Here is a 71,832-nt window from a genome sequence, read left to right as displayed (position 1 = left end):
TGCCCAATAAGCTTTATGCTCAATCTCCACAGGTAAGTGACAAGCTTTCCCAAAAACAAGCCGATAAGGAGACATTCCGATTGGAGTCTTGTAGGCAGTTCTGTATGCCCACAATGCATCATCAAGTCTCTTACTCCAGTCTTTCCTATTAGGTTGCACTGTTTTTTCAAGAATCTGCTTTATCTCTCGATTCGAGACTTCAGCTTGCCCATTAGTTTGGGGGTGATAAGGGGTAGCCATCTTATGCACGACCCCATACTTACCCAATAAACTCTGCATGCTCCGATTACGAAAATGGGTGCCTTGGTCACTGATAATGGCCTTTGGAATACCAAACCTGCAAAAGATATGTGATCTAACAAAATCTACAACAGCAATAGAGTCATCAGTTCTGGTGGCTTTAGCTTCCACCCACTTAGAAACATAATCCACAGCTAGTAAAATGTAAGCAAATCCAAATGAAACAGGAAAAGGTCCCATGAAATCAATACCCCATACATCAAATATTTCACAGAAAAGTAAAGGTTGTTGAGGCATCTCATTTCTACGGGAGATATTTCCTGTATGCTGACATCTAGCACAATGTTTACAAAATGTATATGCATCACGAAATAGAGTAGGCCAGTACAATCCAGAATCAAGAACCTTTCTAGCAGTGCGTTGTGGACCAAAGTGTCCTCCACAAGCAAGTGTGTGACAAAAATGCAATATGGATTCAAACTCAATGTCAGGAATACATCTCCTAATAATCTGGTCACTACATATGCGCCAAAGGTATGGATCATCCCATATGTAATATCTAGCTTCCCTCTTGAACTTATCTAATTGATGTTTCTTTAAATGCACAGGCAATGCAGAGGCAGCTAAGTAATTAACTAAGTCAGCATACCAAGGAGTAACATCATGCATAGCATATAAGCATTCATCAGGAAAATTATCATCAATAGGAATAGAAGGAACCATAGGAGATTCAATGCGACTCAAATGGTCTGCGACAAAATTCTCAGCTCCACTCTTATCCTTTATCTCTAAGTTAAACTCCTGTAGCAAGAGCATCCATCTGACTAATCGTGGCTTTGCATTTGGCTTCCTTAAGAGATACTTTAATGCTGCATGATCAGAAAACACAACAACTTTTGCATTCAAAAGATATGATCTAAACTTATCTAATGCAAAAACAATAGCTAAAAGCTCCTTTTCAGTGGTAGTATAATTGGCTTGGGCTGCATCTAAAGTTCTGGAAGCATAAGCTATGACATGTGATTTCTTATCAACTTTTTGTGAAAGTACTGCGCCAAGAGCATAATTAGAAGCATCACATAATAATTCAAAAGGTAAATCCCAATTTGGCGGTTGAATGATTGGTGGAGTGGTCAATCTCTTCTTTAACTCATCAAATGCTTGCTCACAAGCTTTATCAAATTTGAAATCCACATCTTTCTGCAGCAATCTTGAGAGTGGTAAGGCTATCTTGCTAAAATCCTGTATAAACCTCCTGTAAAATCCTGCATGTCCAAGGAAAGAACGGACCTCTCTAACACTAGTAGGATAAGGTAAAGAAGTAATCACATCTACCTTAGCCTTATCAACTTCTATCCCCCTCTCAGAAACAACATGACCCAATACAATACCTTGTCTAACCATGAAATGACACTTTTCAAAGTTTAATACAAGATTTTTCTCAATACATCGCTCAAGTACTTTATCTAAATTTACTAGACACTCATCAAATGAATCTCCATATACAGTAAAATCATCCATAAAAACCTCTATGCAATAGTCTAGCAAATCTGCAAAAATACTCATCATGCATCTCTGGAATGTGGCTGGGGCATTGCATAATCCAAATGGCATCCTCCTATAAGCAAATGTGCCAAATGGACATGTGAATGTTGTCTTCTCTTGGTCCTCTGGAGCTATGCAAATCTGAAAATAACCTGAAAAACCATCTAGAAAACAGTAGTGAGATTTGCCTGCTAATTTCTCTAGCATTTGATCAATAAAAGGTAAAGGGAAGTGATCCTTCCTGGTTGCATCATTTAGCTTCCTGTAGTCGATGCACATCCTCCAGCTATTTTGCACTCTCATAGGAATCAACTCGTTCTTTTCATTCTTTACAACTGTGATCCCGCTCTTCTTTGGCACTACCTGTACTGGACTCACCCACTGGCTATCAGAAATAGGGTAAATGATACCTGCAGAAAGAAGTTTTGTTACCTCCTTTTTGACCACATCAATGATAAGTGGGTTAAGCCTCCTTTGAGGTTGCCTACATGGCTTTGCACCGTCTTCCATTAAGATCCTATGCATGCATATATCTGGACTGATGCCTGGAATGTCAGCTAGTGTCCATCCTATAGCTTTCTTGTGCTTTCTCAGTACCTCTAACAATTTTACCTCTTGGCAAGGATCAGAATCCTTTGCTATAATAATCGGTAATTTCTTACCTTCATCTAAGAATGCATATTTCAAATGTTCTGGTAGATCTTTCAATTCAAGTATAGGTGGCTGCTGAATAGAGGGAACTAGCTTATCGATAGTTAGCTCATCAACTCCACAAACCTGCATTCCATCAAAAGAAGCAGCAGTATCTTGTTCTAGAATACTAGAATTATCATTATTAATAGAATTACATGACATAGAGTTGATAGCAAAGTCTATAGTTCTTTCAGAGTCAGAAGCAATCATATCAGAGTCACTAGAAGTTTCAATGCCAATATCATGCATGGATTTGAATAACTCAACAATATCATCAGAACCAGAACAGTCAGAAGAATCTTCATAAATAATAGAGTCAGAACAATGTGTATTGCTATCTAAATCAACAATCTCAAGAGAACTAGAAACCATCTCATTGTAAAGCTCATCATATGTATCATCAATTAACATATCAAGCATGCTCACATTAATAACAGAATGATCCTCTATAGGATGTTTCATAGCCTCTAAAAGATTAAATTGAACAACACGTCCTGCAAATTCCATGGAAAGAGTACTATCTTTAACATTAATGATAGTATTAGCTGTCTTAAGAAATGGCCTACCCAAAATCAGTGGTGGTGGCCCATGACTATCATTTTTACCCATATCCAAAATATAAAAATCAGCAGGAAAGACTAAATCTTTTACCTTAACTAGAATGTCTTCAAGCATACCACTAGGATAGGCAAGTCTCCTGTCTGCTAATTGGACAATAATCCCGGCTGGCTTCATCTCACAACCCTGCAAAGAAGAAAATAGAGACTTGGGCATAACATTTATCGCTGCACCAAGATCAATCAAAGCGTTAGAAAATTCTAAATTTCCTATAGTACAGGGTATAGTGAAACTCCCTGGATCTTTGCATTTTAAGGGCATAGGGGGTTGGCACTGCATTCCTTCATGAAATAAAGCTGATACACTTCTTCCTAGATTGACCTTCTCGTTAGCTTTGAATCTTCTCTTGTTCGTGCATAGGTCTTTCAAGAACTTTGCATATTTAGGAATTTGCTTTACTGCCTCCAAAAGGGGAATATTGACTTCAACCTTCTTGAAAACATCAAGCACTTCTTTCTCCAATTCAGCTTCCTTTAACTTCTTGCTTTGAGTCTCCCTATTTGGAAATGGAAGGATCTTCCTTGGTTCCTTTTCTTCATTAGCCTCCTCAAGTGTGACTTGTGTTGCTGCAGCCGACTTATTCTTGATAGATGTTGTGGAGGGCTCTGGAAGCTCCTTTCCACTTCTAAGAGTGATAGCACTAACATTACTACAATTAGGATTTACAACTGTTTGAGAAGGCAACTTTCCAGAACCTTGACTCTTCAATTCATTAACGGAGGTGGACAACTGCCCAATTTGATTCTCCAATTTTTGGATTACTGTCTCAGTGCGTTGTTGAAATTGAATGTTATTAGTTGCCATTTGCTTCATTAACTCTTCTAGACTTGGTCCATCATTTTTAGACCCTGAAATAGGAGTAGATTGCCTCATTGGTTGCATAGGCTGTGAATTTTGACCTGTAGCATTATATTGTTGTTGTTGGCTTCCTCCATATCTGAAATTAGGGTGATCTCTCCACCCTGGATTATAAGTGTTAGAGAAAGGATCATATTTTTGGCCCTGTTGCATAGATCTAGTTGGAAAAATCCCAGCACAATTCTCAACTCTATCATCCAACTGTGGGCATTGATCAGTAGTGTGTGTGGCTAAAAAACAGATGCCACATAGAGGCCCAACTAAGGCAGAAGATGTGGTAGCTTGCTGAGGATTATAAAATTGAGGTTGTGCACACGTCTGTGAGGGATACGCCTGTGGAAAAGTTGGCACTGCTGGTGAATTCATTAATTTTTGTTGTGTTAAGGCAATGTGCCGAACCATGCTAGAGAGCTCCTCCATCTTGTTCTCAAATTTAGGATCATATTGTGGTGTTGGAATCTCATTCACCCCCTTAACTGCTTGGTTAGCTCGTGTCCCAAATTGTTGAGAATTTTGTGCCATCTTAGAAATGAGATTCATGGCATCAGTTGGAGTAAGTTCTACCAAAGCACCACCAGCTGCGGCATCAACAAACCACCTATCTGTTGGTAAGAGACCTTCATAAAAATGTTGAACCAGCTGCTGATCAGGTATTTGATGGTGAGGGCAGCTGGCACATAATTTCTTAAATCTCTCCCAATATTCATGAAATGTCTCCCCAGTCATCTGACGAATCCCACAAATATCCTTTTTAATTGCAGCTGTGCGAGAGGGAGGGAAGAATTTTTCTAAGAATAACTGTGTCATTTGATCCCAAGATGTAATGGCACCTGGTTGCAAGTAATACAACCAATCTTTTGCCACTCCATCCAATGAAAAAGGAAAAGCCCTCAATTTGATTTGCTCTTCTGAAACTCCTTGAGGCTTCATGGTGGAGCACACAATATGAAATTCCTTCAAGTGCTATTCGGGTCCTCTCCTGTAAGACCATGAAATTTAGGTAGCAAATGTACTAAACCAGATTTCAATTCAAAACTAGCATTTGCATCTAAATTAGGATATTGAATGCATAAATTTTGATAGTGTGCATTAGGAGCAGCCAATTCTTTAATTGTTCTATTACCATTATTATTTTCAGCCATATTTTCCAACTTAACTGTAGAGTCTAAGTCAGATTTAGAATCACTAATAATGCTATCAATCAATTCAGACAAAATTTCAGAGATCACACTATCCCTAATTTTACGGTGCTTTTGATTTTTACGGTTAGTACGACAAGTTCTCTCAATCTCAGAGTTCAAATCAATTAATTTATCTTGTAAAGATCTTGTCATGCACTAATAAACTGGAAAAACAATGAAAAACACCTAAAACAAGTAAAGACAAAAAATAATAATAAATCTTGAAAAAAATAAAAAATACTAGAGAAAAAAAAATAAAAAAAATAAAAATAATGAGAAAGAAGAAAAAAAAACTAATAACCAAACTCAAAAAGTTAACACCTTTGACTCCCCGGCAACGGCGCCAAAATTTTGACACTACTGTCGAACAGCACCAAAATTAATAAAAACTAGATTTTGCAGTAAAGTGCAACCTAGGTCGTCTCCCTAAGAGTCAATAGAGTAACTATTTAAATTATGATTATGAAAAGATAAATAATGGGGGGGTTTTTTTATGATGAAATTAAAAACTAAATTATAAATAAATAAATAGAGGAAATTCAATTAAGAAAATTACCGACAACAAGCAGCGCAATCAATCACAACCCAATCACCTAAATTTAACCTTCCTCGTCTACAAAATAAATTAATTTTATTCAACTTTATTATTCTGGTTTCATTATAATATTTCTCAAATTATCATTCAAGAATTAAACAAGAAGTTAAGTTATAGATTAATTGAAATCTCCTTTAACCCACAACCTAACAATTGTTTTATAGCCACACCAAAAACAAAGCATGGATAATCACCCAAGCCAAGCCAAATTACTCTTACAATGCTATATCAATCGATTATAGCAATTAAAACCTCAGATAAAATTTATAACTCAAAAATTATGCAATAAAGCTACTCTAATCAGTAATAGTAATTAAAGCATAAAATTTAGAGGTAGAGAGAAGAAGAGAAAATTGGAATAAAGCTAAAATAAAATCTTTCCTGAATATTAAAGACTCTGATTAAAATTTAGGATCATGGTTTGTGATTGATCACACCAAAAAAAAATTAGCTCTTCATAGAATTAAAAATCAAACAACATGAAATGAAAAATTGAGAAGCCATCACCCAAGAAATTGGAAGAAGGAAAGACGAATGGCGATCGCTGCTCTGTTTCCCTTCTTTCCTTTTTTTTTTCCCAGATCGTGCTTCCTCTCCGTCCCCCATCTATTCATATATATATATATATATGAAAAGTGGACCCTAATTAAAAATTACACTAAATAATCCAAAATAAATTCAAATAAAATTTTAAAGATTTGATTCTTGATTTGATCTCCAAGCATGCCCATATTCTTCTTATCCAAAATATTCTTCATCAATATCTTTCAAATTGAATCTAGAAAATCTGCACAAATAAAATAAAATTAAATAGCACCTGTGCAAAAATATTAAAGATATTATTTATATTTTAAAATCAAAGATTTAGTTAGTTAAAATTCCAAAACTGAATATTAGCTAATAAAATCAAATAATATCTAATTAAACTCAATTAGCCTTAAATAAATAATTAAAAGTCTAAATTAAAAGAATAAAAATATATAAAATTATCATTTATCAATTTTGAATGTGGACTGCTTCAAAGGGATCCCTTGACGTAAATGGTTTCACATTTTCTTCCATCAAGAAAAAATTTACTATAATGATATTTGAATTGCCGTGATAGAGCTTATTTACTGTGTTAAATTTTTTTTACTATAATAGATTTTTTCTATCATAATAGGCTATTTGTAAAATGTTTTGTTTATATGATAAGTTCTTTTTTACCATGATAGATTTTTTAAAAAAGTTTTGCTCTTTATTCATATGATATATTTTTTTCTACCATCGTAAGGGTTCAATGACATAAAAATAATTTATTGAGCTAATAATTTTGCAAAAAATTGGTTTAAAATTTTGGAGTGCTACGGTTATAACTTATGACCCAGCTATAATTCAATACTTAAACTTTGATTTGATACAACTCAATTTTTATAATTTGTAATTTTAAATATTGATCCCTATATATTATAAAATAAAATTAGAAAGATTAAAATTATTTTGGAATTTGGAGACCAATAAGTTAAGTTGTTAAAGCTTTTAATATTTCTTAATTAGAGAGGCAAATACTAACAGTTTGGGTTAAAACTATAAGAATTAAGTTACAACTAAATCAAGAGTATAAAAACAATTGATGAATTTTCCTATATTATTAAATTTAGTTTGATTTATTTAACCAATAAAAAATAACAGTGATTTATTTAATATTTAAAGAATTATTCAGTGTTTGAAGCACACACATGTAAAATTATTTGTCAAAATGAATGCCAGGGGTGTATATTTGGATGAGAGGAAGACACCACGAAACCACTGTGTCGTAAGTCACTAGTTTTGAAATGTGAGGTGTATATTTGGTAGAAATTTTTTTTTTCAAATTTTTAATTTAAAATTGATTTTTTTCCTCAGAAGATCAAATTATACAAACGAATATACATAATAGAATTAAAGCCATCTTTAATCTGCGTATATTTAAATTTCCTTTTGAATTATATTATCCACTTGGTCAAAAAAATTATATCATCCAAACTTTGGGGGAAAAAAATATCATCCAAACAAATTTTAGATTATTAAAATAGCTTTTTAAGATAAAAGCATCAAACATAGTTACAATAATTGACGATCGTCGTAATTTCAATTTGCAAGCTCTAGTTTATGAAAATTTAAATTTTGCAAAATTCAAAGCAAAGGATCTCTATCGGCGAGTCTGGGGTTCATAGTGGATCGTCGATACCATGTTTTATGAGTACTTTTTATATCTTTACTTGAAAAATTACTTTTCAATTTCATTTTAAACTATTAGTTTGAAATTAACAATTATGTTTATATTCTGTTCTGATTTTTTAAAGTAAAATTTTTAAAATTAAAAAATACAATGAAAAAACAACTCAAATTAGATGCCTAGAAGAAGGTGCATGAAAAAATAGTAAATCCATTTACTAAATTTGATAAATAAAATAATCTGTCAATATAAATTCCCTCTTAAAAGTGGAAAGAAGGCGTCCTAATAAAAATGTGCAAACAAGAGCTCATCGCATTGGTAAATAGTTGACTCGTGAGTTCAAATCCGATTGACAATGTAACCTCTATAAATGTCTTTGGTGTATTTAGTTGAACGACTAAAAATTCACCAAACTTCTGTCCTCATAAAAAAGATGGCGTTTCTTAATGAGATTCTTTTAACCCCGGCCGAATAAGACATACATTGCCAGGACGGATCTACGTTGGGGGCAATGGTTCTGTAAAAGGGTTTGCTTTTTGTCATAAAAAAAATTTAAAATTCATTTGAGCTCCCCCATAATGTTCTGCAGTTCGTCCCCGGTCACGTTGCCGTTTTCAATTTTAATTTTTCAACTCTGAACTTACGTGGTCAAGCTGCCAATCACTTGTCTCTTCATCCCCGCAAATAATTCACACAATTTCACTCCTCCGATCTGTCGCAATCTCAAACCCCGACCCCCCACGACCAAGAAACGCCAAAACGCCCGTCCCTCATTTCCTCCCATACAATTTCTCCTCTATCTCTATCTCTCTATCTCCATCGTGCGTTTCGCTGTCTTAGCTTCGCTCAGTTCCAACTCTCACTGTACTCCACGGCACCATCCCCTCAAAATGCTATTCTCACCATTCATGCTTCTCATCGCATTCTCTTGCACAGACTGATTACTCTAATTATTTGTCCCTTCTCACGCCCCGTCCCTGCCATGGTTCAGCACCACTTTCTTCTCGTCTCGTTCCCGGCTCAAGGCCACCTCAATCCCGCGCTCCAGCTCGCCCACAGACTCACTCGCATGGGCGTCCTCGTCACTCTCGCCACCACCGTCCGCATGCACCGTGGCTTGGACAAGACCTCAACTATCCCCGGCCTCTCCTTCGCCCCCTTCTCCGATGGCTACGACGACGGTTTCAAACCCGAAGAAGGCAAAGTCAGTGACGATTTTATTGCCAGCTACCTTTTGGAGTTGCGGCGTCGGGGCTCTGAGTCTATTGCCAATCTCATAGCGTCCGTCAAGCAGAACGGTGGCCATCCTTTCACCTGTATAGTGCACACCATGCTTCTTACTTGGGCAACAGAACTGGCCCGCCAACTTCATCTTCCATCAGCCCTATTGTGGGCCCAGCCTGCCACAGTATTCAGCATCTACTATTACTACTTTAAGGACGACGACTTCATCAGGAACAAACTTTCATCGGTTTCAAATTTAATGGAGCTACCGGGCCTGCCACCTTTCGAACCGCGGGACCTCCCGTCATTTATCACATCCCCGTCCGGCGTTTATGCTTTTCTCCTGCCTTCGTTGGGAGAGGATCTCCGAATCCTGCAACAAGAACCCAATCCAATAGTTCTGGCGAACACGTTTGAGGAACTAGAAGCCAATGCTCTGAGAGCCGTCGGTGACAGTTTCAGAATGATGGCAGTCGGCCCATTGGTGCCGTCGGTTTTGTTACACAGAAAAGACTCTGTAGACAGCTGCAATTATGACTACATGGAGTGGTTAGATTCAAAACCAGAGTCATCGGTGATTTACGTATCGTTTGGGAGCCTATGCGTGCTATCCAAGAGACAGATGGAGGAAATAGCACGCGGGTTGATAGACAGCGAGCGTCCATTCTTGTGGTCAATTAGAGAAGAGAAGGAGCAAGAGAAGGTGAGCGAGTATATGGAGGAAATTGAGGGAAAAGGGAAGATAGTGAGGTGGTGCAAACAGGCGGAGATACTTTCACACAGGTCGTTGGGGTGTTTCGTGTCGCACTGCGGATGGAATTCGAGCTTGGAGAGTTTGGCGGCAGGGGTGCCGGTACTGGGGGTGCCTCAGTGGGGAGATCAGACCACAAACTCCATGTTGACGGAGCAAGTGTGGAAAACAGGGGTGAGGGTGAAGGTGGCGGGCGGCGGCGGCGGCGGAATTGCTAGGGCGGATGAGATAAGGAGGTGCGTGGAGGAGGTGATGGGGAATGGAGAGAAAGGGAAGGAGGTGAGGAAGAACGTGGCGAGATGGAGGGAGGCGTCGAGGGGAGCCATGGAGGAAGGCGGTTCCTCTGATAGAAATCTCAGGGCCTTGTTGGATCAGCTGAGTGCAGCACCCAGTAATTGTTAATTACTAGTTTTTCTTTCTTTTTCGTTACGAGTAAGAATGAAGGGTGATTAGATTAATTCGGTACTCTCTCCCTCTCCAATAATGAGTGTCTGTGACTGTGAGGGCTTTACAGCTTTTCGTGGACCCAAGGGGGAGGGGATTAGCTCTGTTGTATTTTAAATTAATTGTTACAACCCCGCGCATAAAAGCAATAGCATTTTTAAAAGCTGAAGATATAAGATAGTAATATGCTAAAACCCATGAAATTAAACTCTAAAAGATTTGAAATTTACAAAGAAATGATAAAAGATGAAATTAATTTTTAACTCAAGGTGTAAAGCAAAATTGACGCAAGAGGGGAGAATTATAATTCAACACGTTGCTTCAGTGTGCTGAAGAATGAATCAGAAAAATCAAGGAAAAAAGAAAAGGACTTGATTCGATTTAGGAAGAAGCAATGATAACATGAGCTGGAATTTCCGCTATTGCCATTCGCATCAGAATTTCAGAATTAAGATGATTAGAGGTTAAAAAAATGGGTGTGAGGGCGCGACCGCGCAAGAGACTGTGTTTATATTGCTATTACCATTGACACTGTCTGTCATAGTAGCTCGACCATCACTTCGTCTCTTTGGTTTTTCGATCGTTTGATTCTTCAATGGGTTTTTTTCCCTCAAAACTTATCACCAATGACTCACTCATACCTTAAATTGTCGTTGCTCTTTCATCGAAGCCATCCCCTCCTGCCAACTGTTACACAACAATCTCAACTCTTGTGGTTCTCAAAATTGTGCAAAGAACTGGAGAAGAAAATGTGTTTTTCTTTTTTGAATTTCTTTTTTAAGACGGAGGCATTTTGGTCAGATGACAACATTATCAAATGAATAAACAAATAAGCTTGATCCTTAAAGTATACTGGTTCTTGGGACCAATTTCAATTTTAAGGAAGCCCTTTTAACCAACTTTCCTAATATTTTTGTCCATATATTTAATAAAATTTGTTATGTCAGATTAATGAAACACATATAGTACATGATAAGGGAAAAATATTTTTATTGATTTTTTTAACACAATTTAAGAAGAAATAAAATTATAATTTTTATTTTTAACACACACCGCGATGCTCTCATTCTTTATTTAAGCGACTTTATTCTCCATATTCACTGTCAATGCAACTTGAAATAGAAACTATAGTTTTATTATTTTTTATCAACTAAAGTAGCCTTTTGTGTATTAAACAAACAATAAAAAAATATTTAAAAATTATCCTTGATAAAAATTTTATAAATATAAATATACCTTTAATACAAAAACTATGCACTATTAACAAGCCAAAAAAAAAACAATGAAAGAACTAATACAAAAACAATTATTTAAAAATAGTATAATTTTTATATTGTTAGGGCTAAAATATAAAACATAACTCAAATAAATCACAAGGCTATTTCAATTGAGTAATCGAGGAGTCAGACCCAATCTGGATAAAGAGGCCGGCCCCGAGCTCAATAAAAGGCCGTGATGGAATAAACATGTCGAAATCTTGTCAGTTCCAAGCATTGAACTGTTGGCATATAAAGATACAATTCCAAGTGATTTCAAAAACTAAGGACATTATGCTCAAGTATCTCAGTAAATTAAAAATGGAAAACATAGAATAAAGACCGTGCCATAAGTTTTGTGAGATTTTTGATTATTCGGCAAAACGTTATAGGTTTTAAGGGAGAGGTTACCACTACTCTAACACTATAAATAGAAGACGAAGACATATAAGAAAGAAAGTCAATATCCAATCAAAGATTTGTATTTTGCACCTTTAGCCTTTAGTTTTATTAATTAGCTTTTACTTTCAATCTAGGCTTGTAATTTTTTTACATTTTAATAAAAATTAAAACACTCTCTGCTCTGGATAACCCTAATATTTTAAATTAAATCCTAATAATATTTATCTCATATAGCACCAAACCTCTCCCCTTTATATAATACGAGTCTGACCTCTCTATCCATCAGAACATAGTTGAGAGAGAACGCTTAACTGGCGTCCGTTTTATGCATGATTTTGAACAATTGAATGACAGAGACTGCTATTCTGACTTCATTGCATGACTCACTGAGAGAAACGATGGATGTTTCCATTTAATCTGGTTCCTGATAGGTGGATTAGTTAGTGTTTTTTCGAGGAATGTCCCCATAAACAAGTCATTAAAAAAAGACGGAGAAAAGCAAAACAACAAATTAAACGGGAAACGCCAACGCCAACGAACACCTTGCAACTTGCGGAAACAGAGTGTAACCTGAAGATTTCCTGTGCGAATAACACAAAGAATAGAAACGCCAAGTGTTAAATAATGTAAACTGGTAAGTTGCTTATGTTTGAAGTATCGGTTTCTCAGTTGGAACCGGAAAGGGATTAGTGGAAAGCAAAATGTACGGAGCCGGAAAATGTTTTCAACATCATTTTAGATCTCTCATATAATCTTATGAAATGCGGAAAATTTCTTTAGAAAACAGATTAAATAAAGAATTATTTCCTATTTTGACATAAAATGAAAGTTATTTAGACAACTGTTGTTTTTTTTTTGTCCGACAAATATGGGGAGTAAATAGAAATATGTTTAATAACATTCATTATACTAAGATTTCCAATGTAAACGGAATTATTTTATTATGTCTAACTTGTAAGGAATGATTCAAAGAATTTTGCTTGAAAAATGGAACTGCAATATATAAAGTAATTTCGTACAATGAAAAGTTGATGATGAAAAATGGGGAAAAAAAGGTACAAGAATATCTTGTTTGTTGAGAATAAAACAATCCATCAATTTCACTAACGAAGGCCTCCTTTATTTAAAGTTTAAAAATAAATAATTTTTAAATAGTTTAGATATTTTATACAAAAATTATTTTCTATTTCGTTACAAAAATAAAAAATTAATTATTAATTACTTATTTTTAAATTTTATAATATTTTTCTTGATTTTTATTTTATAAAAATAATTTATTATTATATTATTTTAAAATTTTTATAATATCTTTACATATTCCATTTCTTTAAAACACTCTCCCTCATTTATTCTAGTAGATTATTTTCAGGAGCTACTAAAAATAGCTTTTTAAAATAATCAAAACTTTATTTTTTTATTTTGATTATTTTTAAAAGTTTAAACAAATATAATAAAAACTCACCAAATAGATATTTTTTTTTCAAAAATAAGTGATGCTTTTCATGAAATAATTTAAAACAAAGGGACCCAAATTTTCTTTCAACATTAAAGTGAATGATCTTTAATTTATTTAATGAGCAGATATTTATGTTGTAATTCTTGTGTAAGTGTGTCAAAGGGAAAAATCTCACATTACACATATGAGTAAAGCTCCTAATGTATATATGCTAAAGAATTAAATGGGTTAGTAAATGGGTTTGGGGGAGAAGTGTGATGAAATAGCTTATAAATACTTGATAAGATTTGTAGTTAAAAACTATTCCCTTTGGTCTATTTATAGAGCAGAGAGAGAAGAATTTTTTTTTGTCTTACTTATAAATCATGTTATTAAATTTTTATTATAAATTTTTTCTTTTATCTTTTATTGAATGTTGGAGAGATAAAATATATTATTGAAGTATATATATTTAATAGGGGCAAAGTTGAAAATGTATTAAATTTTAAGACATAGTTAATGAGTTTTAAAATTTTTCTTAATACTGGTGAAACATGTTAAATGTAACTTATAAATAGGATCAGAGGAGTACATGCTACTTCCAACAATTTATCTTTTAAAATAAGAAAAAACAAAATCATCGATCTCTATAATTTTATTAGGTTTTGAATTTAATTCCTGTAGATTTTTTCTAGAATTTTTAGTTATCATAGTTTCGACAAAATTGAGTGACATTTATTTTTCAGCTCTCTAATGATGTTAAATTATAGGAATTATAAGGACTAGAGATACTGAAAACAAATTAGAGGGGCTGAAAGTAAGATACGATAAACTTACAGGGACCAACAATTATATTTTTTCTTAAAATGAAGACCAAAAAAAGTAGATGCCTACTCTCACTTGCAATCCTTGCAACAGACATGAGCCAACTAAGATTTTTAAAATCAAACCAGCATTTTACACAATCTAAAAGGAACATATAAGATATAAGACATGTATACAGTCTGGATGGAAGAAATTTGTGTGATGATTTCCATGAAAATACTCTATAAACATGAAATCAAAACAATAAATAAAATCAAGCAGAAAAAATTACAAATACCGTCAACAAGTACATTATTACTATTTTCCGAAATTTTTTTTTAAATGCAACTTAATGTTGATAAATTAATTTAACAAGAGGACATTATTAATTCTTTTTAAATTCAAAACATTAAGATATCAGACACTTCATTCAATTGTATCGAGTAAAATCAGTGCAATACGCGGGATGAAGTATAGTTTTTGTGAAAAGTTACACTATTTTAATATGCAGAATTTTCTCCAACAATGTTTTCTTTCACAGGTGCTGGTTGTCAACGTTATGATCTTATTTAGCAACTTTTCAAATGTATATGCTTTTAAAGATTATAAAGACGCAATTTTGAAGACCTTTAATATTTCAATTCCCTACACAATATCGCATAAAAATATGTTAATTTATGAAGACATGAGTTTTCAAGATACTTATATTTTTATTTTGAAAATATTTCATCACAGTATAAGGTGTTTCGAATTGAAAAATAGATGTGCGAGTTGATAGCCTGACATGGAAGTGAGGAGAATAACAGGCGTGGGTGAAACGTGAAAGTAGCAAGGTTTTGGAACTGGATACGGGGCAAGCTCACCTGGTTGCGCTGTTTTGTACATGAAACGTCCAAAAGCAAGAGCCCAGTTTGATCCAGTCTCACTCCAAAGCAAAAACCAGTCTGCCAAAATAGGCACTAGCATGTGTAAAATACTATGGGTGAAAATTTATATCTTATCCTTATATATTTAAAATATTTATTTTTAATTAAATTAAAACATATGCAGCTTTTATAAATTATTTATTACATAACAGATTCTTCTTGTTATTAATAATATTATTAATATATTAAAATTCACATGTCTTAATTTGATTGAATAAAAGTATATATTAAGTATAAAAAGTTAAATACATAAATATTGTCCAATAGTAAAATATAAAGTTGTAATTATAGGTTGAATAGATTAACATAGCATTTGAATTGATGAATTTTAATTTTAATTTTGGATTTAAAATTCACATATTTTAAATTCTCTATTTAAACAACGTAACAAAATTTAAAAGTAAGAGAAATAAGATAAGATTCAAAAGGGAGATGTGAGATTGAAAGTGACTAGCTTACTTCTATAAATTAACTAGTGAGTGACGAAAACAAAAAATGTGAGAAGTGGTGGGACGAATAGAAATGTCTCGCTAGTAAAAAGTGTAAAAATAATGAAAATATTACAGTACATAAAATTTTAGATAATTAAAATCTAGGAAAAATTTAAAATGATAGTAAAATATGAAATTGGATGAAGCCATGTCCAATGATTTTTATAATCACTTTTTTATTTATTATTTATTTTGAAATTGTCTATTTGAGACTATTGAGTGTATAAAGGGGCAAAAGAATAAAAAGAAAGGAGGGAAAGAGAAAAGAAAAAGACTAGGGAAGCAATATGAAACTATAGCCGTTTAGTTTACGCGGAGGGAGGGAGGGTGCGACCGTGAACTAATATCCGCGCTCAGTCCACTCACTCCCAGCTGGCATTCCCGGTCCCACTCCTTCCTCATCTCCAGCTCATTTTCCGCCACTCTTCATGTTTTTCTTTTTCTTTTGTAACAAACATTATTCTTACCGAATCTGGGTGTCCTCAATTTAACAACGCATCGCCCTTTGGCCTCTATTAAAAAAGAACACGTCACATATTTTAACCGAGATAACAGATCAATCATTGATAGCTGTTCATAATCCTCACTCCTCTGGTAATCCCACTTCCCGCGAGATTTGGCCTCTCCCTTCCGCAGCTTGTTTTCTTTACCACTCTCCCCTCATCTATTTATGAAAAACGCTCTGCAGTTAAAATTTAATCATAAATTATTTGTTATAAATAGGTTTGGAAGTGACAATTGAAAGTGCTGTTTTCTCGTCACATGAAAACACAAAACAAACAATCCTTCCTCATTTACTCCAAGCCTGCCTCCCCTGCCACTTGTCCGTGATATGATTGTGTCGACACGTACACACACACACACACACACACACACATTCTGCAACACTTTTAATTATCAACGAGCCATTTTCAGGAATTGAACGGCCAACAAATGACCTCAAATCTACTAAATTGTTTTCTTGTCCCTTGCAATGCTTGCTCAGTCGTTTTTCTTGCCCCAGAAATCACAGTTCCTTTCTCATTCATTATTCCGCCCCGCTGAAAATCACCCGCGAACTGCTGTTGCGAATAAGACCAGCAAAGAACGATACTATCGAATCTCACTCGGGATACATCAAAAATCATATCACCTTCCTGTTTGATTTCATCATTACTTGCGGCATCGTTTTTTTTTTGGCCAACGTAATTACTTCAGGATTTTTTTTTTTATAAAAGGGAAAACATAATTTCTCCTGGGTTAGCGCTATATCCTTTCTAAAACCCAACGCGCTTAATGCATTACAATCATAATTTAATATCTACATTTAATGTCAACAAAATTATCTAAATTTATAAAGCCTGTCAATTAAATTTTTTTCTTTGATTCGATACAATCATTTTAACTCAATCAACTAGTTGTATAACGTGAAAAAAAATTCATGCGATGATTATTGACGATTAGCATTCCTAATTTCCACTTGTTGATATAATTTTGTTTAAATTCAAGGTGCCATTTTTAAAACAATATTTCAAGTCTCACTGGATTTAACAATTAACAAATGAAATAAAAGAGGATCGATTATTAGTTACGGATCTTTCATTAAAAAAAAAAAAGTTACGAATCTGTTTATAACTTGTTTGTTAGTTTGTGAAGCTACTGTACTTTTGCTTAACACCAATGGTCATTTTAATTTCAACTAGACAAATGACCGAAGATTAAATTAGAAAATTTTATTTTTTAATATGTCGAGTTAAAAATAATAAGATTTTAAGAACTAAATTACGAAATTATCGTTAAAATTAAAACAGAACAAGAAACAAATATAGATGAAATAGAATAAACCCAAAAGTGACCATTACTTCCATAACTGCCACATGAGTATAATGGGGCCCACCACCACCCAATAGTCCATCACCGTTACCCACACCCGGCCAATTTCTCTCGTCCAAAATTCCCTCCCTCCTCTCTCTGTGACATACACAGCTTGTACGCACAAACGCGCACACAGGCATTAATATCTATCTTCTCTTCTTCCCAGTCTCTTCTTCTCCAGATCTCAAATGGCTCACCCGAAACTGAAAACCCTAGTTTCTCTCTCTATACTCATTTCCTCTCTCCTCTCCTTCGCCATAGCCGATGATGCAGCTTTCATGTCTAAGCTCGCCAAAGCCCTCTCCAATCCCTCCGGCTGGTCCAGCAGCACCTCTGTCTGCAAATGGGACGGCGTCAGTTGTGACAGCTCCAACCGCGTCACCTCTATCAACCTTGCTTCCAAGTCTCTTTCTGGCACTCTTCCTTCTGATCTCAACTCTCTCTCTCAGCTAACTTCCCTCTCTCTTCAGGACAATGCCCTCTCCGGTCCTTTACCGTCTCTGGCAAATCTCTCGTCCCTTCAAAGTGTGTTTCTTGACTCCAACAATTTCACCTCCATTCCTGAAGGTTGCTTCCAAGGGCTCACCAGCTTGCAGACCCTCAGCTTGAGCAACAACGCCGACCTTGCACCCTGGTCGTTTCCGACTGATTTGACCCAGTCTTCGAATCTGGTGACTCTTGATCTCGGAACCTCTAATCTCGTGGGTTCTTTGCCAGATATTTTTGACTCCTTACCGAGCTTGCAGAAGGTGCGTCTTTCTTACAACAACCTCACTGGTGGGTTGCCTGCCTCGTTTAATGGATCTGAAATTGCAAACTTATGGCTTAACAATCAAGTCAATGGATTATCCGGTACAATCGACGTGTTATCATCGATGCCCCAGTTGTCTCAGGTCTGGCTTCAGAAGAACCAGTTCACAGGTCCCATTCCCGACTTGTCCAACTGCAAGAGTTTGTTTGATTTGCAGCTTCGGGACAATCAGTTAACTGGTGTAGTCCCACCTTCTTTGATGTCTCTCTCGAGCTTGCAGAACGTTTCTTTGGACAATGATAAGCTGCAGGGCCCGATGCCTGAGTTTGGCAAAGGTGTGCAGGTTACTCTTGAGGGGAATAGCTTTTGTAAGAGTAGTCAGGGATCTTGTGATGATCGTGTTACGACGTTGCTTGAGATCGCTGCAGCTTTTGGGTATCCGATTAAGTTGGCAGATTCATGGGATGGCAATGACCCCTGCAATGATTGGAGTTCCATTGTGTGCACAGATGGAAAGATTACCACGGTGAATATGGCGAGGCAGAATTTCGGGGGAACAATTTCACCTGCATTTGCAAATTTAACGGATTTAAGGAACTTGTATCTGAATGGCAATAATTTGACTGGCTCAATACCCGAGAGCTTGACAACTTTGCCTCAACTTAAGATTCTTGATGTATCTAACAACAATCTATCTGGAAAGGTTCCCAAGTTCTCATCAAAGGTGAAGCTGACATCTACTGGCAATCTTTTGCTTGGAAAAACTATTGGTTCCGGAGGAGGAGTAAATGGAACTAGTCCTACCACAGGTTCTGGTGATATTTCACCGGCCGGAAGTCCATCTGGAAAGGGAACTAGCACTTCCTTGTCATCTGGCTGGATTGCAGGTATAGTCATTATTGTCCTATTTTTTGTGGCGGTGGTGTTGTTTGTCTCTTGTAAATGTTATGTAAAAAATCGTCATCAGAAATTTGGAAGGGTTAGCAATCCTGAAAATGGAAAGGGAGATGTTAAAATTGATGTATCGGGTGTTTCCAATGGATATGCTGGAGTTCCTAGCGAGTTACATAGCCAGAGCAGTGGCGACCGTAGTGACCTTCATGTTTTTGATGGTGGCAGTGCTACAATTTCGATTCAAGTTCTTCGCCAAGTAACGGATAATTTCAGTGAAGATAACATTTTGGGCAGGGGAGGATTTGGTGTTGTTTACAAAGGGGAATTGCATGATGGAACAAAAATTGCCGTGAAGAGGATGGAATCTGTTGCGATGGGAAGCAAAGGATTGAATGAATTCCAAGCAGAGATTGCAGTCCTTACTAAAGTCAGGCACAGGCATTTGGTTGCTCTTTTAGGATATTGCATTAATGGCAATGAAAGGCTTTTAGTTTATGAGTACATGCCTCAAGGCACACTAACACAGCATCTTTTTGAATGGCGTGAGAAGGGGTGCACTCCTCTGACTTGGAAGCAAAGGGTAGCAATAGCTTTGGATGTGGCAAGGGGAGTGGAATATTTGCATAGCTTAGCTCAACAAAGCTTCATTCACAGAGACTTGAAGCCTTCAAACATACTTCTAGGTGATGACATGAGAGCAAAGGTCGCAGATTTTGGGTTGGTTAAAAATGCACCTGACGGAAAGTATTCTGTTGAGACCCGTTTGGCTGGAACTTTTGGGTATCTTGCACCTGAATATGCAGGTAGGAAATTTCAGCTTGTATTTTATTTTTATGGTTTTTATTTGTTCATTATTTCGGTTATAACTTTTGGTACAGCTTCATGATTTCTGCTTGGCAAGCCTTGTGTATTTCAGTAAAGGAGGAGAAACCTTATCATTGGAAGAAGCAAGAATTCATGTTGGATTCTTAAATAACGTGGCTACTAGTTGTTCTTTTGACTTCTGCTTTGTGGCTAGTTCTTTACATTTTCTCTTACGTTTCATGAATTATTTTTAGCACCATTTTGTGTCCTGTGATTCTCCTTGGTAGATGGCTCGGGGAATTTTATATGATGTGCCATAATTGTATATGTTAAGTATTCGTTTTGATGTGATCAATTCTTCCGGTTGATAATAACCATGGATTGCTGTGTTTTTGGAGGTTTAGATAACAGTTCCTTATGCATACTAATAATTGGGGCATTTACATGGTCACATTTTTCATGATACCTCGTTATATCCTTGTGACCGTACTTTTTTATTCGCTAATGGTAAGATGGATTAATTCGGCCTGCGTTACAATTTGTGCATCGTGAAACTCATCCTGTTCACTTCTGGTTTGAGAATATATCTTCTCCTTTTGTACAATTGCACATGTAGCCATGTAAAAGCCCAAAAAGAATGATACTCAAAATTCCTTTACTTGCAGTTAATGAATTTCTTGTTTTTGTTGCCAGCTACTGGAAGAGTGACAACCAAAGTCGATGTTTATGCATTTGGAGTTGTTTTGATGGAACTGATCACTGGTAGAAAGGCATTGGATGACACTGTCCCAGATGAAAGGTCTCACCTAGTGTCATGGTTCCGCAGGGTTCTAATCAACAAAGAGAACATCCCGAAGGCTATTGATCAAACTTTAGACCCGGACGAGGAGACAATGGAGAGCATATATAAGGTGGCCGAGCTTGCAGGGCACTGCACTGCTCGCGAGCCATACCAAAGGCCAGACATGGGCCATGCAGTGAATGTGCTGGTTCCTCTCGTGGAGCAGTGGAAACCAACTAACCACGAAGAAGAAGAAAGTTATGGAATTGACCTACACATGAGCCTACCTCAAGCTCTGCAAAGATGGCAAGCCAACGAAGGCACTTCTACAATGTTCAATGACATGTCCCTCTCACAAACCCAATCAAGCATCCCTTCTAAACCTTCGGGATTTGCAGACTCCTTTGGTTCAATGGATTGCAGGTGACAAGATTGGGATCCCGAGAAGAGACATCATCTAGGCACTTTTCGCTTGGTCAAAGGACGTACAATGAAAACCGAAGGCCGTCAGGCTGCTTGATCTAGCAGCATCACCAAATAGTAGCATCACGATTTTTTTTTAATTATTTGAAATAAGTTTATCATTTTAATTAATTTTTTTGCGGGTGTTCTGGGAGTCTACGCAAGAAAAAACCCGGGTATGTCTTAGTTTGACTTTTTGTGTCCGAGTCTTCATTTAGTGGAAAGGTTTTGTTTTGAAGGGGGGGGGGGAGCTGGAGGTGGGAAGGGCCCGTAGGAATGTGAATTGTATGTATGATATTCTTTTTACGAGATAAAAGTATATTTTAATGCTTTCAATGAGATTAGTGGAGTGATATTAGCAGGGTTTTAAAAATTGGATCGAACCGGTCAGTTCAACCGGTTGAATCGGGAACCGGCTCCTGGTGCGGTTCGGTCGACCCTTAAAAACTGGTTAGCAGAGAATCGGTAAAATCGGTCAAAAACCGGACCGGTTTTCATGAAAGAACCGGAAAAAATTAAAAAAAATAAAAAAATAAATTAAAATTAAAATTAAATTACATCTTTCTTGATATTTAAATGAAAAGCTTCAGTTATAATTAATATTAATTATGTATTTATTAATAAAAAAATTATATTATCAAGCATCTATAATATATTTTTGAAAAAATGCATATTTAAATGTATTTTTTATTTAATTATGATATATAAATTAAAAATATATTAATTTAATATCAACCGGTTCGATCATGGTTCGACCAATAAACCGTGAACCAGTGTCTCGTTTGGTTCAATGACCGGTTTGGTTTTTAAAACCTTAGATATTAGTCATGCTTCGAGAAAGCGTTTTGAGATCAAATTTGAGGGCATCACCGCCAAAAGCGCGTAAGTGAACCACAATCAGCGGAGAATTGCGTCAAGATGCGCGGGGAAAGTAACAAGGGCCTCACTCTCACACCAATAAGTGAAGGATTTACAGATAAAAGTGGGTAATAGCTTTATTCATGAAAGAGGCTGAGGAAAAGCAGGGATGACTTTTCTGGAGAAATGAAAGGGCACATGGTGTGGGGTCCTCCCCCTCCCCCTCCCCCTCTGCTTTGTTTAAGGCAGATGGCTTTGTAAGATGGTTTGGGTTGGATGTATGCTGCTGGATTTTACCTTTTAAGCAACGTTTCATCATGTCACGTCCTCTTGCCACATTATTGTTTATTATTTGAGAAGATGGATTTGGTAGTTGTGTGCAGCAACATATATCGTGGACACCTGTTTTTGCGTTTCTCTTTTGGAAGACCATTAGTCCATGAGTTGCTAGTTCTTCTGGTTACTTATACAATGTTTTATAGGTTGAAAGGATTTTTAAAAAAATTAAATGAAAAATATAAACACCTCTTTTTCAAGTACATTTTTTATTTTCTTCCCAAAAATTACTTTTTTATTGTCTTACTATCACATTTGATCACTTCTGTCTCATTGGACCACCCCCAATCACCCCCCATCAGAAAGCCCAAAAAAAAAAAACAAAAGGGAAAATCTCCTCCTCGATTTAACAGTGTCATTCTCTCAATTTTGTTTACGGTGATGCTGGACCTGCGTTTAAAATGATCAGTGTAATTAGAAAAGAAGAGTTTAAATACACAAAAAAAAAAAGAAAGAAGAGAGAAGAGATTGCCTTGTGGAGTGGTAGGTGCCTCAACAACGTGCGTGTTTGAATTAATTAATGGATCAATCCAATGATCCATAGATTGAGGCAAGAATAATGGGCTGACCAACAATGTCCATGTTGAGCTTCTACTTGCACTCTCACTCTCTTCCATTGAATTAGCGCCAACTTTATCAAGTCCTTTTGTTATTCTCTTTGTTTTTTTTTTTGTTTTGTTTTGCCATACCAACTAATACACATAAAATTGAGCTTTGTTAATTAATTAATTAATTAATGAACTAGCGTTTCCGCCACAATTCAGTTCCAGCTATTTCAGAAGAAACACGTGTGCGCCTCGTCATTTGAAGGCAGTTTTAGTTGTGGTTAGGCTGGCCTCAGCAACTTGACAAAGAGTAGGTAATGCTCACGTAATTCGTATTTTTAATAAAATATTAATAAATCTTGCAATTCGAATTACTTGCAGTCTACAGTATGATTAAACACACAAAAAGAGAAACTAAATCTCAAATATTATTTTCGTGCCATTCTTCTATTCTAAATGCGTGACTACAATGATTCCAATCATTCATTTGCTGATAAAATAAATTTTAAGAAATATCAATCTAAGACATCTTAACAAAATTCAAAACAACGATTATACGGTACTTATTTGCAGGTAAATTTGGTTTACAATAGAGAATAATTAATTCAAATAATTATAACAAATGTAATCATAGGGAAGATAGATTTTATTAATAAATAATGTGTTTAACACGTCAGATATGTCTGTACGTAATGCATGATTTCCTAAATCCAATAAGCGAGGACGGAAACATAAGCAGGGTTTATCTCTTGGGACAAAACAACATAACTATGATTACATTTACATAAGAACTGGAAAATCCAGAAAGATCTAATCATTGTGGGTGCACGTTTCTATTTCAACCAGTCTTCCTCTTCGTCACTGTGCCACTTCCTCATCCAAATAACATATCAGAACTGCATGCAGCCTGTGATGGAAATTGGAAACAAACCCTGATAATGAAACTTGAAATTAAGTCATATTATAATCACTTCCAACCTTTTTTGAGAAGCCAGCTTTCTGAAGCTTGAGCATCTAGGCCCTTTGAAATTGAAATTGTAGTGGGGTTTGCACATTGAGAGGGCAATCTTACTTTTCCCTGAAAGAAATATTATGCTGATTCCCCACCCATGACTGTACTGTGATTGGATAAGGCGGAAAAGCAAAAGTTGAAATGGGAATCTCAGAAAGAGGAGGTTGAAATGAACCCACCATGATGCATACAACTGATGGCTACAAAATGAAATGAAAGAAAATAATAATGTCGCAGTGCTCAACATGGAGAGGTTTTCTGGTACAACACCACCTTGAAAAGCATCTAGGTGGACAACTTTCAAAATGGACTCCAGTACTGTTTGAAATAATGTCTTGCAACTTGTAATGATCCTCTTGTAAAATCTCGTCCTCTAAAATTCACTTCTAATTTAAGAGCAACAAAAAATATTATACCGGTCAATTTTATTGTTAAAAAATAGCAGAGCCAAAAGATATATATATATATATATATATTCCCAATCAGTGCTTTGATAACTTACCATGAAGTTGTATCTGTATACCGTCATATTTTGCACTGCAAATACATTCTGCTTGTAAGAGTATTTCCGCTTGCTTTTTCTCTGATTGAACATAAAGTGCAAAAGTGAACCAGATAAAAGAAAAGGACATAATCTTTTGTCACTTCCATAAAGTTCTATAAACATCACACATAATGGGAAGTCAATTTTATAAAACACAAGAAATTGCTGCAACTCTCAACATGCTCTAAATTTTCTGAAGCCTTTGAATTTCTCTCTTATAATGGATAGCAATCCAAGAAACTGGAGATGCGCAAGTAAAAGCCACTTGTTTGTAATTTTTGCCCTTCTTTTACTCCAAAACTGTCTTATCATTTGTGAGATATTTGCTGAGGCAGAGAATAGTGTGAGTGCAACTTAGCTTCTATCTCTGCAATTACGTCCAAGTCTGTATTTGAGCATGCATGCTTACTAATCAAAGGGATACTTACAGGTTCACATCGTGTATATGGGAGATAAGATATATGATGATCCAAAAACTACAAAAAAGTATCACCACAAAATGCTAACTTCATTGTTAGGAAGGTATGACTCGAATTCCTGATTCTTTTTTCAATGAGAGCCACGAAGATAATAATAACGGCAAGTGTTTCGCTTTTGCAATGAAGCAAAGAAGCAGCAAAAACCTCAATTCTTTACAGCTATAAGCACGGGTTTTCTGGGTTTGCTGCAAGATTGACAAAATCTCAGGCAGAAGAAATTGCAAGTATTTCGTTTACTTTCATTTGAACCTTTGATATGCAATCCATTTCATCACCTTTAATAGCAATGAACTATCTGGTGTAGAGTTTCCGGGTGTTGTCCATGTCATTCCAAATCGTATTCTCAAACTCCATACAACCAGAAGCTGGGACTTTATTGGGATTAGCCACCCCTTCTCAAGAACTGCTTCTACAGGAAGCAGCTTCGGTCAAGGAACCATCATAGGTGTCATAGACTCAGGTACTAACTATCCTCTTTCATAAAAACAGAGAAATAAACTAGAACACACAACAAATAGACTAAGATGAATTTGGTTTCTTGAAGGAATCTGGCCTGAGTCTGAAAGTTTTAACGACGAAGCAATGGGTCCCATCCCGCCACGATGGAAAGGCATTTGCCAAGGCGGACAGAACTTCAATTCCACCAACTGCAACAAGAAGATAATTGGCGCTCGATGGTTTGCAAAAGGAATACCAAACCAGACTAAGAAGCTCATCCATTCAAATAACAGCAATGAATTTCTCTCAGCAAGAGATGGTGTTGGTCATGGCACTCATACCGCTTCAACAGCAGCAGGGTATTTTGTAGGAAAAGCAAATTATAGCGGACTTGCAAGTGGTTTAGCCAGAGGAGGTGCCCCTTTGGCTCACTTAGCAATCTACAAAGCTTGCTGGGGCATGCCTGTTGGAGGTTGCACAGATGCTGATGTCCTAAAAGCTTTTGACAAGGCTATACAAGATGGAGTAGATGTCTTGTCTATTTCTCTAGGCATTGATGTTCCTTTGTTCTCATATGTTGATCAACGTGATACAATATCCATCGGTTCCTTTCATGCAATTGCCAAGGGAATCACAGTTGTTTGTTCTGCTGGGAATGATGGCCCCAAATCACAAACCATTACAAATACTGCACCTTGGCTAATTACAGTTGCAGCCACCACAATAGACAGGGGATTTCCATCAGCCATTACTCTAGGAAATAACCACACATTCTGGGTATGATCAACCATTTTCAAACCAAATCAATGAAATGGCACTCTTGATTAAAATGTAACACAGTGAGCATTGATCTAACGCAGGGACAGTCCATAGATACTGGGGAACGTGATATTGGATTTGTAGGGCTTACATACTCTGAACGCATAGCGCTAGATCCAAAAGATGATTTGGCGTAAGAACCCTCCTGCGCATTTATCCATTTTTGCCTTTTATTTTCCTGAGACAGTTTGGCCCATAACCTGTTTGCCTCTATGTGGTTTAAAGTGTTTCGTTCAACTCCCTAATAGTCTTTTATGTTTTCTGTCAAAATTATGACAGAAAATACAAGGTGGTCAAGTACTAAACAGACCGCAGAGAAGTTGAATGATACCCTTTGAACCACAAGAGAAGGAATTTGTTTCAGGTCAGAACATATGGGACTAAACTTTAAATTACTCTTGTTGTCCCATTCATTTAAGTTTGTCACAACAGTCCATATCTTTCTTTCTAGCAAGGACTGCCAGCCTGGAAGTCTGAATGCAACAGTAGCAGCAGGCAAAATTGTTCTATGCCTCTCGGAATCAGACCAACAGAATATCCTTTCTGCATCAATCACAGTACAAAAGGCAGGTGGAGTTGGACTAATATATGCGCAATTTCATGAGGATGGGCTCAGCAAATGCGGTTTGATTCCATGTATTAAAGTAGATTATGAAGTCGGAACACAAATCATATCCTACATCAGAAGGGCAAGGTGAGGAACCGTTAATGAATTGACGACATTACTTGCTGAATCTTTTTCAGAGTTTAACAATTGATTTTGAGGATACGTTGAAGGTTCCCAACTGCAAAACTGAGTTTGCCAAAGACCGTTATTGGAAAATGGGCATCTCCTCGAGTAGCGTCTTTCTCATCTAGAGGACCAAGTACCATATCTCCAACCGTGCTGAAGGTATTCACACTTCCCAGGACTTCAAATTCTTAGTTATTAGGCATACATTTCCCCCTTGTTTTAATAAGGCCAATCTGTTATGAAACGGAGACAAGAGTGAACATAAAGTTGAAGGGTTTTCGAGAGAGAGGCTTTAGAACATGATTGAAGAAGTTGACACCTCTTTTTTTTTTTTTTTTTTAACCAGAAAAAATTGACCCCTCTTTGCAATTCATAGTTCTGGGAAGAAAAAGATTTTGTTTTCTTTATGACCAACTTCTTCCAAAGATAAAAGCAGAGGTTGAGTTTTCAACTTGCCCTTCCTCTTCGCTTCGTTGATCGCTGGAAACAAATGGGGAAAAAAAAGAGAGGAGGGAGACGTAGAAAGACCAAGAAAAGGGACATTCACTTACAGAACAGATTTCAATCTTATTTACGTGTACTTCATGAATCATGCTGAACATTCAGCAAACAAAAAGACGTGGCACAGTTGTTGGTGTCAAAATAGAAAACAGCCGCTTGCAAATAAAGTGTGACATGAACCGAGAGAACCATCCCAAGAAAGAAAACCAGAAGCGTACAAGATACCAAGGCACTACAACTTGTAGTCACATAGGCGTATAATTTATGTTTTCAGGGGAGACAAATGAAGTTAGAAAACGTCTATGAAGTCAACTCTGATATAGTAAACTTTCTTATCAGCATCTCACCATAAATTAACAAGGCATTACTCTCACTCTGTTTTTACTTGTATGGTGCCATCATCAACTTCTACTCGGGCAATGATAAGCCTGACATAGCTGCACCAGGTGTGGACATTTTAGCTGCATATCCGCCAAAAGCCAGGACGCCAAACAGTGGATTTGCCTTCTTATCTGGAACTTCAATGTCTTGTCCTCATGTAGCAGGAATAGCAGCTCTCCTCAAATCAAAACACCCAACATGGTCACCTGCAGCAATAAGATCAGCTCTTGTAACAACAGGTGAACCAGTTGGAAACCATCCCACCAAATGCTTTGCAGTCATTCTTCGACCAAACCTAACTATTTATAATTACTAATGCAAATTGCAGCTTCTCAGACTGCAACTGATGGAGACGTTATATCTGAAGAGGGTTCTACTCGTAAAGCAGCTGATCCATTTGACATAGGGGGTGGACTAGTGAACCCTAACAAAGCCATTGATCCAGGGCTCCTATATGACGTTAAGTCCCAGGAATATATTCAGTTCCTCTGTTCTCTGAGCTATAGCAGTGGATCAATCAGCAGAATCACCAAAACAATCAGAAGCTGTGGAAAAGAGAAAAATCCAGGACTGAACCTGAATCTTCCCTCTATATCAATTCCAAATCTGAAAAAGACAGTAACAGTAACGAGAACGGTGACAAATGTGGGAAATGTAACTGCAGCCTATAAAGCTATAGTGAAGGCTCCATATGGCACAAAAGTTAGAGTTAAACCTCAACTTTTGAGCTTCACTTCAGCAACCCCAGTTCTTTCGTACAATGTCACTTTTGTGTCAACCCAAAAGTTGACTGGAGATTACAAATTCGGGAGCTTAATATGGACAGACGGCAAGCATTTCGTCAGGATCCCGATCGCAGTGCGGACCATAAAATTTGAATCCTATGCAGATTTGTAGGCTTTTATGTATCCATGAAATTGAATTACAACTAGTAAAGTTGATGTTTTCAGTCTGTTGAATAATACCGGCGGCAAACGTGTGTAACAGCAAACTCCCGACTGGTTGCTTGAGTCGTACCCAGAAGGACACTGTCCTTAAGAACTATTTCGGCACACCCTCAGACGGCCGGCAATTCCCCAGGATTAAACAAGCACTTCCTCGGTGGAACGAGGGAACAGAACAACGGAGACCAAACGTAAAGGAACCCACTACCTCTTGAACTCGCGCGCAGGGGGGGCGAATCGGCTGATTTCAACTGCGATTGCCCTGAGTTGGCCTGTCTCATGTGCGCGAGGCCACTTTTCTTCCAAGCCCATTTTACTAGCCCACTTCATTCCTTAGTATATATACACTAGGAGAGTCTTTCTTTTAATCAATGTGGGACTTTGACACACACACACTTTTGACACACATACAACACAGTCTTGCTAAGCTACTGACCCAGACCTTCAAATGTATTCACTTGGAAGAAATCGAACTAGAAAGTAATTCAAGCACAATGCTTCTTTCAAATAGGGAAGGAAAATCCTGATCCACTGATCCAGCATTTAGGGTCGTCAAGTAAATAAAACGGTTCTTTCTCTCCATATTCTATTTTGATATTTTCATGATGCGATTGTACTGAACTACTTAGGCAGGGGCTAGAGTGCTGGCACCCAGGAATCGAAAACATGAAGACATATCAAGGATCACACAAAAGTACTCTTATTATTATTATTATTATTATTTTACTACAGAACTGAAATCATATACTAAACAAGCGAGCAAAAGTTTACAAAGCGAAGGGAGGCTTAATCAGGAGCCTCCTCAACAATCACCACATCGTGACTAATACTCTATCAATATTCACCAACTTCAAACATTTGAGTATGACCGTGACAGATTTTGCTTTTCATGGCCAAGCTATCCTTCTTGTCTGCTTGCCGAGCAGCTAGACATTTGAGTGAATTTCTTCTTGTTTGTTAATGTTTGTATAAGAAGAATTAAATTTTCGTAAATCAAGCAAGAACAGGAGAATTTTAATTTTAAAAACAAATTAATCATATGTATTAATAATGAAAGTTAGTGATAAAATAAAGCATGAAAAATTTATGTTTTAGACCCTTTTATCAAAAGGAATTGATTAAAAAAATTAGGATAAATGTTTATTTTTGTCCTAAACTATTTTCATAGGAGTATCCAGTTTACTAATTTTTTTATTATGACAATATTGTCCTTGAAATAATTAAATTGTAACAATATTATACTTGACATTAAATGAGTAAACATTGACCACTAACTTTACTAACTTAAACTTAATGGCAGTAGCATGATTGCTACAATTTAATTACTTTAAGGATAATATTGTTACAATTTAATTATTTTAAGAGTAACATTGTTATAATAAGAAGTTTAAAATATTGGGTGCTCCTATAAAAATAGTTTAGGGATAAAAATAAACTTTAATTCAAAATATTGTTTGTGTGATATTTAGTTTTAATTCTCATACATTCATTCACAAAAATTATTCTGGATAATTTTTATTGAAAATTGTATAATTAAAAAAAATATCATTTATGTAATAACTCCATGATAACCCATACTACGTAAAGTTGAGTTATCAGACTTATCGTATGAAACGCAGGTCTTACCATCTGGACACGCATTCGGCGCTCATTACATGCTCATCATTGTTGGGGCTAATCCTGGCCTTTCATTTCACTATAAAAGATCCTTGTCGTTGATTTTAAATTAATTTTTAAATATTTTAAAAATTCTATTTATAAAAATAATTTTTTAAAAAATAAAAAAATTAATATTAAATGTAGACTGCCAAAATACATCTAAACAGTCCATTTGTAAAAACTATTAAAAAACATGATATTAAATTAAACTATTTAAATTATATTTATATTGTTTAGAGTATATATAAATAATCAATTTATAAAAAATAATATTAAATCAGACCACTTAAATTGAATTTGTACCGACTAGACTAATAATGAACAAACTTATTAAAAATTTGATATTTTTTATACATTTTTATTTTGATAAATATAAAATAAAAATAAAAACCTAAATATGGGCTGCCCATATTCTATCAGAGGTGATAACTTAAAACTGATTTATTCAGATCCTGATCCTGTCAGAAATGAAGGATTATTACAGTGCTCATCCTCTAATGAGAAACGAAGGTTGTTCATATTTAATATTAATTTTTTTTATAATTTTTATTTTTACAAATATAATATTTATAATATTTTAAGGCTAAGATTAGCCCCAACAATGATGACCGAATGCGCATCCGGTCTAGCTCTATTTTAATTATTATTACATCATTAATATAAAATGTTAACACTACAATAAGTCACGTTATTTGAAAATACATGAACAACACAATCCACGTAATGCAAAACAAAAATGCTTCTAGTTGCCTACTTTAGTTTTAAATTAGGGAGACAATCCCATCAAGATCTGTCAATGCCTAAAGAAGCAAGGGAATCAACATAGCACGCCTAAATTAATAAAAGAAAAAGGCCTATCCATTCGAAGAACAAGCCAAGACATATATTGTACGACGTTGCTCCAAGCTCCAACAAGCTAACATGGAGAGCAAAGGCTAAGGCTAAAAGTACAACTTGGATTCAAAATTAATGCTAGCAGAATGACTACCCTATGATGGGGCACCAAGGTATGAGGCAAGACGTAAAATGTCACTGAATACGCCACCAGCTGTGACTTGAGCACCAGCACCTGGACCCCGAACTATCAGAGGCTGCTTATTATACCTTCTCGATGTAAATGCAATGATATTATCCGACCCGGACAATTGTGCAAATGGATGATCCTTCTTGTATCTTCGTAGCTCCACCACTCCTTTTTGATTAGTCACATCCACCACCCCAACGTACCTCAAAACCTTCAGATACATGAGATTTCGTTATATGAAATACCGAACCAAAAAAATACAAAAGAAAGATGCCACGATGAAATAACTAATGACATATAAGCATCCATAGCAAATGGCAGGTGAACAGGACAAGACGCCCAACACTCTCCCCACATCACGCACACAAAAGGACATTTAAGTCAATTGCTATGATATGCTTCTGCCCATTATCTATATGTAAATCCAGGAAGAAGTAAAATATCTTGGCATCCTTCACCCTCTAGTTTAACATTTATTAGAACTCTTAACAATCCGGTATGTTATGCAAGGGAAATCAGAAACTGCCCATCCGACCTGCAGCACGTTTTGTTTTATTTGTCCTTTATTTTTGTTTTGCACAATACAATTATATGCCTTGCTCTTGAATTTACCAACGCAATGTGCTCCAAAAGCTCTTCTTGCAACACTGCCACATGCCGTCAACAACTATGCTCTAGGATAATCTGGTGTTAATCATGCTAACAAAACAATGTCAACTCTGGACCCCCTGTAAGTGCAGGAGATCCACGTATTGGGGGATGACATCTACCATGCTCTCAACAGAGGAGATCCAGATTTGACACTGTTGACCACATTGCCACTACATCATGCACAATTAAGTAGTTAGTTTCCTTCTAATGCTATCTATATTACTCACTTCCCCAGCATTATCAGCATCCTGTTGTTTCTTTATCATATCTTCGTCAAATTTAGGTAGTTGTTGCATAAACTCCTGAGCCGATACACTAGCCTGCACGAAAACATCAAAACAAGCATGTTAAGTATGATATTACACACTTAATCAATAACTCTATTGTCATCAGAAATTAGATTTTACCCTTAGGGGTTCTGGTACAAGGCTCTCGACAGGAATATCAGATAGTTCCAGCTTTAAACCAGATTCCCGTGCAAGAATTATAACCTGTAACACCACAGCGGCTTCAAAAATATTGCTTCAAATGATCAAGTACTATTCTTTCCATTAAAAAATGTAAGGTATTATTAACTGAATTTCATCTCCCAATAAAGTAGTTAATTGTCTTTAATTCAACACCATCTTTCCATATTTAACCCTATTTAATAGAATGTTTCACTCTAAAATAAATATAAAGTAATTTATTTATTAGGGATACTTTTGAGAAAAATGCAATGATTACATTTTTAAAGACTAAAAATACCTAACATTTTTTAACATTCAATTTTTTAAAAAATATCTTATATTTTTAACGGAGAAAGTAAGTAATAAAAAGAGCAGATAAATGAACTTATGAAGCATGATTAAAAGGTCGCTAGCCCATATATTACATGTTCCAACAGCCATCATGAAATCATACATTGTCCTTACTAACCCAAGCTAACTTATATTTCCCCAACGAACAGGGCATCTCCTCATAAAGGAGTATCAACAAATATAGCTTTTATTTACTGGATTAACAGGGTTTACCCTCATAATTAAGGAAGTGAACGAATCAATCTTTTATGGAGCTAGTATCCAAGCCCAAATTCAATTAGAACCAATTTGATCAGAATTTCAACAAACTTATGTGAAAGAAAATATCCAGCCACTATCTGAGCCCCAATAAATTTTTATTAATGCATTTAAATAAATACATGTGTGCGTGTGTGTGTACAATAATATAAAGGCTAGTTATAAAACTTAAGAAATTATATATATACAAATTAATTACTAATCACCCATACACAGTTTTCTATATGATTGTAGATAAATAGTTATACAAGATATAAATATGCTTTAGCTGTTTTCCCCATTTTTTATGAATATGCTTCGCATGATAATTATATACTCCCTCCATTAAAAAATGTAAGGCATTTTTAACTAAATCTCACCTACCAATAAAGTAGTTACTCGTTTTCAAACAAACCCTATCTTTCCATATCTATCCCTATTTATTAGGACATTTCACCCTAAAATAAATATAAAGTGATTTATTCAATAGGGATATTTTTGAAGAAAAAAAATGTAATGATTACACCTTGAAAGACTAAATGCCATACATTTTTTAACATTCAACCCCTCAAAAAATGCTTTACATTTTTTAACGAAGGGAGTAATTCCTATTATCAAAAAAATTATATAGCTCTACTGAAAAATGAATATGCACTGATCATAGGTATATCATATAGAGACTCTAAATATTTACTTACATAATTATTCCATATTTTATAATGTTGACTAAATAACTCTATTGCATGCAAGTTTTTGTGCCTATTATGCTAATCAAGTATGTTTTCACGCATCAATTTAATTGCAGGCAACAAAGCATATATTCAGCAACGCATAAATAGTATAACAAACCAAGCAGCTTACATCAGTACACAATGCTGTATGATAATACATTTTTTTCAATGCAAACCTGTACCTGGCAACTACCTGGTGTGTTTACCCTTGTTTATATGCCTGTTCGAGGTTGGGTCATATGGCTACAGTCATTCTATATTTATACATATCTACAAAATGTGTTTTACAGTTTATGCACATTTATGCTCAATATGCTATGTGAGAATGCACAAAAACACCAGGCATGTGTATAAGGTAGCATTGTGCGTATGTGTATATGACTACTACATAACAACCAATACAAACTAATGATACTATCTGTATACATGTCTATCATAATTTTATAAATCTAGATGTTGGAGTTTACATTAGTTGAGTACAAACTATATCCCGACCTAAAAGAAAGTAAATCATAATATGATAGATAAATATTTTGATGTATAGCTGCTAGATATAAGATTCACAAACTAATTTTTCTCCAAGTTTTTGTGTCTTACAATCTGAAATTAATCAAGCATCTTTGAATTATACATCATTTTCTCAAAGCCTGAACTCAAACAATAAGATGTAAATCGAAATTGAATTCAAGATCCTATGTAGTTTGAATCCAACTTGATCTAAAAAATTCATATATTTAAATTGACTCACTTGAATAACAGCTCTACTCCTAAAATAAGAAAAATTAAGCTTCTTTTTAAGATAAAAACTCATGGGATGTCAATAGCAAGAAGGAACTTCAAAGACATTTGAAGATGGAAGGTATTTTCAGCACTGTCGTATGTACCTTTCTAGCAACATCTGTTCCAGAAAGATCATCCCTTGGATCTGGCTCAGTATAACCTGCTTCCTTTGCTTCAGCAACTACCTCACTAAAAAGCCGACCATCTTTAAAGTTATTAAAGATGTAACTCAAAGTCCCACTGAAAATCAAAAAGACGGTGACCTTTGTTAGATCTATGACATCAATGAAATATGCTCATATACATTAGTAGTTAATGAATTAATGCTCTCCATTCTCTGGGATACCAGGACCGATTTCAAGATCAGAAGTCTCAGTCTGAGCTGTCATTCTCCTCTCTCAACCTACTAAAGCAAACAAACAGAGATGCAAGGTAGCAAAACAAACCTGAAGATGCCTTCAATTTGCAATATTCTGTCTCCAGTTTCAAGGAGGCCCTGCAAAGTGCCAATGATTGGAAGACCAGCTCCAACAGTAGCTTCATAGAAGTAATGAGTATAGGATTGTCTTTGAAGAGCTCTTAACCTCAAATACTGGATACAGTACATGGTGAGTAAGACTCAGTAAAAGTACAGTGAAACAACTAAATAAACTAATGTTATGGGAAAGGATTGTATTTGCAGCTTCTCTTCAGGGCTCTGCGCATGGTCTTTTCAAGGGGCTAGATATTTTGTGACATGCAAGGACATTTGAACAGCTCTTCATTGAGTAATTTTTTATTCAGGACTTTTCTTACGCAGTCTTATTTTGAGACTGTCCTTTTTCCTTTCTTTTAGGATTCATTATTCTTAACTTTCTAATATCTTCCCTTAATAAACTTAATCCCAAGAAATTTCAATGACAAGCAAGCTGACATAAAGTTTGGGAATTTCTAGATTCAGCTGAGCATATAAATAGCTTCTAACTTTAAAGCTTAATCTAAAACTTACAAGGAAAATACACGAGTCATAGCTAAAACCAGTTACCTGATCAAGGGGTCCTGAATTTGCCTTTTTGTTGGGGGTGACTACATGCATTCCTTTGCGCAACCAGTCATGGTAATGGCTTGCAATGACGGAGTCAGCTGTGCAGTCCACTAAAACTGTGTTAGGTATAAAATGATTTCCATGCACATGTTGAACAAATTTTTTCAAATTAGCTGCTTCTCCTCTTTCCTCTCGAATTTCTCTCCATTGAGCTAAGTCAACACCCCTGCAATCAGCAATAACAGCACATCCTATTTTAATAGGAACCCACTTCATATGATCAATAAATAGAAATGAGCAGGTTCATCAAACAATACCAGGATGCATCCAGTAATACTAACTAATAACCATGTATTAGCCGAGGCATTCCTCTCAAGTGACAAATTATGGCCTATTTTAAAAGGAAAGGCACAAAGGGCTGCTTTCCATCTTTTCCATCGATGGAATTTGCAACTTCAATAAGGAGAAAGTAAACAGCTGAAAATAAATTTAGGTGACAAATTATGCATCAGTATTGCTGGTAAATATTGGGCATGTCCCAACAGATTGTAGCCCTTCTAGTTGATCAAAAGTCTTCACAGCTGAAAGAAGGCAAAGCATTAAAACAACCTTCTTCATGCCCTGTTCTATGGCACCTATAAATGCAACATAATGCTCAGATTTTTTTGGGGAAACCTTAATATCCTTAAGCTTATTTTGCTTTGGTTATTGTTATTCATGCTTTCTTTTTTTATGCTCCACAAAGTTTCTCATGGGCAATTTCCTTTTTAGACATGCAAAGGGATTGATAAGCTATTTTGTATTGATGGTTATCTATGCTTTTCTCCAAGTGCACCTTATATCCCTTTTGCTTGCTTTGTTCCTTCCACTAATGCTCTTTTTGTGTGTCCCTTCAAGGACATCCGATAAAATCAGAACGATATAAAAAGATTAGCATGGCCCCTATGCAAGGATTACACGCGCAATACTCTTTTTGTGTCTAAATAAAAGGGCAGATAATTGCAACCATTTTTTCCAAAAGGTTAAAAGGTGTAAAATGAGCTACTCATTCATACGATAAAAACCTGGAAATTCGTATTGACATAGGAGAAATTTTGGTTCCAAGCAAATGGACTTACAGATCACTAAGAATCATTGACTTCGAACCAATGATGCCCAATACACGCAAATCAATGTTAAACTCTTCTTTCAAAACAGCAGCCTACATAAATAAATTTGGCACATAAATTTGCCAAGATACCTCAAATCTTGTGGAAAATAAACCAAAGAACTTCAGTTATCTTGGATGCCAATTTTGAGCACATGAGCAACAAATTTAAACATGGGAAAGTGTTAAAGTAGAATCCTTGTCAGACAGCAACTCTAAAAGTAATGCTGGACATCCGCATGTTATAAGTAAGAAAATTATAGTTGGGTCGCCTTAGGTTATTATATGATAGCAAACTCAGACATCACAAATTCCTTTAATAATAAAATAAAAATCATGAAATGCTAAATATACCAAGCTTAGATATTTTGAACCAAAAACAATGGAGAAAAAGAGATTTAATTTGCAGGCTCTATACTGACATAACTGTTAAATGTTGATAATTTACAGATAATTTATATTAAATACATAATTTAAAGGCATTTACTTTCAACTACAAAGTAATAAAACTGAATCTTCGCTGGATCTAATTTCACAATATAAAAAATAAAAAGTTTTGATATAACGTGCTTCGCTAATTTTTTGCCAACAAAATTAATGTTAATTAGAAGAGTGTGTGTGTGTGTGTGTGTGTCATATTTCAATTCTCCAATTGATTTCTTGTCAATGCAACTGGTAATTCAAGATGAAAAATAACAAATAATGCTGGAACTAAAACCATATACATAGACTCAAAATTATCTACAAAGCAGCACCTGATCCCTTAGTTGGTCAAGAAGGGCACTCCCAATTAAACCAGGTCCAATAATGCCCATCGCTATGGTGGTTCTTGAGAGATAAAATCTCGAATGAACAGCCCGAAGAGCCTTGATACAATCTTCTCGCTTAACAACAACAGTGATATTGTACTCGCTACAACCTTGAGCAATAGCACGGACATTGATATTTGCCTGTATTTTGATAACAAGTTTGACCATAAACAAATTAAAAGAAACATACCAAGATGCTGCAAGAATAGAGTAGAAATGTAGAAGGTAAAACATTCATTATGTTGATGAAATAAAACTTTACCAGAATAAATTTTAATATACCAATTTTAACTTACAACAATAAACTGTCAGACTACTAAGATAAACCATGATTTCCAAACCTTGGCTAATGCATTGAATAGGGAAGCACTAACTCCAGGAGTACTTGCCATCTTCTGGCCAACAGCAGCCAAAATGCTACAATTTGGAACAACTGCGACCTGTGAAGTGTTATATGATTTAGAATATAACACTAGTAACAAAATAGAAGTTAAAAAGCCTTACAATTCAACATTATCCAACTAACTACATATACTTATTGAACAGAAATGCATTAAACAACTTGTACATAAATACCTCAAGCAACAGCCAAAATTTTGCAACATTAGAGCTTAGTGCCATCATAGGAACATGAACTGCAATCCTTTCCTTTTGGAAAAATTATATAATAGAGATAATAGATAAGTTCCAAATTTATCTAATTACCTGCTAAGTTTAAGTTCCTATTGCTCTACAGTAAGATTTTATCTTGAAGAGACCATGGGAAACCAAACTAAAGGTTAGCCATAATACAAGGGGTAATCTTGAAATAAAATCAACAATCCCTTACTTAAAAGGAAATAATTCAATATTGATCTGAGCAAGGCTCTACTATTGGTGATGGTAAGATATTTGAAGCCCTAAACGGCTAAACCTTTAGCAACCCTTAAATAATAAATAGGAGAATGATGGGTGAAGGGCTCATTTAGTTTCCAAGAAAGCTGCATATCCACAACCAGATAAATCTTCAAGTCTTAGTCATTGATATCAGACTTAAAATGTCCACATGATTACAAAAAGCACAATAAATTATTGGCTTGTTGCAGAATTTGACTTAGCACCTGAGATAGACGCCCAGCATCCAAAGCTTGACGAAATTTGGATTGCAATGCTTCAGCAACAGCTTTTACTTCCTTCTCAGGCACAGCAAAGCATACAGAATGCTCACTACTAGCCTACATAAATGCAGTTAATGAACACTTCAATTTCATTTATCCCAATACCGAAACATATATCTCAATAGTGAAACTAGCATAAGATGATAGGCATACCTGAGATATCATGATAACATTAGCTCCAACATCTTTTACAGCAGAAAAAATAGCACTGGCTGTCCCTGGAACACCAGCCATTCCAGTTCTGCAAAATGCGTTGAAGGTGTCCAAGACTTATAATATGGTATAGGCTACTAAATTGAAGGCATCAAATAGGAAATAAAAGGGCTATTCATCAGGCAGGTGAAGGCAATCATGACTCACCCCTCAACATTAACAAGTGCTAAGTTGTCAATGGTTGCAAACCCTTTAACAAAATGATTGAAGTTCTGCATATCTTCATCATCATTGATGGAGGAACGGCAAATCTTTGTTCCAGGGGCAGAGAGGTTGAAAATGTTTCTAATTATAATGGGTATGTCATATTGCATCACTGGGATGATTGTACGGGGATGTAAAACATTTGCACCAAAATAAGACTGCACAACATGCAGGTTGTGAGTTAATCTACAGAATTTCATAGGCATAAAGAGCACTGAGGCATTCCAAAGTTCAACTGACCATTTCCCATGCTTCTTGATACGATAATGTCTTCAAAATTACAGCCTCACTAACTGCAGAAAACATTTTTGTTTATATTTAACAAAAACCTTCATAGTAAAGCACTCAAATGAATAATAAAGATGATAATCATGATGAAGATAGAGCATAATTAATAAACTGGTATGACTTTTGGAAGCAGGATTCGAATAGGTAGAGCTATCTCAAAAGTTGAAAGCAAAAACAGAATTTCATCTCTACTGCAATGAAGTCTTGGTTGAACTAGGACATCAAACAATGAGAGACACAAACCTTTTCTGGGATCTGCACTATAGACACCATCAACATCTGTCCAAATTGTGACCTGGCGGGCCCTAAAGAGAGCACCCATAATTGCTGCCGAGAAATCACTACCATCTCTCTTCAGTGTAGTAGGTATATTTTGAGGTGTACTTGCAATAAATCCAGTAGCAATGATAACCTTAGATGGATTCAGAGAGTACCATTTCTCAAGTCTTCGCCCAGATTCCAAATAGTCAGGATCAACTTGATTAGAACTAGTTGGATTTACAACAAGGACTTCCCTTGCATCCATCCATTTGCAGTCAGTCCCATTCTGCAGCACAAAAGGGAAGCTTGATGCAATCAGCACAATTTAAATCAGAGAAATATGAAAAGCAACACATTCTAAAAGAAGCAACCAACCATCCGAATAACTGAAGACAACATATGAGCAGACCATAACTCCCCATGCCCCACTACAAAGTCTGTAAAGGATTCTGTTGCATGACCAGCTGCGAGGCATTCAGCAAGTTAGTGGGGATGTTCCATTAATTTCTTGACCCATATTTAAGCATAAAAGAAATTATCTCTTTTATGGAGAATGATTAGATCATATAACAAATGTTAAGCATGAATTAATATCAGATCAATAGAAGCACTCAAAATGCCACCAAAGGCTACAACAAAACGATTATCAAGGTTCAACAAGAATAACTTCTAAGGTGACAAAGCATTTTAGTGTTTCACTGGATATAACTATATATCCTCATGTGCAGGATCCCTTTATTTGATAGAATTAGAAAGGCAAAAGTATTCGACAGTAGGATGGTAAAGTGTAGACCTTACTAATTGTCAAGATGGAAAATTAAGCAGCGATGTTGACATTGTCATGATAGTGCTAAAGAACAGTCTACTAAAGTGCGCTACCATTCAAAGAAGTACTTCTACATCAGATAGATGTTGGAGAAACAAGAGGACTATCAAAGTCATAGACATGATCAACCAAAAAGAAAGAAGAAGTCATTAAGTTATACACACACAGAGACATGCTTTGGAAACAAAGTAACAGACAATGAGTACTAGAGAGAAAGAGAGAAGCTGTTACCAATGTAAATTGCACGAAGCATTGCCTTAAGGTTATTGATATCATCGTGCAACTTTGATAAGAAAAGAGCAAGTTCATCTCCAACAAGTAGTTCACGTGCAGCAGAGTTGTGCTTCTCTAAAACAGCGTCTAGTGCAGATATATAGGACTCGTCACGTGCTTGAGCCTTGTAAATAAGGTCATACATCATATCTGTCACCTTTGACATAGCAGAGACGACAACAACTTTCCTTTCTGAATCATCATTGATTATTATATCTGCAACATTTTTAATTCTTAGTGCGGTTCCCACACAGGTTCCTCCAAATTTATGAACGGACCAAGTTTCTCCTTTGGGAAGCTGTTTTTCCTCTACAGATAAATCCAATGAAACATCTGCCAGTTAAAAAAGAAAATTATATTATAAATATAAGTTAATTATATAAAAATTTAAGCTCTGCAAAATTAGAGGAACAAACTCCAATATACAAATAACTAAGTAGCAACCTGTAAGCGAAGCACGTATCCTACTCTTTAGTGTTTCTCTTCCCCGAGCTGAAGTAAGACTCTTTCTGAGGCAGAAACCAAAGTATCCTCATAATAATTAATTAATTTAAAATAAAGAAAGAGAAGAACGGGAAAGAAAACTAGCACGTGAAATATGTGACTGGACTAAGACATAAGAAAGTGAAAATACACGGATGCTAAAGGCGGGAGAATACAGCAAGTGTAGAAGCAAGAAAATGACTATATTTTTACCAGAAACGTTGACACATTTGATGTCACTGTTTGATTTCAATGATGGCCGGATATGTATCTTCTACATTTTTTTCCCAGCATATCATATATTTCACATCATTAGTACGATTAAATGTAGCATAAATTGTGCTTGATATCTTTGTTTGCTTTTATTTTATTTTTTCCCCAAAAGACTAAAAAGATAAAGTTTCTTTTCGATCTTGTTGACGATTAGGAGTCGACATTAACCGCCACAAACGAAAGAAGCCAAAAAAAAAAACGCAAATAACAGCCAAATTTAGCGACTTAGACTTCTAAACAATGACACAGCAAGGAATGAAAGCTCCATTTGTACATATTCAGAGGAAGAACTAAGGAGATTTAGTCGGGAGGAAGCAGTATATGTGAAAAATACCGAAGGGGAAGCAAGCGACGGTGCAAGAGAGGGGAGGGACGGCATTGAGATTGGAAGGTGTCGCTGTGCTGGTGAAGTAGATTGTTGGGATGGAAAATGCGGGAGGAGTGTGAGATCACAGTAGAAAGGGAAACCACCATGGCTTCTTCGCGGCAGAGAGGGAAAATCTGAAAGTACTGGTTGGCGGCTTGGAATCGAAAAGGAGAAGAGTATTTCAATTGATTGAGGTGCACTGGATTCCGAATCAGTGAGCGGCTTAATGCATTCGGCGAGTCTGCCACCCCCAGAGAAGAGAAAGCAGGAGCTAGCAAGCCACTAGGGACAGCCGCAGGGTAAACACTCAATAATATCAAATCGTTGATTTTCGATGCATTTCCATTGTCAAATTCTCCCTCCGTCCTTCTGTTCATAAGGTGGGGAGAAAATTTCCCATATTTTATTTATCAGACATAAATTTAAAAATTTATTAAATTTTAAAAATATAAAATTAATAAATTTTAAATTTTTTTAAATTTCAATTAAACATATTAAAAATAATTTATAAATAAAATTAAAAAATATTAAATACTTTTCACGGTTTATACTGTAAGTTATTTTTAATCATTTCATCTATCTTAAAAAAATTAATTTTATTCATAATATTATAAAAAAATGAGATATACTTTTATTTTTACTCTTAAGCTTAAATTATAGTACAATTATTTTAAATATTTTTATATTAATTAAAAAATAAAAAAGTAATTTAATTATTATAACGTGTCTTATATTTTAAATTAAAGATTACTTATAAAAAGTATTTTATAAATAAGACTTGAGAGAATGCCAATTATTTTTATAAAAAAATATATAATTATTCATTATTTATAGGTTAAGTTTAGTACAATTATATTGAAGATAAATTTCTTCACATAAATATTTGATATAGCTGTACACTTTTTATACTTCTTTTTATACCGTCTCTCTTTTATTTAGGTTTTTTTTTTTTTTTTATACCTTGTGAGTTTACCTTGTTAAGAATCTTTTGTCTTTGTTTTCATTATCTTGACGTGCTATTTTCTTTCCGTGATGTTTACAATGATACATAATTATTTTTTAAAATAAAATAAAGAAAAGGCGAATTGTGGAGTTGCCTCTAAACCTTTCATATGTTATTGACATTATCCATAACGTCATTGATATAATCACTTGTATTGTCAGTTATTTATTCTTGTATAGTCACCATTCAACTCTCTGATTATATATGATGACATGTGTATGTATTGTTTATAAATCACTAAACTAATCACCACCTAGTTATCTAACACCGTCGTCCACTATGAACTAGTTTTTTTAAATTTAAAATTAAAATAATATAACTTTTTAGTTCCTCAAATCTATCTTTATTATTGATTTGATATCTTAAATTTAATTTTAATCATTTTTTCTTAAATTTATCCTAATTATTGATTTGTTCTTTATTGTTTAGAGAGCAAGTAATATTGTTAAGATTTATTGACATAAATAATAAAATATAAATAATAATTATGTGGATTAATGAAAAGAAGTGCATTTATTTAATTTGGGAAAAACCAATTCTAAAATTTTAAAAAATAAAAGAACAAACCATAGCGTAATGAATTATATTGATAAAAACTAAACTTATTTAAAGGTTAATTTGTTCTTATTTATACACATGCCTGATTATCAGCATACTTTATGTATTAGGTTAACTTGAGATTTAACTTGTGTTTTAAAATCTAAATAGTTCATATGATAATTTTGGAAAATATAAAAATCAAATCAATAAAAAAATAAATTTGAAGGAAATTAACAATTTAGTAAATTTAAGATATTGAAAGTTTCATTACCTCATCATTAAAATGTTAACAACTTAAACTTGTAATATTCAAAACTTCTAATTTAATTGTTTTTACCTTGGATTTGCCATAAAACATATATTTCACAAACAAATCATACAACATCCTTGATGATAATTGCCAGAGCCCTCTCGACTTGATCAAGGTAATTTTGCCTAGATATCTTCCCGGAATCCCACTAAGAATTTTTTGTCTGGTTCGAAAATCTTTGATTTTGTTCAGCGTCCTAACATTAATATTTTTTTGAATGAAAAGAAAATATGCCATTACTTCAACTAAATGATACAAAAGATATCAAATTCTCTAACAATAAGGAAGCCTCGTTCGTTATCCTATCCTTTTGCGAGGGCATTATGAGAACCAGGACCTCCTCACTAGAACAGAACCTGGTCTCTACAAAAATAGTTTCAAAATAAACGGCTCTACGTGAAAATAAAACCAAAACTGACCGAAAAAAAAAAAAGTAGCAACATTTACAATACGATTGATCTCTCATAAGCTTGTGAATTTAATTTGTTCTCTCGTAAAAAAAATATTTCCAATGTGAATAAATTTCAGTCACTGAAAATGACACCATGCATGGAAGGGTGGTTGTTTTTTCTATGAGAGATCAAACTGATAGAAGTCAATTACTAAAAATTATTTCACACACATGTATATACACACACAAACAAATCAGTTTGAAAAACTTGCCAACCAACCTTTAAGTAAATAACTTCGATCTCTATGTTGAAAGAAGCTGATCAGATGAAACCCAAAGTAGGGCAGTCCATAAGCCCCTAACATATTTCAACCATTATTTGGATTATTAAGATGGATGAATGATAATTTGATATATCACTCATGCCGCACACAAAAAATGTAAAAATTTCAACAGAAAAATCCTAGGTGGCAAACAACCAAATCAAATTAGCCACATGCAAAAATTTGATCCTTAAAAAATAAGCATTAAGAGTGTAAAAATTTACATTTATTAGTGATAAACTAACCTAATTTTTTCTCTCCCTCCCTCCCTCCTTTCGTTGTGCTCCAGAGACATGCAAATATTTGATACAATTAACAGAAGCAAAGTTTCCAGATAAACAAAACAAGAAGAATAAAGCTTAAAAATATTCATTAGTTTAAATGCAACAATTTTTAGGCACAATCATCAACATTGATTGGATAATCTTGACCAAAGAAATTGAATCAATGTTTAACATCAATTTAAAAGGTCCATATGGATAGTATGCAGTAAGGCTGTGCATGGGCAAAGTCGGGTAAGGTAGCCCCTTAACCCGATGCCCTGCCCTAAATGTTTTTGGGCAAACAAACCAAGTCCAAAGCCGACTTTACTTGAAAGATGCCAGACTTTAAAGGGGCTGGGCAGGCAGGGCCGAGTAAGGATCGGGCACCTCAGGCAGGGTCTCTAGCCCTGTCTAAAAATTCAATGTCACTTAATCTCTCACCACCTACACGAAGTGAACAACTAATGGGGCCAAAACAAAAAAGAGACAAAAAAGAGAAGTCCTGCGAACAACTATCTCATACAACTAAGAAAATGGTTGTGCTCATACAGTTAAGAAAATACCGTAGATACCTGATTGAGACGCTGAAATGAAAGCATGAAAGAATGAAAAAAAAAATATTCAACATGAAAAAGCCTAAAACTATACATTACACACACAGTAGACACTAGACAGTACAACCAAACAACTGAAAATTATAAATAACTTATAAGATGATATTCCAGCAGCAACAACAATAAAGGAAGTAAACAATAGAAGACAAGCATAACATGATAAAATTTATGACAACGCAAAGGGATTTCTCCAATAATTTAAACATAGTCCAATCATCCATAAACAAAAATAGCCTTTTAAAAGGCCATAGATCCATCTTCCATAAACATCAACCATCACCATATTAAGTTTTTAAAAGTCACAAGTCAAATAGTCTAATAATTCAAACATAAAGTTAATCCTAAAAAAATCCAACATAAACTAGACAAATTGAGTTGCTAATGCCCATTTAGCCATTCCTCCTTTAAGGCTGAAGCTAAACCATCAATAACCTGAAGTAAAATAATAAGAAGAATTAAATTACGTGATAATTTATAACAAGGAAAATAAATTAATTTAATAAAATTACTATATTGAGCATTCAAGCAACAATCTTTGTCCCTCTTTCAACTATCCACAATCATAGTATCATATTGTCCTCCCTCAATGACAGTAGTTACTTCTAAAAGAAAAAGAAATCAAATTAAAGCACTGTATAATAGCTAAAATCAATATTCACGGCACAAAAAAATATAAAAAAAATTAAATTAAATTAAAAATATTACCATATTGAACAACATGATCTGTCTCTTCAACGTTATCAAATTCACACAACTTATTAGCAAGTTCTGTGAGAGATGTTCCAGGTAGGAGCCAATTTTGAGCACAAATCAGTGCTTCAATCATTCGAGGAGATAATGAACTCATATATTGATCAACTACTCACCCTTCAGTGCTAAAAGCAAATTCAAATGTGATCATTGACATTGGAATAGCCAACACATCTTTGGCCATAAGAGAAAGAGTTTTATATTTAGATACATTTGCCTTTCACTATGACAAGATATCAAATGCTACACTAGAACTAGAAACAATTTCAAGATTAGCTACAAGATATTTGTCCAACTCTATCTGATCATCATTGGAAGTTCCTGCTTTTATGACTCCAGTAATAGAACACCAGGGTCATTATCATCACCTAAAGAGTCATCTTCAAATGAAGTCACCCCTGATGGTGCAGATGAAGAGGAGACACTTGATTCCAAACTTACTCCAGCTGAATACTCATTATACAAATGATATAAGCAACCTTTCACCCTCATTTTCATAGCTACACATGCATTTGAATCAATGTAAAGCTGCTCAAAGACATGATTCACATAAGCCAATTTGTATCGAAGGTCTAAAATTACAGCAATCATCAATAAAGGATTCATATTATCAGTTTAACCCTAATACTTCTCATATTTTATTTGCATGCTAAGGCTCATGTCCCCAAGGAGAGAATCAGCATTCAATATATTTTTTTGCAATAAATTTTGTACACGTGTAATTTGATGGAAGCACGTTTTAGATGTCACATTCAGTGTGGAAGAAAACATCAATGTTATATCATAAAAAACCTTTAAAAACTTGAGGAAAATACGGGCTCTACTCCAATCCCTTTCCTTAGGATACTCACGTCTACACAAACGGTTGATTGGGTCATGCTTAGAGATATGCTCATCCTCCTTATTAATTTTAAAGTAAGCACGATATTCATCATCTTTATCATGCATTCTTTTAAACACTCTTTCAAACTTCAAAGCAGATTCAAGCATTAAATAAGTGGAATTCCATCGTGTAGAAACATCCAAGTATATAAGGCTTTTAGTGTCCAATTTCTCTCAATCAACCTAACTTTTAAATTTAAGAAACCTAGAAGGAGAGGAGTGAATATACCTCACAGCATTTCTAATGGAATCAAAGCTTTCTTTTAACTCCTTCAAGCCTTCATTCACCACTAAATTTAGCACTTGAGCACAGTACCTCAGTTGTAAGTACTCACCATCATATACAAACCCCTTCGAAGCCTTAATCCTCCTCTTTAAGTATGCTAAAGCTGTGTCATTAACCATTGCATTATCCATGGTTATTATGAATACCTTGTCAATCCCCCAATCTAACAAACACTTCTCAAGTGTCTTCCCTATTGTTTCACCTCTGTGATTTTCAATCATGCAAAAATTCAGAATTCTCTTATGAAGTTTCCACTCAGGGTCAATAAAATGTGTAGTCCACACATGTAGTTTAAGTTTTGATTGGATGTCCAGTAGTTATACAAACACGAAGAGCACACTTTTTTAAGGCCTTCTTTAATATCTTTATTTCTCCAAGGTATAACTGCCAGCAATCCCCTGTCACAATTGTTCTTATAGGAATTGGAAATATGGGTTCTAATTCATGCATCAATTTTCTAAATCCTTCCTTCTCAACAATCCTAAAAGGCTGCTCATCTATAATTATAAATTCGGCAAGTGCTCTTTGACATCTCTTTTCATTATAAATATGAGGAATCAAGCCTCTTCCTTGTCCTTGCAAGCTTGCCCCTCTCTTGTGACACATAATTCAGCATTGATCACTTATTGTCTGTTGTGGCTTTATGTAGGTTCTTGGGATATTTAGGTATGTGCCTTTTCAAGAAGTTTGTCCCATGCTTAATTGGGTCACAGGCATATGTGGTGCGGCAATATTTGCAAGTTGTTCTATACTCCCCATTTGTCTCTTCTAATGGCAATCTAAAAAAGAATTCCTAAACTTGTGATGATTTTGGTGTCCTCTTTTCAGGTTCTTTCCTCTTTTGACCCCTACACTCTGCTTCCTGAGTGGCTTTTGCAGTAATGCTGATAGGAGGTGGAAGAGGTAATGAAGAAGAAGGTACTGGAGGAGGTGCAACCGAATCAAGATTAGTCCCACTTTGATCTTGGTTAAGGAGGGTATAGTCATAGGTGTGAATGGAGTAAGGTTAGCATTAAGACTCGTAGGAGTAGAACCATGACTTTCGTACATTATAAGAGAAGGAGTAGATGCAGAATTTTGTTATTCCATTTTTTGGCCTAACAAATAATTTCATTAAATAAGAAACAGAACCAACACAAGACTTTGATGAATCAACACTTCGATGAATAAACATTAAAAAACCAGTAGCTATGGATAAACATTAAAAAACCAGCACTTCGATGAATCATTGTTAAATAAACCAACAGGAAAATGCAAATCATTTTCAATTTAACCAAAATAAAACAAAAACATAAATCTCACAAAGAAAAGAAACAATCCAGTAGCAATATTACTTGAGCTTTGAATAGAGAGAGTGAAAGATAAGAATAGGTATGAAGACAAGAGACCACTTACCCAAGCTTCGATGAGACGAGCTGATGAACTTCAACACGACGGGACAAATGATGAATCTTTGAACTCTGAAGCTGCTAACCCGAGAAGGAGGAAGCTCTGAACTCTAAAGTTGCCAACACTAGAAGGAGGAAGCTTGAAAAGATCAAGGAACAGAGAGCGGTGCCAAAGATGCAATTGAGAGAGAGGGACAGAGAGTGGCGTCGAAGATGTTATAGAGAGAGAGAGAGCACCAAAAGGAGAAGAGGCCGAGAGGTGTGTGGCTGAGCGGCTGTGTGAACTGAGTGAGTAAGTGCATCAGATCAAAAATATGAGCAAGAGTCTGAGAGAATTGAGACTTAGGGCTTAGGGTTACAATATTTTCATTTTCCATTCATGCACTCACCAATCTAGCAAATTACATCATATATTAATATTTTTATTAAATATATATATATATATATATATACCTTGGGTTGGGCAGGGTCAATTGGTTGGATACCCTAGCTTTAAACCCTGCCCAACCCGAATATCGGGCTCAGCCTGACCATGCCCAATCAGTGTTGGGTATATTTTTTAGGGCTCGGGTCGAGCATATTTTAATCAGGTCGGGTCAAGCATTATGGACACATAGGCATTTTGTACAGGCCTAATATGCGGTAGATAAAAGTACATTGATCAATAACTCCACTCTATTACTACTGGGAATTAAAAATCTAAAACTAACAACCAATGGTTCCTTGGGAGTAGTGGCTACTTGCTTTGCCTTTTATACCATTAATTAAGGATGTTTAGCTTATATCCATCCTGATTGACTTAGTTCTATCTCGATCATATTAGGACAAGTCTTGTCTTGGCCTGAAAACAATTGAAACAGGATTTTACTGGACAAAACAAGACACAGGACTGCCCTTGAGATGTCCCGAACCATCATGAATATTATATATATTATTTTTTATCTTAAGGACATACATTAAATATGTTAATTATATTAATATAATTTATACTTATACTAATTATATCAATTATAATTCTAATATGTGCAATTCTTATTTAAAACTATTTTTTTGTACTGATAATTTTAAAAACATAGAGCAAGTACGAAGTAATATCTTTCTTTATAATATATTAATTATATTAATACAATTTATTTTTATATTTATTTATTTAATAACTTTTGTTTATATCATAATTTTTACTTTATTTTTGGAAGAGTGAGAACAATAACTTGATATTATGCCTGATTTGTTTGTTGTTGTTACTTTTATAGTCTAGAGATAACTTATAATTGCTATCATAATATTATATACCTGCATTAACTTTAAATTATTGTAATTTATGTACTTGTGTTATTTTGATTTTAAACTTAATAAATTACATAATTTAAACTTTTAATAAATATTATTATTTAGATCTTTCTCTCATATTGTTTGATTTATCGAGACGGTGGGATCTTGATCTCATCTCGATCAAATCCTGATTCCTAATGGGATGGGACAACTTTCAAGATGGGATGGAACATATAGGATAAAAATTTAGTTTCAATCTTTTTTAGAAACGATACAAGAGACAGGAGTGTCCCAATCCTATCTCCTCCCGTGAACACCCAACTATCAGTGTTCAATTTTGCAAAGGTCATGTTTCAGCAAATCCTCTCCCCTGTCAAAGAAACGAAATGAAACATTTTTATCTTGCGTTCCATTTATTTTTGAGCTAATGCAGGTGTTTGACGTTTTTGCAGTTCAATCTATCAACTGGCACAATCCAGAGAGGCTATAAATTGTCAAAATGCTACCAAGGAAAATGAGAGGAACTGATAAAACCGCCAAAAAGAAAAGCAAATGGCATCAAAGCAGCGTAGCCCTTTGAATTTGACGATGAAATCATGGAACTTTGGATTTCAGAGGCTGACTCGCCAGACACACAGCCGTTCTCTTCCCTCATCATTTCAGATTACATATCAGGATCTATGATTACAACCATTAACCCCAAAAACAATCTATCTCGAGCAACAATTGCAATCAAAAGTAAATGTAACAAACATTTCATTGCACATTGGAGAACAGGGAGCCAAGACATGAAACAGAATTATAGCATAGCATCTAAATGATCACTTCATTCAAAAACAGTCATTCAGTTTCCATTTTCACATTTCTATTTTATTTGTTTCATCCCTCTGTCTGTGTTTTGCAAAAAGTAGGGCGATTAATATTTCCCCTGTCCAGGCAGAGAGAAGAAGAGGAAGTTTAGCATGGCAGCCCAAAATAAGTACTTCTTTTTCATTTTTTTAATTATATTTTTATGTAAACTATGAAGATATTTCAACAAGAATTTTATTATATTCTTTATTCAGCTTCTACTCAGTGTTTGATCCAGTTTATGTTGCTATCTCTCATGAGTACTATCCACCAGAGTCTTTTTAACTTTTTCCTCTTACTCTAGAGAACTTCAGTTTGTAATTTTCTTTTTATCTTCTTAATATATTCGCCAGCCTTTTTAATCCCAAAGAAAAGCAATACTTTGATAAAACAATAAATAAACGTAGGAATTTTAAGGGAAAAATTTACATGAAATTATTATGATGAAAATGAGGGTAGGACTGGAAAGCGTGGAACTAATTCATGGATAACTTGGATCTGGGCCTGGTTACTTTGTGACAACCCTTGCTGAACATGGCCCTTGCTCTTGGGCTCTCAGCATTACTCTTTTGTTTTGATTATCCACCCAAGCACACCATTCACGATCAAGGCATTACTGATTGGGCTGTATTTAAGGGTTTAAATCTTGCTAGGGACTTTGGACTCAAGCAGGTTATTATTGAGTCTGATTCTAAACAACTTGTGGACATCGTCAACGATGAGAAAGACATCGCTTAGTATAATGCTGGGTCTTTGATGTTAATGGAGGTCACGTTGAAGCTTAAGTGGGACATCAAAATACCTTGCACTCCACACCAGTTGAATCTTGTGGCTGATGGACTTGCTGGACTTGGCTTCAACAATGTTTCTTAATTGTATGACACGGTTCTTCCTTACCTGAGGACTTTAGTGTGAAAAAAAATCTTTTGAAAATTCAGGACCTATTTGAATATCTCACATTTAACTTTTAGAGTGTACTTTTGATATTTTTTAAAAGCCTAATGTTGTTTGAGTAAAAACAAGGGGATGAAATTACTTTTTTAAAAGTACATTCTAAATGTCGTTAAAAGTCTATTTTGCAAAAACACACTAGAGTTACTTTTGTATTTGAAAAAGTTTGTTGAGTTTGTAATGAAATAAGTAAAATTTCTGAAGTTTTTATATTACCCTTATTCTTCACCTGTCATTATGGACCACAAAAACCACATACTATCCTTCTAGTCTCTTACGTTATTTATACCGCTATTTCGCCTGTGTTTCAACAAGAAAAGAATAAATTATTTTCACATTAAAAAATAAATTTTTTATACCTTTTAATATTTAAAAATTATTTATACATCTTTATTATATATATATATATATATTATTCAACATATAAAATTTTATATTATTTGTATTCTTTTGTTATATATATTATTAACCATTTTAAATTTTATACTACTGTTTATATATTTTTTAATAACTCAGATTATACAAAACAAAAATTACACATACTAAATTCTACATGTATTTTTTTGGACAAAATGTCCTTTTTAGTAACTATATATTTAAAATTGTCTTTCATTGTATATCATCCAAACATTTTTAATAGAGCAGTCCTTTAAAATTTTTGTCACATTTTTAATAAATTATATTTATACAAAAAAATTATAAATTATTATAAATCAATATCTTTTTTTATAATTATACATTCAAAATCACATTTTATTATATATAATTCAAACAACTTTAAATTTATTAAACTAATGATTGAAAAAATGTATTAAAATATAGATTTTATGATGACAATTGACTTTTATCAAATTAACTTTGTTAACTAAATTTTTAACCTACAGAAGAATCAAACACTCACTTAATCCCTACATTATAGTTCCTTTTAATTTTGGGCTTTGACCCTTCTTGTTTTTTTTTTAAAAAAAAAACAAACATGCGGACCAAAAAATGAAAGAAGGGGACAAACACGGGCGAGGCTGCTCTTCTTGTCACTTATCTTATTCGAGAACTCGAAGCAGTGGAGTGGGTGCTCCACATGACTAAATTTCCCCTTTCCTAGGAAGTCGAGTGTGAGAAGGGGAGCCATATGCGAAGTGACCTAACTTTTGTTGCTTTCATTAATTAACCCGTAAATGCCACATGCTACGCATTATGAAGATAAAGATATCATTGCTGCATTCAATTACAGGCTCAGGAGCTTGCATATCTGCTTCGGCTTTGTGACGCCGTTCCCGGTTATTTTGGGCACCGACGACTTCACTCGTTGCCTTTTAAACGTCCGCGCCATCCTCATTATCCGTATTTCACCTGTGCATGGTTTCCAGATAAAGAAGGCAAACAATTAGAAAATGAAATAGAATTGAATATGGTTTCCACGTAGCATGCTCTGTATACGTGCATGATTGCGTCCACACCATTGCTCGTTGTTGGGTATACCACATTTCACATTTGAAAAGGATTTTCATAAAAAGTTATTTGAATATTAAATAATTGAGAAAATATACTTTTACAAAATACTTTCTAAAATAATTTGATGTGAATTTACAACAGTAACTTGAGATAGGATTTGAAATGTAGATTTAAAAAGTGAGATATTACTTAACCATACTATTTCTTTGTTAGATTATTCTTTTATTTAAAATATATTATTAATTTATTAAAAATATAATTATCATTTGAATAATAATTATTATTAGAGATCAATCTTTTAGTATTATAAATTGAATAATTGATCTTATTAATTTTTAGCATTAATTTATATTCATCCATTTATATAATGTTTGTCTAGTGTATCAAATTTTATATTTTATACTGTTATTAATTAATATATCAACAATGTTAATTATCAATATTTATATATATTGAACTATTTATTATATAATTTTTTTAATATATCAAACTTTTTATTTTTTATTATTCAACAGATTAAATTTTAGGAAATTTAAATCTTTTATTATATTTTTTAAACATTTTAAATATATTACATTTATATAATAAAAATTATAAAATATTATAAATTAATATTTTTTAATAATTATACATTAAAAAATATATTTCATCATCATAATTTAAACAATTTTTAATTTATTAAATTAAATTTTTAAAAAATATATCTGGATATAATTTTTATTATAATAATTAATTTTTATTAAATAAATTTTAAACAAGTAAATTTTTATAATTAAAAATCAAACACACAATAAGTCAGCGGATGGATCGACAATTTCGAGATCCTCCTCCCCCCGAGTCCTCCGGCTTTGACAACGTGTCACAGCTACTTGACAGGCCCACGCATGTCCCTCGCTGCCTCTTCCATCTGACTCTCTCTCTCTCTCTCTCCCTCTCTCCCCTTCTCTATTATTAACCGTCGTTCTTGGAAGTTGGCACTCCCACTTCTATCTCTCTTGCGTTCTCATGAATTAAATTTTCATGAACCAGCTCCCTTGGCTTTCTTCTTCTGCTTCTGCTAACCTGATGGCTACTATTCCCATTAGCTACAACTACTGTTGGACTTTTTCTGATCCTGGGCATGCCTTTCTCTTGTCCTTGGCTCGCTTCAAATTCGGCGGAATCAAAGTTTCTCGCCTGAATGCTGGGGGTGACCGACCTCATCGTCTACGTGTGTTTTGCCAATTCCAAGTAATTCTTTTCTTCGCCGCCCTCTTGCGTCGACAAGTTTCGCTTCAATTTTTTTTTTTTGTGGTTTTGAGTTATGTCTCATTAAGCTCTTTTGAACCCAATCTGAGGGTTCTATTGCAAGAGAAGAGACATTGTCTGTGCGTCTTGCGAAGTTGTCCCCGACTGGATATAAGGCATGGATTTCGGATTTTGCTCTACCGTTGTTAAACTTGTCATTATCTCTTCTGTAGCGTTTCCTGTTGAACATGACGGATAGTTAATTTGTTCGTGTAGTTGTCTGGCCTCATTTGAAATTAATTAGAGAGAGAGTGTGTGTGTGTGTGTGTGTGTGAGAAAGGGAATATTTCAACCAACAAGATAGCGTTTTAAACTCTCAAGGCACAAGCAAGGTGTCTTAAAAAACGACTAATATGTGGAAGAATGAAATGCATAGTGACGATGTCTGAAACTTCACAACCTCGGATTGAGGCCAGCTGTCCAGTGGGTTCAATAATGCTCGTACGCGGCAGCCAACTTTTTTTCACAATTTGTTTCTTCTTTACAACAAAAATCGAGTATGCCTTACCTCATCATTACAAAAAGAAAAGAGCATTATCTTTGACTAACAATCCGATTTTGCTTCACGCCCTCAAAATTCTGCCTGGAAGAGCCTCTTCAACACAATGACCATAAAGCACGAATGGCCTTGGAAGCTAAAGAGGAAACTGAAATTCTCATGCTATCAAAGCCCCCCGGGGGCGGGGATCTTTTGGCTGCATGATTTTAAATTTTCTGATGTTGGTCAAGTTGAGGTGTCCTTGGTTAAATTTTAGTTGTTAATAGAGCCCAATGGCATCATGTGATCTATTTATCCAACCTCACTATGAGATAAAACTTGTTATTGTCATTGTCGTGGGTCAAATTGCCGTAAAGTAACGTGTATTTTTGAAACATGGAGAAGAACGTTGTGAAGGAAACATCCGAGCATAAGTGAATGAAATTAGGTGGGTATGTTTGAAAGGTCTCATGATTTCATTTATTAGGACCAAAAAATAAACCTAGGGAAAGTTAACATTTAGAAATTGGCTCGGACCATGTTTTGATGAATAATCTTCGCAGCTTCATAATCTGTCAATCACAATTTTCAAGACAAAATAGTAAAAGGAATGGTTCCTAATGTCAATTTCTTCATGCCAAGCAACCATGACAATCATGACTGAAATGTTGACATGCAAAGTATGCCTAAAGAGTATCAAATTGCAACGTTAATATTGTTATAACACTTTTGCGTGCAGACGGAGAAAAAACAGATAAGAAAGTGTTCTCCTTTTCTTGAAAGTTTGTTACTTTCTGGTGAGGGTGCTCAGGCCCCAGATGAGTGGAAAGCTGTTCCTGACATTTGGAGATCTTCAGCAGAGAAGTATGGGGATCGAGTAGCCTTGGTGGACCCATATCATGATCCACCTTCAACTATCACATATAAGCAGGTCTTTTGATTCGTTTATTGGTGTTAATCTCTTTTCGTTTGTTTTTTTTTTTCTGGGACAAATTTCACCCAACAAGTGATGGAATGCAATATGTTTTAATGCAGTCTCTACAGTTTGATAGTGATTAGTTGATTCCTATTATGAAGTTTTGAAAAAAAATGATCATTAAGTTCAACCAATGACCTGTGAGTGGAAATTCTGTTTATGGAGACTGATTACTGGATATTGTATGAATGAATAGGATGAAAAATCCATTTATTAGTCCAACAAGCACTTCAAACTCTTCTGATTTGATTTGCTTCTCTTACCTCTCATCTAAATGGGTTTCTAATTATGTCGGGAAAGTGTTAAATGGTACTCGATTAGCATTTATTATTATTATTATTATTATTATTATTATTATTATTATTATTATTATTTTTATTTTTTAATCTTATATCTACATGCCCCAATCAGGAAGTAGGACTTCTATAATGGTGTCCGCTTCTGATATTTGTTAAGGTTCTAAAACCTAATAGTTTAACATATAATGGATATCTGCTTTAATCAATGCTTATCAAAGATAAATTGCCTTATTAATTTGTTTATATCTTATGTTTTCTTTCACACGGAAATTTCAGTTGGAGCAGTCAATTTTGGATTTTGCTGAAGGCTTGAGAGTAATTGGACTTAGACCAGATGAGAAGGTTGCACTTTTTGCTGATAATTCTTGTAGGTGGCTTGTAGCAGATCAAGGTGTGCGTCATCATGATCTCCATGACTTTTACTGCATAAATAGTTAAGATCAATCCACAGTCAGTATATTTATTTCACGAAATTGTAACTTGTACAGATGTTATGCAATGCAAATTTTGTCAGTTTTCAAAGACAAGAAACTTGAATAAAACGTGTAGTAATTGTTTAAAAACATAATAGTTGCTTTGAAAAAGAGTTTTCAAAGTTTCCAATTTACTACTGAATAAAAGTTATTAGAAACTGTAGAAGCTACCGTTTTTTCTGTCAATGAAGTTACCAAGTGCTTAGATGTTATCAATTCTCTGATTCCCTCCACTTTCTTTTTTTTTTGGGGGGGGGGGGGAGGGGTTGGTGCAGGGTCTAAGACTCCATGGAAGGAGCTTAATTAATATACAGATGATGAAAAGAGGCTACCATGTTGCTTAGATGATAAGTTTAACCTGTTTCCTAGGATGAGTATTATTTAAGTAACATTCCCTTTTATTTTTCTTCCTTGTGATGAAAAAGAGGCATAGTTGACATTGTTCCTATCTATATAATATGCTCAGGTCTCTTCCTTTCTTATCAGAAAGCTCATATTCCAAATACTGACTCTTGCCCATGCACATATACCTGTTTGTGTGTCTTTCTCCATAATTATACATCACATCCATGCTATATTTAGTCTAGGTATGATGGCAAGTGGGGCAATCAATGTATCAAGGGGTTCAAGATCATCAGTTGAAGAACTATTGCAAATATACAATCACTCTGAAAGGTTTGATCAGTATTTTCATGTGAACGTATATCTGTTGTAAACTTGCAAATTCATGATTTGGTGCAGCCTTGATGTGCAAAAAGATGAATATTGTTACTTCATATACTTGAATGGCCAATTTTTATTCTTGAACACTCATAAGTTTTGCTATTATTACCCAGTGTTGCACTTGCTGTGGACAATCCTGAAATGTTTAATCGGATGGCAGAGACATTCTATTCTAAGACTTCCATGAGATTTCTGATTCTACTTTGGGGAGAAAAATCACAATTACTCGGTGACAGGAGCAAGGAGCTTCCTGTCTTTAATTTCGTGGAAGTCATGGATTTGGGGCAGCAGAGTCGCAAGGCCTTGTTAGAATCTCGTGAGTCTAGTGAGTCTACTGTCTATCATCCTTGAGCACAGATTTATATGTTTACAGTTTAGTATACTGCCTTGTTAGAATACTCCAAACCTTGGAAATTTCCTTATTGGGAAAGTATTAGTCAGTGGCATTAGGGATTTAGTAGCGTGTGGGTCCTTCCCTCATTGATGATGTGTTAAATTATTTATGAAATCTGGGCAAAAGAAAAATGATTTTGTGAGTCAATATTGACATAATTGTGCTCAATGTTAGTTTTATCGTCTGTCATCAAAATGAAAAGTGAAGACTGTGTAAGTTCCTAACATTCTATTCTGATTGCAGAGCAACACTATGTGTATGAAGCAATCAATTCTGATGACGTCGCTGCTCTTTTATACACAAGTGGAACTACTGGAAATGCAAAAGGTGTTATGCTTACTCATAGGAATCTTCTGCATCAGGTTTGTTAGTTAATCTTCTATCTAGTTTATTTTAGCAGTGGTACTTTAAATTGGGTTGTATTCACTACTCTGTCCTATCATTTTAAATTATGATTGTTACTTCTCGTGGGACAATCATTCATGAGGCAAAATAAAAAATGGGATGCTTTGAACAATTATTTACACCCTTCATGATAGCAATGGGAAGATCAATAACATCATAATAAGGATAGAACAATAAGGTAAAGAAAGGGGGCTACAAGGCAGTGATGCTAGCTGTGATGGATCAAGGACTGAATCTGAGAATGACTCATTACAATTACTAGGTAGTGTTTGCCTAAGAACAATTTACTTCTTGGCTGGTACATGAACAAATAATAAACCTTGCCAACTTGTCTGTCCTTCTACCCTTGTGTACCGTATTCTTCCCCTCACTTGAAAAATGTTAGCCCTTTTATGCCTTACATCATTGAAGAGATGGCTGGGTTGAAAGAAAAATCTCTTCTTACTCATGAAAAGTTGCATTTGTACTGGGAAGCATTTTTGTTGTTGGTGGATTTGTAGCCCTCTTTAGCAGCAGAGTACCCAATAAGCAACGCCAAAAGTCCAATTTACCAATATTGATTTTTCTCCTCTGGTCATTACTCATTACAAAGCAGATGTATCCAAGCACTTAGGGTGCATTTTCTAGGAAACTTAAGGGGTAGTTCTGTCCTGTCAGTGGTTGCAACTGATATTTGTCTTGAAATTAAGATTTTCTCTGATAAACAGCACCGGTTATCCCAATCAAGGAAAATATTGTAGCAACCTTCCTTCTTTGCTGTTCTCAAATCCTCTAACAGGAGAAGAAATGGTTGTTTTAGAGTTGCAAGACATCATGTAAGAAAAGGTTGCTAGGAAAAAGCAATATTCACCAAAATCTGCAACAAGATCACTCTAAATATAACAAGCATCTGGGTGAAGGAGGAACATGTGCCCATTGGTCGTAGAAGTAGAAAAATGGAAGACACAGTGCATTAGGGGGAAGATGTGAATGTTCCTTTCTTGTAAGCTCCATTTTGTAGAAAAGTTTCTGCACAATAAATTGCTTAGAGCATATTATTGCTTGTAGCTGTATAATTCCACTACACTAAACCTGAAATTATATAAAAAATTAAAAATTAAAAATATTGGAAAGGCCCTTATGTTTTCTCTCTTAAGGATTTATTCCTTGCCTCCTCCTCCTCTTCTTGTAAACTTCTTCTGGAAATTCAATTCTTCCAAGCTGTAATATCTTTGTAGAAGCTCTTCTTCTTGTCCCCCTCCTTTTTGGGGGGTTCTTTGGATGAGTAACCCACTAACCACAGTGCTTCATCATCTGACTCACCTCTTCTTTGTTTGGCTTAGAAACCCATGGCCTATTGGCTTACTTTTCCATTCTATTTTTTTATTCCCTTTTGAATGAGAACCTTTACGAGTTGAAATTTTCAGTTTAAAAATATTTCCTTTGTTTTAGTATATTATTGACACTATCATGCGTAAATTGATTTCTAGATTAAAAACTTATGGGATATTGTACCTGCTGAACCTGGGGATAGATTTCTAAGTATGCTGCCACCTTGGCATGCATATGAAAGGGCTTGTGAGTATTTCATTTTCTCACATGGAATTGAGCAAGTATACTCAACTGTGAGAAACCTAAAGGTACTTTTACTTTAATATGTTTTATGAATGTGAAAAGTGGCTTTCTATGCACCTCTAATATGACTTTAAGAAGAAAATGAGAGAAATGTAAAGGTCGTTTCTTTAACATAATTTTCTTTTGAGCATTATGTGGATTAGTTACTTAGTTTATTATTTGTGATAAAGGACAATGAATGTATTAATATCTTTTTTTTCCCCAGGTTGATTTGGAACATTATCAACCACATTACTTGATTTCTGTTCCTTTAGTTTATGAAACATTATACAGGTAAAATCATTTTCGAGGAGTTGTGTCAATGGTAGTGCCTTGCATGTAACAAAGTTTATAAATTGTATTGATGTTGCCCTACAAAAAGTAAAAAATTGTTTTCCAAGCGAAACATGGTGTATTTTGCCTGAACAATCTGTGTAGGCTTCTACTCAATATTCCTCATCTGTCTCAGTATATTCTTTTATAGACTATAAATCACTTGAGGTGATTCACATGCCAAAGCAGAACATCCTGCTTCTCTTCCTATTATGAAAGTTTTTAATTCTTTTACCAAAATGTCAAGGATTTACAGTTCTTTGTGACCATTTATGATTGTTATGCTGTAACCGTTTCATGTATAATTGAATTTGTCTTGCTGATATCATCTGACTTGGAGTGTACCATTTATGGTTTTTTGTTGTAGAAAATAATAAAAAAAATTGTATGAGATTTTAAGTCAACTTTTCTTGTAATTCATTATACTTCATGGCATTTTGAGGATGTTTTCTTTTAAATTATTTGAAAATGTGGTGGATTTCTTCATGAAGGTGAGGCCAATAAACTCCAAGCTGCATTTTGACATGTGATACTTAATTTTACCGTGTTAAAACTTCAAAGCTAAAATACTTTAGCATTATGAAGATATCTGTGTTTATGATGATGCAAGAATCCTGATCAACTGAATCATGTCTTGGATTTCTTTTAGGAAGATTATGGGTTTCAATGTTATTGATTTTTCTTGTATCTTCTATAGTGGGATCCAGAAGCAGATATCTACGAGTTCTCTTTTGAGAAAGCTTGTTGCACTGACTTTCATAAGGGTCAGCTTAACATACATGGAGTGTAAGAGGATATATGAGGTCTGTTTGTGGTGCATTCTTTAATAGTTTCTGAAGTTTGAGCATGATCCGTGAACTTCTTTCAACGATCTTATTGTTAGCCTTACTAATTCATTGTATATTTTGGATGAAAGCTATCAATGTATCACCAACTTTGTTTCCATCAAGTCCATAAGGATCAATGTTTCTAGCTACATGCTGCTCTTATGAGTTTATCTACCATCCTAGAGTACTGAACCAAATTGTTTGCATATTTGCAGGGAATTTTCTTCTCTGCTTCCTTCCAGTTTAGTATTCAATCATTGATTTAGAAGCTCCATTGATTTTTTTTTTTGGGGGGGCTTATCCATGCTTAGTTCTATATCTTGGCTTAGAAGTTACAGTATATCTCTTTCCTTTTGAGGCTGTGCCATGAGTCAATTAGGACTTCCTAAACTTTGTCTTCTTCATAAACTTGTGAATAAAATTATAATAAAAAAATTGAACTTGTATTTGCACTTTTTTGAAAAAAATTCCTTTAATTTAAGCTTCTTGTAATTGTAGCATTTTCAAGTTCATGTAGACCTTAAGTTTCAGTTAATGGTGATCTAGCTGAACTCGATCTCAATGAATATGACTGTAGGCTTGATTGATACCATCCTCAACTGATTAACTAGTGCATGATGGACCACATTCAATAATCGAACATGTGGTAGACAAGTATATATGACAAAAACTTTTAAGTTTTATATCTAGCATCGCTTCTTTCTTCTCCACCTTATACAAACATGTGAATGTTGTTTCTAATTTTATTGACAGCAAATTTCTTCATTTTTTTGTCCACAAGTTTTTAGTGATTTTGGCCAATGATATTGCTTTTAACAAATTTCAGTTTTATTTGTAGGGGAAATGCCTAACAAAGAATCAGAATCAGCCTTCCTATGTCTATTCAATATTGGATTGGTTATGGGCAAGAATTATTGCCATATTATTATTTCCAGTTCATTTGCTGGCAAAGAAACTTGTCTACAGTAAAATCCATTCAGCTATTGGGATAACAAAGGTCTCTTCTTATATATTTTGTAAATAAAACTATATATATCCTTTTAGTTGATTGTTTGTCTTTTAAACTTCTATCAAACTTCCCTGTCATTGGTACTTAATTTTGGTGGAGTGACATGCTGTCTCTAGATTGTAAGATGCTATTGATATTATTTTCCGTGCATGGCTTCTCTTGCATTTAGGAGGATCCTATTTTTTTGAGGATTGAAAGAAACTTGAGAATTAACCAAGAAAAATACATGTTTCTGTTTCTTTCTGTGTTCATCTAAGCTGCGTGCCATAACATGTCATTATCCATGATTTGGAAATGGATCACTTTTGTTCATGACCAGGAAAACTTTATGATGATATGCAGGCTGGAGTCAGTGGTGGTGGTAGTTTGCCCATGCATGTTGATAAATTTTTTGAGGTTTGATACTGACCACGTAGAACTTGGTAATGTTGATTCTTTTATGCATCCATTTCTCATATGTTTTTACTTGATGTTATGCAGGCAATTGGTGTGAAAGTGCAGAATGGATATGGTTTAACAGAGACTTCACCTGTTATTGCTGCTCGGCAACCTGGATGTAATGTAAGGAACTGACCAACTGCATAACAATATGCTGTGTATCGTTTATCTCAAGTACATGCTTTGCACTCCAATTTTAATAATGTACTTAAAAGAAGCTTTCAAACTATAAATCACGTTTTTTTTTTTTAACATTTTCACATCCATAAGTAATTTTATTCCCTTCTTGTAGTCTCTGATAAAAATATGTAATACAGTACAAATCAAGACTGACATTACAATTAGTCTTTTCTAGCGTTGTAAAACTATGACAGTTTGCACTTCAATTTTGTCATCCTTACGTTTTTTAATGGAAGTTCTGCCTGTAGGTACTTGGTATCGATAAGTTAACCTTGCTTCTGGGAAAAATGATCGTTCATCATCAGGATTGAATTGCTGAACCCCCTAATTACCATTTATCCCTTAAAAATATGTTGACAACTACAGAATTGCAGAGACATATTGTAACATTATATTGTTAAATTGCAATAGCTGCCTATTGCTGGGCTTTACTTTTTGTCTTATAAATATTACCCCAACTAAACTGTTGATAGCATTGAAAAAGTCATTTTCCATTACTTGCTCTGGAAATTGGAAATTAATTGCATATTTTTTTAATCAGGTTGTATTTTTTTTATAATATTTAATCCTGCAAAGAGTGGTTCTTGTCACAGAAAATTTTACAGATGCAATCTTGTGAAGGTTATTGGATCCGTTGGGCATCCCATTCAACATACAGAATTCAAAGTTGTAGATTCTGAAACCGGTGAAGTTCTTCCACCTGGTTCAAAGGGCATATTAAAAGTTAGAGGCTCACAAGTGATGAAAGGATACTATAAGGTAATCTACTTTGCTTAAATATTTATGATTTTATTCTATGTATGTATCTTTATCATTTGTGTGTGAAATAGAGAGGGGGGTGGAGGGACTGTGTGTCTCTTGTAAGTATATAATTGGATGCGCCCTTTGACCTTGGAGTAGTTTCCCTTCACAATATACAGAAGGTTTGTTAGGAATAAGAGGCCAAAATTCTCTTCCTAGTCATGTTGTAGTATATTGCGCTGGAGAGCATTTTGAAGGGTGTTTTGTGCCCCTTTGATGTTCGTCTCATGCTGCCTGCAAAGGGGGGTCTCTATCAGATCTGCTAAGAGATTGGATAGTTTTTCTGTTTCATGGATCCTTTTCTTTCTGTATTTTCTTTTGTCTTCCTTCTTTCCTTTAGTCAGATATCTTACCCTTCTCTCTTGTATTCTTCTTTCTTTTGGAGTGGCAATGAGCCACTGTTTGTTTAAATGTTCCAACATATGGGAGTGAAGGTATGTGGAGTGTGGTGTACCAAAAAAAAAAAGGGACAAAAATGTATCTTTTCCTTTGTGTGTGAAGATTGTTTTGATGTTCTGATGGGTATTTGAGTGGGATGGAAAACCCTACCCTAAAAGTTAGCTGTTAAAATGGGAGAACAAACTCTATATACCCCATTGAGCATCCCATACTACTCAATATGGAACTTGGTATCCCACATGACCAAATCTCCATCAATTAGCCCCCCCCCCATGGAAAGCTGATGTCTCGACGGCTGCACTTAACAGCACTTAACTCGATCTCTTTCTGGTCATAATTCTCTAAGGGTAGCTCTCTTCGGAACCGCCAATAATGAGGCTCTGATACCAATTGATAGGTACCTAAGTAGGATGGAAAACCCTACTCTAAAAGCTAGCTATTGAAATGGGAGAACCAACCCATTTATATACCCAATTGACTATCTTATACTATTCAATGTGAGACTTGATATCCCATACTACCAAGTCTCCATCATATTTTCTGTTTCTACAAGATGTTATTCTGTTGTAGAGAAATTTCTGACCTTTGTAGCGGCATTAGTGTGCAAAAATTTAGCTTCTATGATCAAGTTGACTGTGCATTATTATTGGCTGGATGATGTTGGGATGCTGTTGAATTTATCTTCATATGATGTTTCCGAAAGTTCCTAACTTTGACTTATTTCTGCCTTGCAAAGAAAAAGAAAAATTAAAGATAAACATCGCTGCTCTTGTATTTTAGCCGTTTTAGTATACTTTATCCTGCTTGCATTTGAATTTGGTCATATTGCCGGATTATCTCCCACAATTGAAATTTAGAGCATTGGCTTAAAAAAGGCTCCCAAGCATGTGGTCTGATGTTTTTCGATGCAACATATCTAATATAATATTAAAGCAACCTTTTCAATGGGCAGTCAGGAACACTACTTGAAAGCTCACATGTACATCATGTGGCTTTTTCTGGATGAAGTTGTGACAGTTACGTATCTTATTGTTGTGTTAGAATCCTTCAGCTACGGATCAAGTCATAGATAAGGATGGCTGGTTGAATACTGGTGATATCGGTTGGATAGTTCCTCGTCACTCCATTGGAAGGAGTCGTCGTTCTGGAGATGTGATAGTTGTGGAAGGCCGTGCAAAAGACACTATTGTTCTGTCAACAGGTATGACAGAAGTTTCATAACAATGCAGCCAATTTGTCTGTGCAGTCTAGAAATTCTCTCCCCTTCTCTCACACACACAGAGTACTGTCTAATTCTATTCTACTGGTGAATGTGAGATAATGCACGGTAAGAAAATAGCTTATCATTTGTAACTGAACTTGTTCAAACCCACCCTTCTATTTGTTTGCGCTTGTATTTCCTATGTCCAGAAAGTAAAAGCTTATAGTCATGCACCTTTTTCACAGGAGACTTCTATATGTAGATTTTCTAAAAGCTTCTCTTGATTTAAATATTTGATTATCTAAAATAGGTGAGGCTATTAGAAATAAGCTTAAAAGTCATCAAAAACCATTCTCTAGTTTAAATCTAGTGAAGCATTGTCAAATGCTTTTTAGGCCATTATGTGTGGCTCTGGAGTTTATTTTTCATTCATGAATCCTTATTGGCAAATCCTTAGCTCCCTAACTACTTGTTTGGATATGAAAAGGAGAAAATGTTGAGCCAGTAGAACTTGAAGAAGCTGCCCTGAGGAGTAGCTTAATTCAACATATTGTTGTGGTTGGCCAGGTGAACTTAGTTTTCCCATCAGTGGCTCTCAACTTTTCCAGCTCAAGCCATTCATATCAAGTGCCTATCTTAAAATTTTATGTTGTATACAATATAATAATTTTACATATTGATTGGTATCTGTGACAAAAGGATAAGCGACGACTGGGAGCTGTGATCGTTCCTAACAAGGAAGAAGTTGTGAAAACAGCAAGGAATTTGTCCATTATAGATTCCAGCAGTTCTGATGTCAGCAAAGAAAAAGTAACCAGCTTGATATATAAAGAATTGAAGACCTGGTAAGACTCACTTTGCTTCTGCATGTTGTACAGAATGGCAAGGAAATTATGTTGTAGATTTCATCTATCTGTATGGTATTTATTCGTGCGCTAATTAGCTTACTTGAACGTTGAGAGTGGAAGAGGCTGATTAATTTGCTATTATACTGGACTATTTGATCTAGGAGTGTCACTGATTATAGCCGGTCCTATTTATCCCTCAAGTTATTGGAATGTTCTCGGTACTTTTTATGTGAGAAAGTTGTTCCTATGAAAGGTAACATGTCAAATGTTAGGGTATTCTTCCGTTATCTTACTTTCTTACTTTCCACGCAGGACATCAAAATTTCCATTCCAAATTGGACCTATCCTTCTTATAGATGAGCCTTTCACGGTTAGATTTGAAATTCATAGCAGCAACTAAATGATATTTAAATCGTAAAAGTGATATATTCGGCTAATCTTTTGGCTTTGCTGACAGATTGATAGTGGCCTTATGACTCCCACCATGAAAGTTCGAAGGGAGAAAGTTGTGGCTCAATACAGGGAGCAAATAGACGATATGTACAAGTAAACTAGCTACTGATAATGGTCTCATACTGGCACAGGAGTGCTATGACCGTATTCTCTGTAAAGACAAGGAAATATTGTCCCTCCATATTTTTTTTAGTGCATCTTCCTAGTTTCTACAAAATAAAAAGGCTGCTTTCCGCATTAAGGTTTATCCTGATTCTACAATTACTTTGAAGCAACTATCAGGAACGTAGATAAATATAGATCCTGGAAGGAATATTTGAATCAAGAACAGGCAGACATGATTAACATTGCATCATGTGCCTGTCAAAATCATTCTACAAACACATGTAGAAAATATTCTAAGAAGCTAGAATGGCTGAACTTTGATATGCCATATGATGCAATTTATGTCTTGTAAAGAACACATTCTAAAACATTAGTGACTTAATGCAGTTTAGTCGACATATCTAAAACTGTAGATGAATATTAGAATTGAGGAGGAATGTAAGAAAGAGAAGGGACATATTGAAGAAAATTGGGAGCCGCGGAGAGATAGAGAAGAGGAAGGAGAAGGAAGGGAAGCAAGAGGGGGCTGACAAGTTGATAAAAGTCATTTGATAAACTCAAAAGATTTCAAAGATAACTCTTAAATAAGACAAGTTGCGACAAAGAAAATAAAAAAAGATACTTAATTAAAAAATAATATAAATCTAGCAAACATATAATTCTCATGTTTGATTTTCAACTTCTAGTTTACAGATTGATAATATCTCGTTGTAACAGTTTCTTCCTATCCTCTATTGCTAAGATTTTCGATCAGACGTTTGAAGTCACCAAAAGTCATGTCATGAACATTTTCCTTCCTTATGTTATGCTTGGCATAAGAGAAAGTGAGGGGAAAAGAAAAGTGGGAGGAAAAAGTGAAGGAAAAATAATATTTATCTCTACTTGGTTACAAAGAGAAAAGTGAGAGAAAAATAACATGTTAAATCTACATGTTTTTACTTTCAACTTTTCTTTTTAAAAGTGGAGGGATTTTGGAAAGAAAAATTTTATTTTCAAATTTATCAATTTTTTCACTGCCACCTCTTACTTCCCTCCATTGTTATCATGATATTTATAATGTAATTACATTTTGATAATGAACTTTTATTAAGCAAGTATATTTAATTTTTTGATTAATTAAACAAATACTAATTCTAATTTTTCAAGTTAATTTTTAATTAAGTATTTTATATTTGGTTGTATTTTCAAATTTTAAGATTATTATATATTTAATATTTTAATAAATAAAATTTTAAACTGGATAAAATATTTTTTAATTATGTTTTGGTTCAGTTGATAGTATATAATAGATATTATTATTATTATATATATAATATGTTAAAATGTTAAATTTTATTATATAAACATTTTTATAAATAATAAGGTTATTATTTTTCATATAAAATTGATAGCTTTCTTCTTCTTCCTGTTTTTTCTTGTTTAGTCAAATATAGTGAGAGAAAATTATATCCCTTCATTTTTCTCTTTCCTTTATTTTTTTTCTTCTCATTTTCTCTCCTTCTTATCTTCCTCTACGAGGCAAGAACAGCATTAAAGTGGTGATATCTCTTGGCATCTCGAACATAAATATCTCCTTGCAATAGTGCTGATGAGTTTCAAAACAGTATGACAATGTCCACAAACACGAAGATTTTTCACCATGCGTATAATTATTCCAGGAACAGCCTTGAGAAGCCCATAAGCCACAGCTACCTCTCACTGTGCCAGAAAAGCTGTCTATCTTTCTCTTGCTGATCCATGTCGTGTAAGACAGAACTAGTATCAGGAACATAAGTTCTTCTCCTCGTCTCTGCATCTATCTTTCTCATTAAACCTAGAATCTCATCCGTCATTGGATTTGGATGACATGTCTCTCCAGCATAAAACACATGGTTCTCAGTTCCCCTCCGTCCCTTCCCGTTTTACATGACATGGCTTTCCTTTCCCAGATCAACGGAACTTAACCAGGTTCCTTCTTAACTTCCATCATTGCCATTGACTTTCTCACTTTCGACACATTTTCCCACATACCAGCTCCCCATTGATATTAGACAGCAATATATGGGTGGAGGGATCTTCTAGTTTTGTTTTTTATATATGATCAGCAATCCTAATTGCCATCTGGGTTTTACCATGGGACTTAAAACTACTAAGTAATGCAGCCCATGTTTTTTGATATAAGCGCATTGCTTATGAGTTATGAATAAACAAGATTCATATCCAAGAGTTATAACCAGACCATGTATCTGTTTTCCAAGCTCCAAAACAGCTAAATTGGCAGAAGCACCAACGACGCTTGAAAGAACCAATTGGTCTACCATATCAATCCCATCTTTTCTCATTTCAATGAAGAAGCATAAGCTATCAACTTCACCCCCACTCAGTATCAACCCAGAAATCAAAGATGTCCAAGTAAACAAGTTCGTATGCGGTACTCTATGAAACAGTTCAATGGCATCTGATTTTCGTCCATTGCGAGCATACCCAGATATGATAGCAGTCCAAGAAACCGGATTTAATGAAGAAATTGAATCAAACACGGAACGTGCAAGATCAGGCAACTCACATTTGGCGTACATATCGACCAATGATGACTTTGCAACATCGTCTTCCCAGAAGCGTTGACCAGGAAACACAATCTTTGTGAAGCATTTCTTCGAACAGTCTAAGGGCATTTTGAACAATACCACATTTGCCGTAGGCGTCGAGGAGAGTGTTGGGCAAAGGCTCGCATGAGTGAAGTAAAGATTTCAAGATTTGAGCGAGAAGCTTCTTGGCGAGAGATGGGTTGAGGCTCATGGAAGATCGTTGAAGTTGGAGCACGTACTGAGAAACAGGCATTCATCATCGAAGTTCGAGCAACGACCCCTCAATTCAGGAGTGGAGATGTGAAGGGCATAGAGCACTATCAATTACAGACAACAATGGGGAATGAAGGCCCAATGTGTCTTTGCCAACCAAAGCCCAAATCGTTAACTGGCCCGTGCTTCCTTGCCAAATGAGCCAGACTGCGTCAACGGTCCAAATCGCCCATTAACCCCCATTACATAGCTCACCAGCACAACCCACTCGGGCAATTTTGGTGCTCATCCTTGTCATGCCGTTGAGATATGGGATATCGACCCTCTAAATTTTAACCTGAATAGTTTATATTTAAATGTTTAATTTATTTTTATTGAAATAAAAATTATAAAAAATTAATAAATTTATTTTATTATCAGAATAATGAAGATTTAATTTAGATATTCTAATTTAATATTAAAATTTTTTAGAATTTTTATAAATTGATTTGTAGTTTAAATTTAAAATTTTTAACTCACAAATTTTTTCAAAAAAAAAAGTGCTAGTTTGGAAACTTTCTTTAATTTTAATATTATATTTATTAAAATAAAATTTTTAAACTTTCTTTAATTTTAATATTATATTTATTAAAATAAAATTTTTAAAAATTTTAATATTAAATCTAGACTATCGTAAGTGCATTTAGATAGTTAATTTATAAAAATTTTAAAAAAATTAAATATTTATTTAGATTATTTAAATTAAATAAATATTATTTAAATTGGTGATAAAGTAAATTTATTAAAAATTTTATAATTTTACTTTAATAAATAAAAATACAAGTAAAACAAATAAAACCTTTAAATTTAGACCATTTAAAATAAATTTTGAATGATCTAAATCTCATCAGCCCTCAACAAGCATATGAGCATTAAGACTGGTTCCTTAAGCTGATCTTAAAACATGAGATACAACTTTATGAAAGTTTCTCCTTTATGGTCAACATCTATCTTAGCAATGTGACCGGTTGTATATACTATATTTTAATATAATTTATTAGTTTTAGATAATTTTATATTATATTTGGATGTATGTGAATATAAATTTAAATTTAAATTTAAATTTAAGTTAAATTTACTTTTTTGAGTAATTAAAAATGTGATTAAATTTAAATTTAAATCCTACCTCAATTCTTTTATAATTTTAAATTTTTTTAAACCTTTATTATTTTAAATTTCAATCGAAGCTACTCTCTTCCTTCGCATTCGTTCATTGAAATTGACTACCTTCTCAATTTCAACATTGCTACCTCTAACCGACATCCATTGAGACCGAACCACTAGTGTCTACTAGGATCGAATTGTCAGTATTGACGAGGACAGGATTGCAGCGACAATCTGGACCAAACTATCGAAGTTGTTTGGGACTTGATGGTTGACACTAACAAGGACCCAACTATCAATTTTGATTGGCACCAAACCGCACACACAAATTAGGACTAGACTACTAGTTGTGATTGGCACCAGATTGGCATGGATTTGAGGTGAGAATTTGGATTTGAAATCTCACATTATAATATTAAAATTTTTGTTTGGATGGTATAAAAAATTTTAAATTATAACATTAAAATCTTTTGTTTGGATCAAATATGAGATTTCAAATTCAAATTCTCAACCCAAATTCACTCATCTAAATGTTTCAATTTCATATAAAATTCTAAATTTAAAATTTTCTATTTGAATTTAAAGGCAACTTAGATGATATTGGTGGTTCGGTCTTAATCAAAATTGGTGGTTTAGTCTAAATCAACGATGGCAGCTCGATTTTGGTTGACTCCTGTTCTTCGAACCTAAAGGACGTCAGTGATCTAGTCTCGATCACAGTCAGCTGTTTGGTCCTCCTTAACGCTAGCTATTTAGTTATAGTCACAATTGCTAGTCTGGTGTCAATCATAACTAGTGGTTCAGTTTAATCTCGATCAAAGATTGCAGTCCTGTCCCATTTGGTGCTATTCGTGTGATCTCGATCAAAGTTGGTAGTTCGGTCCCTATTATCGTTGACCATCAAGCCTCGATCAACTTTGACGATCTAATCCTAATTGTTACTTGTAGTCCAGTCCCTATTGATGCCAACAACTTGGTCCCAATTAACTCTGGCGGTCCGATCTTGATGGATGTTAGTCGGAGGTAGTAATGTTTAAATAGAAAAGATAATGAAATTGATGAATGAATGCAAAAGACGAGATAATCTTTTTTAAAAATTTGAAATAATATAAGTTTAGAAAGAATTAAAAATTATAAAAGAATTGAGATATGATTTAGATTTTCACACATTTTTTAATTATTTAAATAATAAATTTAATTTAAATTTAAATTTAAATTTAAATATACATGCATCTAAACATAATGTAAAAGTATATGATACCTACGGCACGACACATTAAGCAGGATTATGATTATTTAAAGAAAGGGGATAACTTTTTTAATGATGATTTTGATTGTCTAAGATATGATCCGAATGTTCAGGCAACCAATGATGTGTCTCCACTTATTATGATAAAGCAGACGTGCTTT

At 34.6% G+C, this 71,832-nt stretch overlaps 5 protein-coding genes, 1 non-coding gene and 2 pseudogenes across 10 annotated transcripts; 6 read left to right on the top strand and 2 right to left on the bottom strand.

Annotated features, from left to right (window-relative positions):
- The first annotated feature begins 4,606 nt into the window (after positions 1-4,606).
- Positions 4,607-4,711, top strand: LOC129310218 (small nucleolar RNA R71). The gene has a single exon (XR_008593056.1). It is a non-coding gene; the product is annotated as a small nucleolar RNA R71 (small nucleolar RNA).
- Positions 4,712-8,677: 3,966 nt separating this feature from the next.
- LOC129307760 (phloretin 4'-O-glucosyltransferase-like) lies at positions 8,678-10,367 on the top strand. The gene has a single exon (XM_054948636.1). The coding sequence runs from the start codon at positions 8,910-8,912 to the stop codon at positions 10,302-10,304; it is 1,395 nt and encodes a 464-aa protein (XP_054804611.1). The 5' UTR covers positions 8,678-8,909; the 3' UTR covers positions 10,305-10,367.
- Positions 10,368-17,611: 7,244 nt separating this feature from the next.
- Positions 17,612-21,545, top strand: LOC129309153 (receptor-like kinase TMK4). The gene is made up of 2 exons (XM_054950555.1): positions 17,612-19,962; positions 20,657-21,545. Exons 1-2 carry the CDS (start codon positions 17,703-17,705, stop codon positions 21,169-21,171), a joined length of 2,775 nt encoding a protein of 924 aa, XP_054806530.1. The 5' UTR covers positions 17,612-17,702; the 3' UTR covers positions 21,172-21,545.
- A 3,058-nt stretch (positions 21,546-24,603) lies between these two features.
- LOC129308267 (subtilisin-like protease SBT3.9) lies at positions 24,604-29,477 on the top strand. The gene is made up of 10 exons (XM_054949331.1): positions 24,604-24,844; positions 24,932-25,023; positions 25,107-25,204; positions 25,285-25,440; positions 25,525-26,195; positions 26,279-26,370; positions 26,689-26,931; positions 27,015-27,129; positions 27,899-28,091; positions 28,181-29,477. The coding sequence occupies exons 1-10, from the start codon at positions 24,722-24,724 to the stop codon at positions 28,747-28,749; spliced, it is 2,352 nt and encodes a 783-aa protein (XP_054805306.1). The 5' UTR covers positions 24,604-24,721; the 3' UTR covers positions 28,750-29,477.
- A 1,699-nt stretch (positions 29,478-31,176) lies between these two features.
- On the bottom strand, positions 31,177-42,356 carry LOC129308597 (bifunctional aspartokinase/homoserine dehydrogenase, chloroplastic-like). Its single transcript, XM_054949823.1, has 18 exons — positions 41,971-42,356; positions 41,325-41,389; positions 40,839-41,213; positions 40,157-40,245; positions 39,764-40,067; positions 39,473-39,525; positions 39,176-39,390; positions 38,969-39,056; positions 38,759-38,872; positions 38,000-38,098; positions 37,605-37,799; positions 36,821-36,903; positions 35,703-35,928; positions 35,125-35,270; positions 34,783-34,918; positions 32,538-32,621; positions 32,358-32,450; positions 31,177-31,690 (listed from the first exon to the last, which is right to left on the bottom strand). Exons 1-18 carry the CDS (start codon positions 42,108-42,110, stop codon positions 31,445-31,447), a joined length of 2,751 nt encoding a protein of 916 aa, XP_054805798.1. The 5' UTR covers positions 42,111-42,356; the 3' UTR covers positions 31,177-31,444.
- On the top strand, positions 36,589-36,679 carry LOC129310195 (U6 spliceosomal RNA; annotated as a pseudogene).
- Positions 42,357-54,178: 11,822 nt separating the features above from the next.
- LOC129308549 (probable acyl-activating enzyme 16, chloroplastic) lies at positions 54,179-66,641 on the top strand. Of its 5 annotated transcripts, none has more exons than XM_054949717.1 (18): positions 54,180-54,507; positions 55,782-55,973; positions 56,594-56,750; positions 57,378-57,465; positions 57,627-57,829; positions 58,151-58,269; positions 59,782-59,931; positions 60,132-60,199; positions 60,936-61,041; positions 61,904-62,062; positions 62,417-62,470; positions 62,555-62,635; positions 63,314-63,451; positions 64,934-65,093; positions 65,581-65,660; positions 65,793-65,938; positions 66,254-66,311; positions 66,399-66,641. In XM_054949717.1, the coding sequence occupies exons 1-18, from the start codon at positions 54,298-54,300 to the stop codon at positions 66,489-66,491; spliced, it is 2,262 nt and encodes a 753-aa protein (XP_054805692.1). In that variant the 5' UTR covers positions 54,180-54,297; the 3' UTR covers positions 66,492-66,641. The 5 variants fall into 5 exon arrangements, with proteins under 5 accessions (XP_054805695.1, XP_054805692.1, XP_054805694.1 ...); XM_054949716.1 differs by having other exon boundaries at positions 54,181-54,507; positions 57,627-57,838; XM_054949718.1 differs by having other exon boundaries at positions 54,182-54,507; positions 56,594-56,708; positions 57,627-57,838.
- A 1,369-nt stretch (positions 66,642-68,010) lies between these two features.
- LOC129308300 (pentatricopeptide repeat-containing protein At4g14050, mitochondrial-like) lies at positions 68,011-69,589 on the bottom strand (annotated as a pseudogene).
- Positions 69,590-71,832: the final 2,243 nt, after the last annotated feature.

Source organism: Prosopis cineraria, unplaced genomic scaffold (genome assembly GCF_029017545.1).
Source record: "Prosopis cineraria cultivar Desert tree isolate PC_DT_omini unplaced genomic scaffold, ASM2901754v1 PC4, whole genome shotgun sequence".
Taxonomy (NCBI): domain Eukaryota; kingdom Viridiplantae; phylum Streptophyta; class Magnoliopsida; order Fabales; family Fabaceae; genus Prosopis; species Prosopis cineraria.
The sequence above is the reverse complement of the archived record's forward strand: the minus strand, read 5'-3'. Positions and strand labels throughout refer to the sequence as shown.

Bases quoted from the DNA above. Each gene is read 5' to 3' on its own strand.
- LOC129309153 (XM_054950555.1), top strand. From the start codon at position 17,703: ATGGCTCACCCGAAACTGAAAACCCTAGTTTCTCTCTCTATACTCATT. The intron at 19,963-20,656 runs GTAGGAAATTTC...TTTTGTTGCCAG, and splicing joins TCTTGCACCTGAATATGCAG to CTACTGGAAGAGTGACAACC.
- LOC129307760 (XM_054948636.1), top strand. From the start codon at position 8,910: ATGGTTCAGCACCACTTTCTTCTCGTCTCGTTCCCGGCTCAAGGCCAC.
- LOC129308549 (XM_054949716.1), top strand. From the start codon at position 54,298: ATGAACCAGCTCCCTTGGCTTTCTTCTTCTGCTTCTGCTAACCTGATG. The intron at 55,974-56,593 runs GTCTTTTGATTC...CGGAAATTTCAG, and splicing joins CAACTATCACATATAAGCAG to TTGGAGCAGTCAATTTTGGA. The intron at 63,452-64,933 runs GTAATCTACTTT...TTGTTGTGTTAG, and splicing joins TGATGAAAGGATACTATAAG to AATCCTTCAGCTACGGATCA.
- LOC129308267 (XM_054949331.1), top strand. From the start codon at position 24,722: ATGGATAGCAATCCAAGAAACTGGAGATGCGCAAGTAAAAGCCACTTG. The intron at 25,024-25,106 runs GTATGACTCGAA...TTTGCAATGAAG, and splicing joins CTAACTTCATTGTTAGGAAG to CAAAGAAGCAGCAAAAACCT. The intron at 26,371-26,688 runs GTAAGAACCCTC...CTTTCTTTCTAG, and splicing joins GATCCAAAAGATGATTTGGC to CAAGGACTGCCAGCCTGGAA.
- LOC129308597 (XM_054949823.1), bottom strand. From the start codon at position 42,110: ATGGTGGTTTCCCTTTCTACTGTGATCTCACACTCCTCCCGCATTTTC. The intron at 39,057-39,175 runs GTGAGTCATGAT...CGCATTTTGCAG, and splicing joins GCACTTGTTAATGTTGAGGG to AACTGGAATGGCTGGTGTTC. The intron at 38,873-38,968 runs GTATGCCTATCA...GCATTTATGTAG, and splicing joins ATGTTATCATGATATCTCAG to GCTAGTAGTGAGCATTCTGT.